A 72,089-nucleotide genomic window follows, 5' to 3' on the forward strand; every position below is an offset into this window, starting at 1 on the left:
TACTAAAAATGTCGCGTCGAAGTCGCCGATTCTCCTTTACGGAAGCAGACAGCTGAATACGAACATCCTTTAGTTCCTCGCCCAGCTGGGTATTGGCGTCTTGAAGTTTGTTCTTCTCTTGCCTCACCCTCGTCAGCATGCTCTCGCCAGCCTTTAGTTGGCGTAGGAGTTGTTGCTTGTCCGGATTTACTCCGGCCCCATCTGCACTATTATCGTCAGGGTTGCACACCTGCCGCACTTCACAACAGAATTATCTTTCGAAGCATATAATACCTGCGGGCGTCCCCTTCACATTTTCTGAAGTGGCCAGTGCGGCCTCGAGTTGGGCCTTGCACTATTCAAGCTCCTGGGATAGTTGCATATTCTTCTTTGTAAGACACTTCACAGCACATGATCCTTAAAACAGTTATCTTATCTATTTCAAGTCTCGGGGGCTACTGACATATATAATCTTCAATTCTACTCACCTGTATGTCTTTTACATACAACTCCGTGGCTCTGGCTAGACCATTTTGAGCAGCACGGAGATACGCATCTCCTATATTAAAGGCGTCCAACGCCTTTGGGGGAAAACATGCGTCACGAAGAATAGTCCGGTGACGCCTGTGGTTCAGGGCAGTCTCCACCTCTGAATTGGTGGCAGATAGCCCGTCGGCGTCCTCTGTCGGAGGAGCGCCTGAGGCGCGCTCCGTGTCCGTCTCCGCTTCCGGACCCGGCCTTGAACCTTGGCTGGCGAACATAGTCCGGCGAGCTCTCTTCTTTCTAAGAAAATCATGAGCGTTAGTAAAACTCAAGGGCATAAACCCTAGGCGTTAAATTCGCACGTCGTACCATTGCGCTTGAATCTTGATCTGGTCCGCACTTCTTTTTGTCCCACCTGGCTTCAGCGGCCCTTGTTGGCTGCCCACCGCGGGCTCGGCCTTCCGCCTCAAGGATTTACCCTGCAAAAACACTATTAGTTTACAGCATGCAAGATAAAGCGTGAGAATACTGGGATTTCGGTCTCGGTTACCTTTGAGGCTGGAAGTAGTCCGGGATAGTCGGCTGTGATGGCCACTAAGGAGTTGTCCTTGCTCAATTGATGAAACACTCCATCGATTAACTTCACACATAAGTCCGGGTCTTCTTGGGAGTCCGGATCGAGGGACCATTCTGGGTCCTCGGGTTGTGGAGGAGGGCTATTTATTTCCTTCACAGCCTGGCGCAGCTCCTGCGTTTAACATTGATAGACTAAGTACTTGACTATGGGAATTTTAAAAGCGGGTAGACAAGTGAAGGTGTTCGCTCACCCAACTAGGCGGATTGTACATGGAGAATCCACCCTCCGGGTTGACACGGAGGAATTCTTCCTCTTCTCCCTTGAACAAAGCGGATAAGATTCTCGTTAAAGTGGCGGCCGAATCTGGCCCCTTGCGACCGCACCGGGTGGCGTCATCGTCCCCGTTGAAATCCCACATGGGGTGGCCTCTGTATTGAAGCGGCTGCACCCCTCGCGTGATGCATATGGCCATGACCTTGATCATGGTCAGTCCGAAATGAGCCAACAACCTTATCTAGCCCATCAGGTACAGGACGTCCCTGTCAGCTTCCCTCTGAGGGTTCCGCGGGCGCCAGCTCAGGCACTTCTTCAACGGGGCATTATTGAACTCGGGGAGGCCGATCCGTATAGGGTCCAGCAGGGGGACGTCATCTATATAAAACCACTCGAGGGCCAGTCTTCGGACGCCCTCTTTGGGGTACCGGATAGATATCCGGTCCCGGCGATGCGCCATAGTTTGGCTCCGCCCACTTGATAAATAGACCCTCCTGAGAATGGGGCACAAGGCAAAACAACCTCTTGCACAGCGCGAAATGGGCCTCAACACCCAAGAATAGCTCGCAGAGAGCCACGAAGCCCGCAATGTGCAGAATGGAGGCGGGCGTGAGGTTGTGTAGCTGGAGGCCGTAGAACTCCAGCAACCCTCAGAGAAATGGATGAATTGGAAATCCTAGTCCTCTCATCAAATAAGGGACTAAGCATACCCTCTCTCCTTGAGAGGGATTGGGGACGCTCTCCGCCTGCTCTCCGCCGCTATAGGCAGCAATCCCGGCTCGAACTGGGACCATATATGCTGGGGGAGAAGCCCCTTGGACTGAAGCACTACTAACTCTCTATGTGGGACGGAACACCGCCCCCAATCTCCGGGCCGAGGGCTAGAGAGGCGAGAGGAGGAGCTGCACCGACCGACCATGGTGGAGTGGATCCCTGTCGGAAGCGTACTGATGAAGACTCGCGGAGGGAAGATGGTGCGAATTGGATCTAAATCCCCGTCTCTTTTATGGGCGGCTCATTAACGCAACCGGGGGGGATAAATGAAAAAATCCCCTGGCTTTTCGCATTCGTTTGACGCGTGGAAGATGGTCATTATGGGGCACAGAAGACGAAGAGGACAACACGCACTAGAAGCCAGACACTATTCGACGGGTGCAGGAAATTCGAAGGAGAACCCGCCTTGCAATGCCGAAGACAAATTGCACACCGGACTCGTCGTCATTGAAGCATGGTTCGGGGGCTACTGAGGGAGTCCTGGATTAGGGGGTGTCCGGATGGCCGGACTAAGACCTTTGGCCGGACTCCCGGACTATGAAGATACAAGATTGAAGACTCCGTCCCGTGTCCGGATGGGACTTTCCTTGGCGTGGAAGGCAAGCTTGGCGATACGATATGAAGATCTCCTCCCATTATAACCGACTCTGTGTAACCCTAGCCCTCTCCGGTGTCTATATAAACCGGAGAGTTTTAGTCCATAGGACGAACGACAATCATACCATAGGCTAGCTTCTAGGGTTTAGCCTCTCTGATCTCGTGGTAGATCTACTCTTGTACTACCCATATCATCAATATTAATCAAGCAGGAGTAGGGTTTTACCTCCATCAAGAGGGCCCAAACCTGGGTAAAAACATCGTGTCCCTTGTCTCCTGTTACCATCCGCCTTGACGCACAGTTCGGGACACCCTACCCGAGATCCGCCGGTTTTGACACCGACAACCGACATTACCCGCTCAATCCATATGTGCCAATCATGACTCTTGAGACCAAATATCTTCAATTTATCAAGACTTGCTCCCCTCTTTAGATTCGCTGCATACCCATCGGGGAACATCAACTGCATTTTCACCCACAAGATAATTTCCCTTGTAGCTGGCCTTCCAAGATTGAACCATGCCTTCGGCTTCGTCCAGTTCTGCTTTCCTTTTGGTTCTTTCATATTTTGTAACGGCCTATCACATAGCGCCTCCAGATCGACTCTAGCCTTAGTATTATACTTTGACTTCCCATCTATGTCGAACAATGTACCAAAAAGTGCCTCGGCGATATTCTTCTCAGTGTGCATCACGTCGATGTTGTGTGGGCAAAGGAGGTATTTGAAGTAAGTCAGATCCCATAAGCATGTCTTGTGAGTCCAGGCGTGCTCAGAATTATACCCCTTGAAGTACCCTAGACGCTCTGGATCTGGATCGAGAGCATTTAACTGATCCAGGGTCTGTTGGCCTATAAACGCAGGTGGTGCAGAGTTTTTGACAACTCTACCTCTGATGAAGTTCTTCTTGTCTTTCCTGAACTTATGGCAAGGATCCATGAACTGTCTATGCATGTCGAAGCAAGAAAACTTGCGACCGGCCTAAATCCAACGAAACTCAAGACTCTCTTTCATGTGGGACATGGGAACCTTCCATGCACACACCAGCCAACGAATAGCACATACACCGACAAGTCATGCGTCGAGTACATGTACCAGACACGCATTATGAAGTTCCGTTTGCTATAGGCGTCGTATGTCTTGAACCCATTATCCTAGGCTTCTTGCAATTCGTCCTTAAGCGGCTGCATGTACGCATTCATATTTTTTTTCCAGATAGTTGGGCCCTGGAATTATCAACGTCAGGAAAATGTTCTTTCTTTGCATAGTCTGTCCGGGGGGAGATTGAGTGGAAAGACAAATACGGGCCAACAACTATCTTGGGCTGCCGTCATACCAAACACACTCAACCCGTCCGTGCTGACGCCGACTCGAGGATGCCTCAGATCTGCCGCTTTGTCTGCATGTAATTCATCAAACTTTTTCCATGCAACACCATCCAATGTGTGAACCATCATCAGATTCCCATCAGCACCTAGTTCGGTTCTTTTGCCTGTTTTGTGCCATGTCATCTGTATGTTCGTCTCTTCGACCATGAAAAGACGTTGAAGTGTTGGTACGATTGGCATATACCGAAGAACACTAACAGGGATTTTGGTCTGTGTCTTCTCACCCATACCGTTGTCTACCACAACTTAACTGGAAGACTTGCAAATGGGACAATAGTTCAAGTCCGCATAGTCAAGCCTAAATAAGGCACATCCTTTCTCACAGGCATGTATCTTCTCATAGGGCATCTTCCGTGCACACAGGATTTTGTCCGACTGGTACAGGTTTGCAGGCATTACATGGCCTTTGGGTAGAAAGCGTCCAAATATTGTCATCATTGCGTCATAGCAATCTCTGCCCAAGTTGAACTGAGCCTTCAGAGCCATTACTTGTGAGATGGCATCCAACTGACAAAGCTCAGTGTGCTCGTGAAGCATATGTTTTGAAGACTCCAACATTTCATTGAAGGCCTTTGCAGATTCCTCCATCTCCTCGTCTGAATCCCGAGCATCATCATAGTCTTGCACCATGTTTTCCATCCCGGTACCATTCTTATCGGTGCAACGATGATCCACCTCAGCTCGGTCACATTGGGCAGACTCACCATGATATGTCCACACCGTATAATCGGGCGTAAAACCACTCTTCTGCAGGTGTTTGCCCATTTCAGTCTCTGTCCTCTTTTCCCAATTGCTGCACCGGAAATAGGTGCACCAGGTTTTCCTCTGGCCATTTGCAAATGCGTCTTGCACAAACCCCTTGGTTTTTGTGAACCATTCAGTGATCCATTTGTTCTGACCAGTGTGACCGGTATACATCCATGCACGATCACTCATCTTGACTTTCAGAGCTACTGGACACACAACAAATATATATATATATATATATATATATATATATATATAATTCACCATGTATATATTCATCAATTGATCTACTTTGTCAATTTTATTACGTCCATGCAACCTACACTCTAATAGGTAATGATAGGTCCTAATCCCACCCGAGTATGTGTAGATTGGGTTCATTTTCCCATGCTATGCTCCGGATCCAACGCAAAATTTCGGCAGCACCTCCCCGTTGTTCTCCTGATACACGTCTCTGCACAGAGAGGATGTGTACCCGGAGAACAACAGGGGAGGCACTGACAAAATTTATGCGTCGGATCCGGAGCAAAGCATATGGGAAAACGAAGCCAATCTACACATACTCGGGCTGTCCATGGATAGCGTTGGACAATTCGAAAGAATCAAGGTTATAAATATGCAAATGCATGCATATTTATAACTATAACGCTTTCGAACGGGAGACACATATTGGTTATGCATACTGATGATTCAAGACACATATATAGCTAGCTATCAAGTTTCATCGGCACGAACACCGGAACAGAGAAAATAATTAATGGGGGAGGAGGACATACATGTCATTTGTGCTCACCCACGAACGAAGGGGCAGAGCTCGTCAAACGCATGGCGAGGTCGTCGAACACCAAACCTCGCTGTGATGAAACAACTACACATTTAAATCAACCCAATCAACACAATTATATATGATGTTTTTCATAACAAAATCGAAAAATATATGACCTAACTCATAATTCACAAATATATGACCACGTCGGCCTCTGGAAGGCCAAAGAGCACCTTTTCGGGAGGTTTTGGTGGTCGGGGTGTCGTGTCAGTGTTGGGGTCGGGGTGTTGTTTCGGGGTCGGGGTGTCGTGTCGGGGTCGGCGTGTCGGGGTGTGGTGTCGTGGTGTCGGGGTCAGGGTGTCGGGGTGTGGTGTCGGGGTTGGGGTGCCGGGGTCAGGGGTCGGGGTGTTTCCTTCTATCCTTCTTCTTCTTTCCTTCTCTTCTTCTTCTTTTTTCTTCTTCTTTCCTTCCTTCTTCTTCTTCTATCCTTCTTCTTCTTTCCTTTCTTCTTCTTCTTCTTCTTTCCTTTCTTCTTCTTCTTCTTTTTTCATCTTTTCTCTACTTCTTTTACTTCTTTTCTTTTCTTCTTTTCTTATTCTTCTACTTCTTCTACTTCTTTTCTTCTTCTTCTTTTTCATCTTTTTTCTACTTCTTTTCTTTTCTTCTTTTCTTCTTCTTCTACTTCTACTTCTTTTCTTCTTCTTCTTCTTTTCTTCTACATATTCTTTTTTCTAACACTAACACTAAATCTTCTCTTTTATAACACTAAATCTAACACTAACACTAACACTAACAATTAAACAACAATTAAACAGCAAAAAAAGAAAAAACAGAAAAAAATACTCACCGGAGCCAGGGCGACGCTGGCGTCGGGGTGGTGGGCGGGTGGGGGCGGCGGGGATCCGGGGCAGTGGGACGGCCGGGCGGTGGGGGCGGGGGCGGTGGCGGGGCGGCGCCGGGCGGCGGGGGCGGTGGCGGGGGCGACGCCGGGCGGCGGGGGTGGGGGCGGCGCCGGGCGGCGGGATGGTGGGGCGTCGGTGTGTGAGGGAGGGGGCGGTGGCGGGGGCAGCGCCGCGCGGCGGGGACGGAGGCGGTGGCGGGGGTGGCGTCAGGCGGCGGTGGCGGGGGCGATGGCGGGGCCGGCACCGGGCGGGGCACCGGGGCGTCAGCGGGTGGGGTAGGGGGAGGGGGCGGGGGCGGTGCCAGGCGGTAGGGGCGGGTCCGGTGGCAGGGGCGGCGTAGGGCGGCGGGGGCGGGGGCGGCGCCGGGCGACGGGGACGGCGCGGTGGGTGGACGATGTGGGCGTCGGGGAGGAGGGAGGGAGGATAGACAAAGTAACGGGCGGGGGAGGTGGCTCGGCCGTTAGTTAGGTTAGTTAGGTTAGCATTTGCCGTCCGCCCCTCCTTTGTCATCTGCTTTTGTTCATCTTTGTCGTCTGCTGCGGACGGCAAAGAGGGGGGACGTTATGTTTTTTCGTTAGTGGGTGCCACCTCCCTCTTTGCCGTGAGCCAGCAGACGGCGAAGATTCTTTGCCGTCAGCCAGCGGACGGCAAAGAAATGGCCGATGGCAAAGACCTTCTTTGCCGTCTGCCATTTGTTTGCCATCTGCTTCTTGGTAGCTGATGGCAAAGACCTTCTTTGCCATCCGCTAGCTGACGGCAAAGAGATGGCAGACGGTAAATTCCCTAATTCCAGTAGTGTCATTGCTGCACAGAAGAATTATGTCCTGAAAGCACCGCTGGGTGCCAGGCCTGCTGCAGATGCAACTGCAGTCGTTGTGAACGTTTGGCAGAGCAAATCTAATGACTACTCAATAGTTCAGTGTGCCATGCTTTACGGCTTAGAACCGGGACTTCAACGATGTTTTGAACGTCATGGAGCATATGAGATGTTCCAGGAGTTAAAGTTAATATTTCAAGCAAATGCCCGGATTGAGAGATATGAAGTCTCCAATAAGTTCTACAGCTGCAAGATGGAGGAGAATAGTTCTGTCAGTGAGCATATACTCAGAATGTCTGGGTATAACAATCACTTGATTCAACTAGGAGTTAATCTTCCGAATGATTGCGTCATTGACAGACTTCTTCAATCACTACAACCAAGCTACAAGAGCTTTGTGATGAACTATAATATGCAAGGGATGAACAAGACTATTCCCGAGCTCTTAGCAATGCTAAAGGCTGTGGAGGTAGAAATCAAAAAGGAGCATCAAGTGTTGATGGTCAACAAGACCACTAGTTTCAAGAAAAAGGGTAAAGGGAAGAAGAAGGGGAACTTCAAGAAGAACAGCAAACAAGTTGCTGCTCAAGAGAAGAAACCCAAGTCTGGACCTAAGCCTGAGACTGAGTGCTTCTACTACAAACAGACTGGTCACTGGAAGCGGAACTGCCCCAAGTATTTGGTGGATAAGAAGGATGGCAAGGTGAACAAAGGTATATGTGATATACATGTTATTGATGTGTACCTTACCAGAGCTCACAGTAGCACCTGGATATTTGATACTGGTTCTGTTGCTAATATTTGCAACTCAAAACAAGGACTATGGATTAAGCGGACACTGGCCTAGGACTAGGTGACGATGCGCGTGGGAAATGGTTCCAACCGTCAGCACGCTACCTCTACATCTACCTTCGGGATTAGTTTTAGACCTAAATAATTGTTATTTGGTGCCAGCGTTGAGCATGAACATTATATCTGGATCTTGTTTGATGCGAGATGGTTATTCATTTAAATCTGAGAATAATGGTTGTTCTATTTATATGAGTAATATCTTTTATGGTCATGCACCCTCAAGAAGTGGTCTATTTTTGATGAATCTCGATAGTAGTGATACACATATTCATAATGTTGAAACCAAAAGATGCAAAGTTGATAATGATAGTGCAACTTATTTGTGGCACTGCCGTTTAGGTCATATTGGTGTAAAGCGCATGAAGAAACTCCATACTGATGGACTTTTGGAATCACTTGATTATGAATCACTTGGTACTTGCAAACCATGCCTCACGGGCAAGATGACTAAAACGCCGTTCTCCGAAACTATGGAGTGAGCAAATAATTTGTTGGAAATCATACATACTGATGTATGTGGGCCAATGAATATTGAAGCTCGCGGCGGGTATCGTTATTTTCTCACCTTCACAGATGATTTAAGCAGATATGGGTATATCTACTTAATGAAACATAAGTCTGAAACATTTGTAAAGTTCAAAGAATTTCAGAGTGAAGTTGAAAATCATCGTAGCAAGACAATAAAGTTTCTACGATCTGATCGTGGAGGAGAATATTTGAGTTACGAGTTTTGTTTACATTTGAAACAATGCGGAATAGTTTCGCAACTCGCGCCACCCGGAACACCACAACGTAATGGTGTGTCCAAACGTCATAACCGCACTTTACTAAATATGGTGTGATCTATGATGTCTCTTAATGATTTACCGCTATTGTTTTGGGGTTATGCTTTAGAGACGTCTGCATTCACGTTAAATAGGGCACCATCAAAATCCGTTGAGACAACGCCTTATGAACTATGGTTTGGCAAGAAACCAAAGTTTTAGTTTCTTAAAGTTTGGGGCTGCGATCTTATGTGAAAAAGCTTCAACCTGATAAGCTCGAACCCAAATTGTAGAAATGTGTCTTCATAGGATACCCAAAGGAGACTGTTGGGTACACCTTCCATCACAGATCCGAAGGCAAGACATTCGTTGCTAAGAATGGATCCTTTCTAGAGAAGGATTTTCTCTCGAAAGAAGTGAGTGGGAGGAAAGTAGAACTTGATGAGGTAACTGTACCTGCTCCCTTATTGGAAAATAGTTCATCACAGAAACCAGTTCATGTGATGACTACATCAACTAGTGAGGAAGCTAATGATGTTGATCATGAAACTTCAGATCAAGTTACTACCGAACCTCATAGGTCAACCAGAGTAAGATCCGCACCAGAGTGGTACGACAATCCTATTCTGGAGTCATGTTACTTGACCATGGCGAGCCTACGAACTATGAGGAAGCGATGATGAGCCCAGATTCCGCAAAATGGCTTGAGGCCATGAAATCTGAGATGGGATCCATGTATGAGAACAAAGTGTGGACTTTGGTTGACTTGCCCGATGATCGGTAGGCCATTGAGAATAAATGGATCTTCAAGAAGAAGACTGACGCTGATGGTAATGTTACTGTCTACAAAGCTCGACTTGTTGCGAAAGGTTTTCGACAAGTTCAAGGGGTTGACTACAATGAGACTTTCTCACCCATAGAGATGCTTAAGTCTGTCCGAATCAGGTTAGCAATTTCCGCTTTTTATGATTATGAAATTTGGCAAATGGATGTCAAAACTGCATTCCTGAATGGATTTCTGGAAGAAGAGTTGTATATGATGCAACCAGAAGGTTTTATCGATCCAAAGGATGCTAACAAAGTGTGCAAGCTCCAGCGATCCATTTATGGACTGGTGCAAGCCTCTCGGAGTTGGAATAAACGCTTTGATAGTGTAATCAAAGCATATGGTTTTATACAGACTTTTGGAGAAGCCTGTATTTACAAGAAAGTGAGTGGGAGCTCTGTAGCATTTCTAATATTATATGTGGACGGCATATTATTGATTGGAAATGATATATAATTTCTGGATAGCATAAAAGGGTATTTGAATAAAAGTTTTTCAATGAAAGACCTCGGTGAAGCTGCTTATATATTGGGCATCAAGATCTATAGAGATAGATCAAGATGCTTAATTGGACTTCCACAGAGTACATACCTTGATAAAGTTTTGAAAAAGTTCAAAATGCATCAAGCAAAGAAAGGGTTCTTGCCTATAATACAAGGTGTGAAATTAAGTCAGACTCAATGCCCAACCACTGCAGAAGATAGAGAGAAAATGAAAGAAGTTTCCTATGCTTCAGCCATAGGCTCTATCATGTATGCAATGCTGTGTACCAGACCTGATGTATGCTTAGCAATAAGTTTAGTAAGGAGGTACCAAAGTAATGCAGGAGTGGATCACTGGACATGAGTCAAGAATATCCTGAAATACCTAAAAAGGACTAAGGATATGTTTCTCGTTTATGGAGGTGACAAGGAGCTAGTCGTAAATGGTTACGTCGATGCAAGATTTGACACTGATCCGGACGATTCTAAATCGCAAACCGGATATGTGTTTATATTGAACGGTGGAGCTGTCAGTTGGTGCAGTTCTAAACAAAGCGTCGTGGCGGGATCTACATGTGAAGGGGAGTACATAGTTGCTTTTGAAGCAGCAAATGAAGGAGTCTGGATGAAGGAGTTCATATTCGATCTAGGTGTCGTACCTAGTGCATCGGGTCCAATGAAAATCTTCTGTGACAATACTGGTGCAATTGCCTTGGCAAAGTAATCCAGATATCACAAGAAGACCAAGCACATCAAGAGATGCTTCAATTCCATCTAGGACCAAGTCTAGGTGGGAGACATAGAGATTTGCAAGATACATACGGATCTGAATGTTGCAGACCCGTTGACTAAGCCTCTTCCATGAGCAAAACATGATCAACACCAAGGCTCCATGGGTGTTAGAATCATTACTGTGTAATCTAGATTATTGACTCTAGTGCAAGTGGGAGACTGAAGAAATATGCCCTAGAGGCAATAATAAAGTTATTATTTATTTCCTTATATCATGATAAATGTTTATTATTCATGCTAGAATTGTATTAACCGGAAACATGATACATGTTGAATACATAGACAAACTGAGTGTGCCTCTACTTGACTAGCTCGTTTATCAAAGATGGTTATGTTTCCTAGCCATGGACAAAAGAGTTGTCATTTGATTAACGGGATCACATCATTGAGAGAATGATGTGATTGACTTGACCCATTCTGTTAGCTTAGCACTTGATCGTTTAGTATGTTGCTACTGCTTTCTTCATGACTTATACATGTTCCTGTGACTATGAGATTATGCAACTCCCGTTTACCGTAGGAACACTTTGTGTGCTACCAAACGTCACAACGTAACTTGGTGATTATAAAGGTGCTCTACAGGTGTCTCTGAAGGTACTTGTTGGGTTGGCATATTTCGAGATTAGGATTTGTCACTCCGATTGTCGGAGAGGTATCTCTGGGCCCTCTCGGTACTGCACATCAGTATAAGCCTTGCAAGCAATGTGACTAATGAGTTAGTTACGAGATGATGCATTGCATAACGAGTAAAGAGACTTGCCGATAATGAGATTGAACTAGGTATTGAGATACCGACGATAAAGATCTTCGTAGAATATGTGGGAGCCAATATGAGCATCCGATGACAAAGGGAATAACGTATGTTGTTATGCGGTTTGACCGATAAAGTTCTTCGTAGAATATGTGGGAGCCAATATGAGCATCCAGGTTCCGCTATTGGTTATTGACCGGAAACGTGTTTCGGTCATGTCTACATTGTTCTCGAACCCGTCGGGTCCGCACGCTTAAAGTTAGATGACAGTTATATTATGAGTTTATATGTTTTGATGTACTGAAGGTAGTTCGGAGTCCCGGATGTGATCACGGACATAACGAGGAGTCTCGAAATGGTCAAGACATGAAGATTGGTATATTGGACGACTATATTCGGACACCGGAATAGTTTCGGGGGCTATCAGATATATACCGGAGTACCAGGGGGTTACGAGAACCCCCCAGGGGGTTAATGGGCCACTTGGGCCCAAAGTGGAGAAGAGGAGGGGTGGCCAGGGCAGGCCGCGCGCCCCTCTCCCTCTAGTCTGAATTGGACAAGGAGGGGGGCGGCGCCCCCCTTTCCTTCCTCCCCTCTCTCCCTTCCTTCTCCCTCTCCTACTTGGACAAGGAAAGGAGGGAGTCCTACTCCCGGTGGGAGTAGGACTCCCCTTGGCGCGCCCCCTCCTGGACGGCCACCCCCTCCCCCTTGCTCCTTTATATACGGGGGCAAGGGGGCACCTCTAGACACAACAATTGATCATTGATCTCTTAGCCGTGTGCGGTGCCCTCCTCCACTATAATCCACCTCGATAATATCATAGCAGTGCTTAGGCGAAGCCCTGCATCGGTAGAACATCATCATCGTCACCACGCTGACGTGCTGACGGAACTCTCCCTCGACACTCGGCTGGATCGGGGTTCGAGGGACGTTATCGAGCTGAACGTGTGCAAGAACTCGGAGGTGCCGTGCTTTCGGTGCTTGATCGGTCGGGACGTGAAGACGTACGACTACATCAACCGCGTTGTGCTAACGCTTCCGCTTTCGGTCTACGAGGGTACATGGACATACTCTCCCCTCTCGTTGCTATGCATCACCATGATCTTGCGTGTGCATAGGAATTTTTTTGAAATTACTACGTTCCCCAACAGTTCTGTCTACCATCTTCCGCACATTCTTTGAAGAATGAAAATAAGATATAAATGGAAATAAGCTGTCAACTATTTTGAAATAAACAATATAAATTACTTAATAACTATGTTTGAGAAACTCACATAGCGGTAGAATTGGAAGCGTATCAACAAGGACCCAAATGTCTATATTGTCTTGGGCGATGTCAGGATCACCAAGATCCATGGTGACAAGCATACCCTGATGAAAATCATACATCTTGCAAAGTGCTTTCCAATTTAGGCAACCAAAATGGGTTACGCTCTCAAAATTGTATAGATTTACATCAAAATCCATACCATGATGGGTCCTTAGGTGAATTTTCTTTGTTTCCATACTTTTATGATCTTCAAAATTCATCCTCTCCAAGACATAGCATCTTGCATGGCATGGGATAAGCTAGTTGAATTGTAAAAGACGAAAATTACACGTTGAAGTAGTAGAAGTCGTGCTTAATTATGAAAAAACACTTGTCGTCGTTGTGTACCGTTTCAACATCGAAGGTCTCCTGAAGCTTAATGCTGAAGCAACGACCTTCGTCCAAGTGAGGCCTGTCGCATAGACCTCGGTCGTCGTTGCACCATTCGCACTCCCCCGGGAGACTTTCGTCGTCCGGTGACGACGTTTCCTATGTTCATAATTCAAAGATTAAACTTGTACAATTAAATATATGTACTACAAAAACTAAATTAGATCTTTATTATTCATCATGGGTTGACTATCGGTCTGCCGAGTCTTTTCTTGAAAACTCTCAGCTCATGTGGTGGATACATTCGACCGTTGGTGATTATCGCTCCTCCTTTCGTCCCCAAGTGCATTACACCAAAATCTCTAGCACACGGAACGAAGGAGAAGCGACCCCCATGACAAAAGTCGGGATTTTTCGTCCTCTCATATATGGTGGAGACTCTCCCTCACTGATTCCTCTCTGACATTTGCGACTGTTGGTGATGGTCATTGCTCCTCCTTCCCCTAGTGCATAACAAAGGTCTAGCATAAGGAGAAGAAGGAGAAACGACGCCCACGACAATAGTCAGGATTCTTCGTCCTCTCTCATATATGGTGGATACACTCCCTCACTGATTTTTCGACCGTCGGTGATGGTCGTTATTCCTCCTTCCCCTAGTGCATAACAAAGGTCTAGCACAAGGGGAAGAAGAGGAAAACCGACCCCCACGACAATAGTCGGGATTCTTCTTCTCTCATATATGGTGCAGACTTTCTCCCTCACTCATTTGTTGACTGTCATGTATGGAGCCTCGATAGACTTAAAGTCAACCCGAAATGTCATTTAATTATCTTTCTAAAAAATCCAGGCCACTCGATATTTCCTACATATTCTAGCACAAGTCATGCCAAAATTCACGGAAAAATCCGGCATGACCTTTGCTAAAAAAGGACACATCGAGCGCCTGAAATTTGCCGGAACGAAAATTAATCAACACTCTGGCAAAACATAGGCTACTCGGAGGTGTTACCTGCAAACATGGCCGGCCCCTTGGGCAAACACATATCCTATTTGAGCAACACAAGATATACATGTTTATATCTACATCATATGAGCGTTCAAACTTGATGGTCATTGCATTTCAATGGTTGAAAATATGAACAAAAACATTTCAAAATATCTTATAGGACTCATATTGACACAGAGATTTGGCTGGTCTTACCTCAAGGTCAGAGGGGGTCGGTGATAGGGATGACGACGGGGATATTGAGGGGCTCCTTGATTTCTGCAAAAACAAATACCCTATAAGCTATCAACTTATCAAATGCATACGCCTTGCATAGTGCTCTCCAATTTGAGCATTCAAAATAGGAGTAATTATTCAATTTGAGCATTCAATAAGCAAAACCAAATCGTAAAATAAATTAGTATTCAAATTAGCATGCATTCAATAAGCAAAACTAAATCATCTCTTGTGTCTGTATATCGTCGAATATTATCACTAATACATCTCGAATAGTGTCATACATATAACATCACTAATACATCTAAAACCCAAGCAAACGACGGGTATCGGCACGGGCGATGGACACCCAAAGAGAAGAAACCATCACATGATCATAGCTCCAGTGAGATCCCTGAACAACCTGCCAGGTATTAGAGAACCTGCCCTCCAACAACCATGTAGCGACGGACGTGCTCGTCCACCTCGCTGACACGGTGACGTACCACCTCTGCGGGGTCCTCAAGCCTCCGCACCATCACTGGCCCACGTGACCGCCACCAAAGAAGGTTCGGGTCAACGACGGGCTGGCTCCTCACCAAGCTGCGCCCCCCGGAAGGTAGCACCTCCCAGTACCAGCCTGACGGAGCCCAGTCCCGGACATGGCCCCTCTGATCAAGCAGGCCTCCTCCGCCAAGTTAACAACGAGGATGCGGGATAGGCATCGTCGACACCGATGCGGGAATAATTGCTTTAACTAAAAAAATAACAACAAATGTGACATGTTCAAAATATGACATGTCCACTTCAAAACGAATCAACCTAGAATTCTGTTAAATACACCTAAAAATAAACTAGTTATATTAATTTTCTTACTAAAAATAAACTAGTTCTATTAATTCAACTAGTTCAACTAAGCACTTACTATAAATAAAAAACTAATTCTTACTAAAAAAATAAACTAGTTCAACTAGTTCTGTTAAGTTTCTTACTAATTCTATTATACACTTACTAAAAAACAGTAAAATAGTTACATTATACAAGAACAGTAAAAAATAGTCTAGGGTTTAGGAGAGAAGGAGGGAGGAGGGGGCGGCCAGAGGAGGAGGGTGGAGGGGGCGGACGACGGAGGAGGGAGGAGGGGGCGGCCAGAGGAGGAGGGCCGGGGGGGGCGACCGGTGGAGGAGGGAGGAGGGGGGACCGGAGAAGGAGGAAGAAGGGGGCGGCCAGAGGAGGAGGGAGGAGGGGAGGAGGAAGGAGGAGGGACTACCTCAGTGGAGGAGGAACGACGGCGGCGAGCGACGACGGTCATCGGGGAACGGCGATGGCGGCAGATGATGGGGGCGTGGGGGAGAGAGTGAGGGGGGTCGTCGGTCGCGCAGGGACGATAAGGTAGGGTTAGTAACAGTGCGTGTCGAAGAAAAGCGCTACTACTACGGAGCATAGCAGTTGCGTCGGAATACGCGGTGCTGCTAAGTGGGGCTAGCCATATGCGCCCAGTTCAAACTTAGCAGCAGGGTGTTTCGCTAAAACTTGTTGTTGCTAAAAGGATAGCAGTAGCGCGTCTTACTGACAGCGCTACTACTAAGTAGTAGCAGCGCTTCATTTTACCCAGCGCTACTGTTAAGATTCTGTGTATAAGGGTTTCCTTAGTACTGTGTTACTGTTTGAAGAAGAAAAAAGCCACAGCAAGAAGCATTCTTTGCCGAAAGGTCAAGGGCGCGCCTATGTCTCGCTTATAGCGAGACGTAGGTTGTGCTCGCGTTAGGCCCCACACTAAATGGGCTGAACCAACGCGAGAGGCCACATGCCGCTGACTCTTTTTCTTCGACTTCTTGGCATTTTCTGTTTAATCTTCTTTATTTATTATTGGTTTAAACTTTCAAATATTCTAAATAAATGTATTAAAAACCTTTACATAAAGCATTTTCAAAAAGTTAAATATGTACAGATAAAATATTTCTGATGTATACAGAAAATGTATTCTAAACATATACAATGTGTGTGAAATAGGTTGATCACATATTTAAAAATATATATTATTCAAACATTTGAAGAAAAGTATAAATGAAAAGTTTGAAAAATATTTATCAAGCATTTGAAAAATATAAGATGTGTGTAGAAAAAAAATGTTTGCCATGTATATGAAAAATATATACAGAAAACAAATGTGCATGAAAAACTGTAGATAAGTTGTTTAAAAAATGTTAAATGCGAATAGAGAAAATATTTCTCATGTATATGGAAAATATATATATATAATATACAATTTGTATGAAAAATGTTAATCACGTATTTAAAAAAATGTTAATCAAGAATCTAAAAAAATCTTAATCTAGAATTTTAAAAATGTTAAATCTGTATAGAAAAATATATTTGTTATTTATACAAAAAAATATATACAAAAAAATAACGTGTATGAAAAAATGTTGATCATGTTTATAAAAACGTTCCCGCAGTATAAAAAAACGTAAATTGTGTATGAGTTTTTTATTGCCTTTAGAATAATCTTGACCATATATGGAAAAATATTGACCATTTATTTAAACAATTATTAATCTTACATATTTAAAATGTGAAACATGTATGAAAAATATATAAGTATTAAATGTTCAATCTTATATTTTTATAAATCTTAAATATAAATTATTAAATAAATAAGTCACATAAATGTTCAATGTGTATGAAAAATATTACTCATAACATTATTTGTTTTCAAAAAAGGTTAAAAAATTCACTAATGTTAAATGTGTATATAAAGTATGTATCTAATGAATATGAAAATTACAGAATGTGTACTCAGAAAAGTTGTCATATGTTAAAAAAACCAATGAAAATTGAGGAAAGAAACAAAGGAAAACAAAGACACCTCACGCCCTCGCCAAGGCGGCCTCCTCTCTTCCTTCTGAGTGTCATGTGTGGCTAGCAACTTTGCTTGTTATAATTTCTATCCGTTTGAACATTATATTATCTAATATAAAGGATGGAGTTTCAAAAAAAAGCTAAAAGGAGGAGGAGTGACGCTGCAACATCACCATATGTCATGGCCCAACCTCAAGCTCCCCGGCAACGCGGAGAAATCACGGCCTGGTTTGCTAGCTGGCACCGAGAAGCCAAGCACCCTTAGCAGAGAAACTTTGGAAGGTTGCGCCGGTAAATGAAAGCACGTCGTAGAAAAGCCGAAGGCCGATGACTAAATGCAGTGTCACAATCCGAAGTGGGAGCGCACTGGGAGACTCTAAAGGGGGATTGGTCACTGGCCCTCGCAATTGCGATCGACGATGGTAGTGCAGTGGCTGTTACCACCGGAGTGGAGGGCAGTGGTTCAGGGGGCAATGAGCTCAGCTCAGCTAAAAAAATACTCCCTCTGTAAACAAATATAAGAGCGTTTAGATCACTAAAATAGTAATCTAAACATTCTTATATTAGTTTACGGAGGGAGTATAAGCTAGGGAGGTTGAACCTTCCTTTCTAAAGAGAAAAAACAGAGCTTACCATTTAACTAGCGTCACACAATGACTACCATACATTACAAAAACATTAGAGGGACGGATTTAAGATTTAGCACCATTATACGTACCAATAATATGGATTTATAATCCTTCACAAGTACAAATTTGAGTCCTCAGAATGTCATACGTACATAAGAAGTTCAGAACAATGTCCATAAATTTGGGTTACAAATGTGTAATAAGGTGCAGAAAGCACAAGAATTAGATATGCACAAGAATAATCTTACAAGTGCAGATTCTATTCGAGTATGCTTCCGGAATGCTTGGCATAGAATGTTCTTGAATGTTTATGAAATCAGGCTTTGGTCATCAGACATCAGGTTTCTTCTTCTTTGGCACATACTGTCGAGCCCATAGATGTTTTCCCCTGGTCATGAACTTGACTCTCCTGTTCCCATCAAGAACACGGAATAGTGTCATCTGCGAGTAAAATGTAACGTGTGCGTAAAGTGGTGGCCTACTTTCGATTGGCTCCTCTACACTTATTTCTTCAATATCTCCATAGTGCCTGTGACAAGGAAGAAATTAGTGAAATAAAGTTAGCAACGTCCTATATAGGCAAAATTAATGCGTTGAATTCAAACTACTGTAGATAAATTTTTCTCCTCAAATTCTTTTTGTTTTCTTTATTATAGCCTTTCCTGTCTTTTATGTCAATCATATAATATTATTATTTTAAAGGAGGATAACCCCCAGCCTCTGCATATATCAAATTGACCACGTTAACTAGTAGATTTTAGATTTTGCAACATCTATTGTCGCCTTCACAGATTGAGAGGTCCGGGTGTATGTCTTCACACCTCTCTGTGTATGTGGACTTCACGGCGGTTTTTATGGTGGCTATCAAAGAAGATAACAGAAACATATTTTCAAGCTTTGATGAGGTTACCGGTCTTGCTAGCAATGTGCACAAGATCTTAGTGCCTACTACCCTTGTTCGTGTATCGATCTCAATGGCATCCCTCTTGATTTTTTGGACATTTGCACTCAATTCCCACTGCCACACTTAGGTCTTCCTCTGTCAGTGCATCATTTGCAATATGTGTACAACATCATGTGAAAATGTATTAATTAATTTGCATGTCATGGCAGAGAGAAACGCATGGTTATCGGTCCTTAATTCACAAGCTACGTAGCACTTTACTCCTCTGGTTTTGCCTAAAGGAATCATGAAGACCGTAGTTAAGTTGAAGCAGGCAGTTTTGTGGGTCAAGTCTGACAAGGTGTCGAGAGGGAAATTCAAATCAAGTGGGAGCTCGTTGTCGGACGCCGTCTATGGGCGGGTTGGCATCGTTGATTGAACTAGAGAAATTCTGGAGAGCTTTTGCGACTATGTTGCTCATGGCTTTCATGGGAAGACCCGGATAGGGGGTAGGGTTGGGACACCCTTGCGACTCCATTGATACAGACCTCTTCTATGATGTTACCACAAGCACTATTGGACATGGTAAAACTGCAGCCTTTTGGCATGCAACTTGGCTTGGGAGCCGCAAACGGAAAGACCCTGCGCCATCCATTTACGAAATTTACATGTATAGGATAACCATGGAGATAGATTCTTTGGAGTATAATTGATGGAACAACAACACTAAGATTCAGCTGACTCCGATATTACACTGTTTATTACCAGCGATCAATAACCATACCACTCTCCATACACATAATGGTGAATTTACCTATGTAATAAAATCTGAAACGATAGGCATACCTCATAAAAAATTCATGTAGTTCATCTTTGGTCAGTGGGTAGCCATTAGAAAATGTCACGAACAAAGTTCTCTCATCAGGTGGAATTGGAATATCAGATAGTTGTTGCGTGATCTGCAGAGAAACATATTATTATTTTCTCTTCAAGCTAGGAACTGCACTAAGTATTTGGATGAAAGCTATCAAGTCTTTTTGGAAAATAATGAATAGACATGCACAAAATGACTAGTGGCGATGACTTTCTTACTGCATCATTATGGTTCTCTCTTAAGATCAACTTATCCAGCAATGCTGCCAAATGGGAGGTGGACTGATAGTCATGGCGGAGCATATGACTTGTTTGAGCATGGATGTTACTTGAACTTGAGCATTCTCCATGACGCAATTGACTTGTTTGAACATGGATATTTCTAGAACTTGTGCCTTCTCCATGATGCTTCGGATTGTTAGCATACAAAGCCTTGATCTTGGTAAGAAGGTGTTTCTGCATATAGATGATTTGGTGAATCAGAAGGAGGAGAAACTATTTCATAAACTATTAACAGATATTTCATTACTCTCACCGATCTATTAGGAATCTGTTCATGCGATGATTCTCCATAGACCTCTTGGTATAGATCTGTCATCTACATATATAGATGATAAAGCAAATCATAAAAGGGTAAAACCTTGTACTAGTAACAGATCTGATCTTGAATAACTATATATGAACACTAGTCTTACTGAGATATTAGGAATCTGTTCATGCGATGATTCTCCATAGGCCTCTTGGTATAGATCTGTCATCTTCATAGATAATAAAGCAAATCACAAAAGGGTAAAATCTTCTACTACTAACAGATCAGATCTTGGATAACTAAATATTAACCACAGTCTTACCGAGCTTGCAGCAGGAACCCGATCTGTCCTGGACTGTCCATAGGCTTCTTGGCGCAGGTATCTCATCTGATTACGGACAAATTTCATCTCTATCCTTTCTCGAAGATCTTCTAAGGCCTCATAACAGATAGTATTGAGGTAGAGAGAAATTCCTTCAATAGCTTGATTCTGAAAGTCACTTCTTGGTATAGATCTAGCCTCTGAACCATCAAACGCAAAATGGAGAACTTCCAGAAAACGTTTTGCGGAAGAAGCAATTGCGCGAAAATGATTGTCACCAAGAGAGTATATGTGCTCAAGGTAACCAACTTGGCCATTCCCTTGTTGGAGCCACAACCAAAAGGCAATTATCTCCATGGAAAGGGAAGACTCAACTTGAAGACCGAGGACCAAACGAAAGAACAACACTCGAAGTAGCATATAGTAAGAATTTGAAGCATTATTCAGTGGATCTGGTGCCATGGAAGGTGTGGAAGGCATGCAGGAGTGTATAGAAGAGTTGCTAGTTTTGAATCAACAAATACATACGAGGAAGAAGGTATGTGGGCTTGCTTATCGTTTAAGTAAATGCATATAAGGTTCAAGCGGATGTTAATTGAGATTTTAATGCCTCCCAAAGTATGAGTAGAAGATAGACAGAGGCGACAAAAAAAGCAAACTGTTGACAGTCTTACTCATTAATGGCAGTCCATTGTAGGCACACTTGCCAAATGCATTGCTGGTTTTTGTTTCTTTTGCATGCGTTACCTTTCTGGTAATCTCTACGAAATCACCAAGTTTATCACGAGACTTGTATAGAGAGTTATAAAAATTATATGAAAATATTCATTATATAATGCTGTTTAAAGCGTTCCTATGTACTCTGTGAAAAGACAGTTGGTACTCTGTAAAAATAGAGTTGGTACTCTCTATGTATAGGACTATATATATACTTATATATTTACAAAAAATTACAGTTGGTACTGAAAAGCTACGGGCTTTATGTTGGCAAATAATAAATGATCATTAGTTGCTATTTAGACTTGGTTGTTCCACCATTCCTTGTTTACAACCATCAATCCCATCTAATCGCCTAGATGTTTTGCACCATCTGCATGCGGAGATGGATAAGGCTCCTGGGAACACACTCCCTGATTAGCTGCACAATGGCACGGTGTGTATGTGGTTTAGCTGATGAAGAGTTGAGTGAGCTCATCTCCAGAAGTACCACTAGTGACCCACGGGAATGGCTAATGGGAGCTGAAGAGTTCATAAAGGTGCTCGTTATTTTATGGGCAATGTGGTTGGCTAGGCGTAAAGCAATCCTTGAATCATTTTTTCAGTGCCCCTGTATCAATTATGAGGTTTGCTTGTTGGAATAAGCCACGGCTTAATGCGGTCGGTCTTGTTGGGTGCGTCGGGTGCGTGTGGGACGTGTTGGACGCACTGGTGCGGTCGGACTCGTCGGACGCATCGGGTGCGAGCGGGATATGCGGGACGCAGCGGAAGCGTGGGGAGTGTGCGTGTGTGGCGTGCGTGTGTGTGTGGTGGTGCGTGAGTTTGGCTCGCGTCCGAGTCCATCACAGTAGTCCCAAGCTGTTAGCGCCGGGTCGTGGTGATCTGTTGTCAAGTGCCGCGTCATGCGTGTGAGTGCGTCGTGGGCATGCGGATCATGCCCGTGCATGCAGCGTGGCGGAAGCATGGGCGTCGCGTTTGCTGCCAAGGCTACAAAGCCGTCTGTGTAATCCTGTTTGTGAGTTGGTGGCTGAGTCCAAGGTTGTAGCTCGTGGTGGTTAGTCCAGTTATAAAGAAAAAATGGCGTTGTGAGCGCCGGGGCGTTCGTTGCCGGAAACTAGTGATTGTCTTCTCCTTCTTCTACCTCCGTTCAGCTGAGAGCTAGTCTAGGGCTGCACCAACATTGCTAATTAATAGTCTAGTATGTGGGCTCAAGTTTCTGCCAAAGAAGAATGTGAAGATAGGTAATTCTGAAACCACCTAGGTGGATCCCTACGGCTGGCATCTGGAAACTATATATGTTGATGGAGCAACGGTGAATTCATCAGACAGGAGATCATATCAGCTAGCGCAATTTGCATATGCATGGGAGCCTCGGCTGTTGACTGTCGTGATGACTATCATACACGCTACCGGAATTGGCCTGTTTGCAGTGCATGCTTGTTCCCCGAGTGTCTTTTCTCGGGCACTCGGCAAACGGACCCTTTGCTGAGTTCGTAGGGAAATACACACGGCAAAGCAATATCACTCGGTAAGCTCCGGGTTCACCTTGTGTTATACTTGGCAAACAAAAAGCCCATTGGAAACTATGTTGATGGAGCAATGGTGAATTCATCAGACGGCAAAGTCAAACCTTTCACGAGTGTTTTCTATAAAACAATTGGCTAAATAATTATTTTTATTTTAAATATTTTTGTTCAGTGAAATTTCTTTTATTTCTTTTCTTTTCTATATTTTCATTCTTTTATTTCTTTCCTTTTCTGTATTTGCATCCGTTTATTTATTTTCTTTTCTCTTCTTTTTCTTCCTTTATGTAACATGAAAAGGTAGGAAAAAATGTGTTAAAAATCTCATTTGTAGAAATGAGTCTATGTTTAAACCTTGTCCAAGAAAACAAGAGGAATTCCAAATATTAGGGTGCCAAGACTTCCTCGAACATGGATCAGAGCTTATTTTGGGCTTCTTTGTTCTTTGTTCTTTCTCTTTTATTTGTTTCTTCTTCTTTGTTCTTTCTCTTTTATTTTGGGCTTACTGTGCTACTCGCCCCAGCAATTGCTTTGTGATCGGTGTTCATTGCTTTGTAATACAAAGCGGGGAAACCCCTTTTTCGGTATCAAGGATCCACGACAACATGCATGAGAATTTTTTCATTACATTATGCTACTTATATTCAATAAATATTTTCTTAACTATACCCTAATCAAATACAATACATAATATGTATTTTAAGTATTAGTTCATATATTAATAGTCCAAATATTCATGTTTCATCCAACCAATTTTATTAAAATATATTGCAGCCAATTCCTGCAGCAACGTATGGGTATCATCTAGTTAATGCAAAGGAAAAACACACCGTCTCTTCTTCTCAAGTTGGATATAAAGAAAAAGGCTTTCGACTCTGTGCAATAAGAACATTTATTGGACCTTTTGCAAAAAAGAGGGTTCCCTTCGAGGTTCTGTGCGGCGGTTTTTGTGGTTGCTATTAAAGATGATATCAGTAACCTAACTGTTAGAATAAATTCGAGGCTACCGTCGATCGTCCGAGAACCAAGAAATCACGCGAGCACGACACTGAGATTTGTTAACGAGGTTCACCGATACGGCTACATCCCCGGGGCCTGACTACGGGCGCTCCTCCCCATGACACCGTCAGAATACCCACACCGGCCACCCGGGTGCCGGCACACGCCGCCGGCTCCCCCTTGCGCCTGTGCTATTATGTTGGCATAGGTTACATCGTGTGTCTACCCCCGCTATATAAGAGAGGCCTAGGATGCAAGTGTCCTACTAGGACACGACTCCACATCCTATGTAAACACGATACAACTACAAGTCCAACTGTAACCAACCTTGTACACTATATTCGACACAACTCTAACACTAACGAGTATTTTGCAAAGCGTTGGTGAGGTTACCGGTCTTGTTACCAATGTGGAAAGAAAAAAATCTTCGTGTCTTATTAATAACATCCCGGGAAGCCTATACAATACTAGAGGTGCCATCGTTCGGGGAATCCACTGTCCCCATTCTTGTTTGTCCTCAGTATTGAGCCGCTGCAGTAGATTTGGATTTGGCGGCCGCTAATAGTCATCTTCATAGATTGAGAGGTTGGGGTTGCATGTCTTCACACCTCTTTTGATGCAGACCGTGCGGCGGTTTTTGTGGTCGCTATTAAAGAAGATATCAGTAACCTAACGAGTATTTTGCAAAGCGTTGGTGAGGTTACCAGTCTTGTTACCAATGTGGAAAGAAAAAAAATCTTCGTGTCCCCTTATACATCGATCTCAATGACATTTTTCTTAACTTCCCGTTGTTCCCACTGAATTCCCACGGTGATACTTAGGTCTTCCAACACATTGCTTGTGAAGTGTGTACAAGATCACATGCAAGCTCATTAACTAGTATCGCATGGAGGGGAGAAACATGTTGATTAAATCGTTTCTTAATTCACAAGCCATTTACCTCCTTAACACCCCCCCCCCCCCCCCCCCCCCCCCCCCCGCCCAAAGGAATCATGAAGACTGTAGTTAAGTTGCAGAGTGATTTTTTATGGGTCGGGTCCGACAAGGAGTCGGGAGGAAAGTGTAAAATCAAGTGGGAGCTCGTTTGTCAGCCACCATCTATTGGTGGGTTGGCATCCTTGATCTAGAGAAATTCCAGAGAGTTGTGCTACTCTGTTGGCCATGGATTGCATGGAAAGACACAAATAGGAGGTAGGGTTTGACACGCTTGTGGTGCCACTGATATGGACCACTTCTGATGTGAACACAACCACTACTGGACATGGTAAAACTGCTACCTTTTGGCATGCACACCTTAGCCTGGGGGAACAAGCCAAAACACATTGCACAATCCACTTTCGCAATCTCCATGTGCAATAACCTAATTCTTGACAGATCTTTGAAGCGTGACCAATGGATCAAAATCATTAAGATAAATCTTAGTCACTATGTGCAGCACATCATTAATTATGTTTTGAGCTTTGGGTCAGTTTGCACGACACTCAAGCGGCGACAACCAGGATGAAATTGTTTGGAACCTTTCAGCAGAGTGCTAGACATCGTCAGCATATTCAGCTCGACTCGACTCCATAAACATTTAGTTACTGAAGCCATTTTTTTGGAACAATTGGTCGTCACCTAGCTACGGTTTTGCATGGATTATCTTGCAAGACTAGGAGTGGAGGGCTGATTGTTAGAATTAATGGGCTAGGCCCATAGCAATTTCTGAAATATCAAATAGTGCCCCATGTGTAAAATGGCAAGTGGTGGTGCTAAAGTTTACTCACACCCCGAAAGTTGAAGACGAGTTGGACCTCTTTATATGGTGGATTCTCTTCACCACTCTAAGGGGTGTGTTGAGAACAGAAAGGGAAGACCACACTCACGCGCTCGCTCGCCTCGCTGGGTCGGGCTGTGGCGTGGCATGGCGTGGCGAGGCAAGGTCTCCCGAACTGTTCGTCCTTGCGATCCTACACAGCGAGAGGACGAATTAGGTTTTTGGGAAGCGCTCTGCGCGACTGCTCAAATTCGTCATCACAGATCGTCTTCCGTCCAAGTCGGGCGGTGCTACTCATCGCCGTCAGCAGCAGATCGTCATGAACACCATTGCATCCACAATAGCTTGCTAGATTGTTGCATGCTAGTATCTGTTCTAGTCATGAATTATTTACTGGAATTAATCATGAACTTGCCTAATTTTCAATGATCCAAAAACCTAAGTGTAGGAAATTTCCTGAGTTAACTATGGCTGCATTCGCTGATGCAGTGAGGCCAGATAAGTTTACCGGTGTGCACTTTAAGAGGTGACAGGTGAAGACCACGCTCTAGCTTACAACTCTAAAAGTTTTCCACGTTAGTGTTGATGCTCCAGAGGGAATGACTGACAAAGATCAGAGAAAATTCCAGGAAGCCAATACTATGTTTGTGGGATGCATTCTGAGTGTTCTTGCTGACGTTTGTGTGATGTGTACATGCACATAGATGACGGAAAGACTCTGTGAGATGCACTGAATGCAAAATTCGGTGCAACAGATGCAGGCAGTGAACTATACATCATGGAGAGTTTTCATGACTACAAGATGGTGAATAACCGTTCTGTGGTTGAACAAGCTCATGAGATACAGTGCATTGTGAAGAAACTTGAACTCCTTAAGTGTGTTTTACCCGACAAATTCGTGGCTGGGTGCATGATTGCAAAGTTGCCTCCTTTATGGAGGAATTTCGCCACAACTATGAAACATAAGAGATAGGAGACATCAGTTGAAAATCTGATTGCATCTCTTGATGTTGAAGAAAAAGCCACTACTGAGAAAGGAGGTGAGGGCAGCCTACCGCCAATGTGGTGTAGAGGTACCCATAGAACAAGAACAAAGGGAAGAACAAACCTGTTTTCAATAAGCCTACCAAGACTACTACCTTCAAAAAGAAGAAGTTCAACAAGGCTGAGCTAGAGTGCTATGCCTGTGGGAAGCTCGGACACTTTTCCAAGGAATGCCCTGAACGTGCAGACCGCAGAGGGAAAACGAGCTCCAAGACTGTCAACATGGTGACCGCTAGCAATACCGATGGGTATTGTAATTTACCTATTGTGCTTTCAGTATTTCAATCATCTTTGTGGTGGATTGATTCGGGTGCTAGCGTTCATGTGTGTGCTGACGTCTCCCTGTTTACTTCTTATCAGGTCGCAAGGGATTCTTCCGTCCCAATGGGGAATGGGTCACATGCTTCTGTTCGTGGCATTGGCACGGTGGATCTGGAAGTTTACTCCGGGAAAGATCATGCAACTAAGGAACGTGCATCATGTCCCTACTATGAACAAGAATCTAGTTAGCGGCTCCCTTCTATGTCGAGATGGGTTTAAGGTAGTTTTAGAGTCGAATAAAGTAATCGTGTCAAGATTTGGACAATTTATAGGCAAAGGCTATGAGTGCGGAGGCTTGTTCTGCTTTTCCCTTTCAGATTTTTGCAACAAGCCAGTAAACCAAATTTGTGCTAGTGTTAATGATGATGCAAGTATTTGGCACTCTCGTTTATGTCATATTAATTTTGGTTTAATGTCTCGGCTATCCAGTATGAGTTTTATTCCGAATTTCACCGTTGCCAAAGGTTGTAACTGTCATAGTTGTGTGCAATCGAAGCAACCTCGAAAGCCTCATAAGACTGCTGAGGAGAGAAACTTGGCACCTCTAGAACTCATACATTCTGATCTTTGTGAGGTGAATGGTGTGTTGAAAAAAGGTGGAAAGACATATTTCATGACTTTGATTGATGATGAGATTAGATTTTGCTATGTTTATTTGTTGCAAACTAAAGATGAAGCATTAGACTACTTTAAAATCTATGAAGCTGAAGTTGAAAATCAACTAGATAGAAAGATTAAGTGTCTTAGGTCAGATCATGGTGGAGAGTATTTTTCCAAAGTATTTGATGAATTTTGTGAGGAACATGGTATTATTCATGAGAGGACGCCTCCATATTCACCCCAATCAAATGGAGTTGCCGAGAGGAAAAACCGCATGTTGACTGACTTGGTGAATGCCATGTTAGACACTGCTAGTTTATATAAGGCATTGTGGCGGGAGGCTCTATTGATTTCATGTCATGTCCTGAACAGAGTTCCTAACAATAATAAGGAGAAAACCCCTTATGAGGGGTGGCTTGGGAGAAAACCATCATTTTCTTATTGGCGCACTTGAGGATGTTTGGCAAAGGTCAATATTCCTATTCCTAAGAAACGCAAACTTCGACCAAAGAAAGTGGATTGTGTCTTTCTAGGGTATGCTCAATGGAGCATTGCTTATAGATTTTTAGTGGTAAAATCTGAAGTACCTGATATGCATGTTTATACTATAATGGAATCTTGTGATGCAACATTTTTTGAGAACATATTTCCTATGAAAGATATGCATAGCATTGCTAGATTTTTTTCTAAGATAATCCCTGAATCTAGTACAACTGATGAATATTTCCAACAATCACATGAGGAAATCCTTGAGAAGGATAACAATGAAATTCCTATAAGGAACAAGAGACAAAGGATTGCGAAATCCTTTGATGATGATTTCATTGTATACCTTGTGGATGACACACCCAAGTCTATTGTAGAGGCATATGCATCTCAGGATGTAGCTGATTGAAAAGAAGTTGTTCATAATGAGATGGACTCAATTCTTTCTAATGGAACTTGGGAACTAACTGAGATAGACCACATGGTTGTAAACTTGTGGGTTGTAAGTGGGTGTTCAAAAAGAAGCTAAAGCCTGATGGTACTATCAATAAGTACAACGCGCGGCTAGTGGCCAAGGGATACACTCAGAAAGAAGGCGAAGATTATTTTGACACCTATTCACTCGTTGCTAGAATGACCACCATTCGAGTGTTACTTTCATTGGCTGCCTCTTATGGTCTTATCATTCATCAAATGGATGTAAAGGCAGCTTTCCTCAATGGAAAGTTGGAAGAGGAAATCTATATGGATCAGCCTGACGGGTTTGTGGTAAAGGGTGAAGAGAGAAAGGTGTGCATTGTTAAAATCTTTGTATGGCCTGAAATAGGCACCTAAGCAATGGCATGAGAAGTTTGAAAGAACTCTGAATTATGCAGGATTTGTCATTAACGAGGCTGATAGGTGTGTTTACTATCGCCATGGTGGGGGCAATAGTGTCATATTATGTTTGTATGTGGATGACATACTGATCTTTGGTACAAACATTAATGCGATCAATGAGGTCATGTCTTTTTCTATCAAAAAGTTTTGACATCAAAGATCTGGGAGAAGCCGATGTAATTCTAAACATCAAACTTATTAAGGATGAGAGTGGGATTACTCTAAATCAATCTCACTATGTTGAGAAGGTCTTGAGACGGTTCTGCTTTATGGATAGCAAGCCTTCTCTAACACCTTATGATCCCAGTGTGACACTAAGTAAGAACAAGAAAGAAACGAGAGATCAATTAAGATACTCTCAAATTGTTGGTTCACTCATGTACTTAGCTAGCGCTACAAGGCCATATATCTCTTTTGTTGTGAGCAAACTGAGTAGGTTCATGTCCAACCCAGGTGATGATCATTAGCATGCACTAGAAAGGGTCTTGGCTATTTGAGAGGTACTATGAGTTATCGAATTACTTATTCAGGACATCTTGCTGTGCTAGAAGGATATAGTGATTTAAACTGGATCTTCGATGTTGATGTACTCTATGCAACAAGTGGGTATGTATTTACTCATGGAGGTGGCGCAGTGTCATGGACGTCTTGCAAGCAAACCATATTGACAAGGTCAATATGGAAGCAGAACTAACAGCTTTAGACATAGCTACTATTGAGGTAGAATGGCTGCATGAGCTCTTGATGGACTTGCCTGTGGTTGAAAAACCTGTACCGGGTATTCTTATGAATTGTGACAACCAAATGGTTATCGCTAAAGTGAACAATTCTAAATATAATGTGAAATCATCAAGACACCTGAAGAGACATTTGAAGTCTGTCAGGAAGTTAAGAAACTCTGGAGTAATAACTGTTACATATATTCAAATTGAAAAAAAACTGGCAGATCCATTTACAAAGGGCTATCATGAAATGTGATAGATATTGCGTCAAGGAAGATGGGTATGAGAACCATAGATGTTACACCATAGTAGTAACCCAACCTTTGTGATCAGAGATCCCGTGAATTAGGATATGTGAAGAACAAGCTATTGGTTAATTGAGGAGAGTAATAACTAATGACCGTCTTTAAGTGAAGATGCAAAACTCTCAGATCTATAAGGCAGGTTGGCAACATGCCTTAATGTGGTTCTATTGGCTATGATTAGCAAAGATGTTGTCCTACAGAGCAGTCTTGAAAGAAAACACCTATATGAGTTCCGACTGTAAATGTCGCAGTCTATGGGATTTGGATGATCTCTAGCAAGCCCATGAAGAGACCAGGGAGTATGATGTATAAGCTCCAAACCGCGGGATAGACTACTGGCAGTCAGGTACTGGTTAAGACTTTGAGTGAAACCTGTTTACACAAAACTAGCAATTCAAGGCATAGTCCATTGTCAAGTTGTGAATGGATGTAGCTTAAAGTTCTAGACAGAAGGTCAACTTAACAGTCTCTGCTGAAACACTGGTAGATTAAACAAGTGGTGAGAGAAGGCAAATCTCTAAATGAGTATTTATGATCTGGTGGGGAATTGTTAGAATTAATGGGCTAGGCGCATAGCAATTTCTAAAATCTCAAATAGTGGTCCGTGTTTAAAATGGCAAGTGGTGGTACTAAAGTTTAGTCCCATCCCGGAAGTTGAAGAAGAGTTGGACCTCTTTATATAGTGGGTTCTCTCCACCACTCTAAGTGGTGTGTTGAGAAGAGAAAGGGAAGACCACACGCGCTCGCTTGCTCACTTGGCCTGATCCTTTTGCCGATGTCTTGACTGACAAGTTAATGATTTCTTGTCCGGTAAGTATACGAATTAGAAACTAGTCGGTTTGGAATTGTGATCGCGATACAATACCACCTCTGGTCCTAATATATATACAGTTACAGACTGCCGCCAAAGACACACCGAAAACACCTAGGGTTTTGCCTCATCTCGCAACTTGCGTTGCCGTCGTAGTCTACTCCATCCCAAACGCCCGGCGTGCATTGGCACGTGAGAGAGCGGGTCTCCGGAACTGTTCGTCCTTGCGATCCTGCACCGGGAGAGGAGGAATTAGGTTTTTGGGAAGCGCTCTTCATGATTGCTCAAATTCGTCATCATGGTTCGTCTTCCATTCAAGTCGGGCGATGCTACTCATCGTCGTCTTCATTGCCGTCAGCAGCAGATCGTCGCCAAGTCATCAACACCGTTGCATCCACAATAGCTAACAAACAGTACGTCCAACATTATCTGTACATGTCTGTCTCAACAACTGTTGTTTCGTGTGCGCTGCTGCTCTGCATGTTTTGTTGTTCTTCTGGTTTGCTAGATTGTTGCATGCTAGTATCTGTTCTAGTCATGAATTATTTACTGGAATTAATAATGAACTTGCCTATTTTTCCAACACTGATAATGTACAACGTAGAGGATGACTAGAAGGGAGCCGAAGCCCGCGAAACATTTGTTATACAAGTGTAGGTTCACGAGGCGTATTTGGAATGAGATTAAAGTGTGGTTTGGGCCTATTGATGTTAACACCGACGATTGGGGCTACTTAAACACAGTCAAAAATTGTAGTACTCTACGATCACCATCAACAAGAAAATAGTGAGGGGTCACTTCCCTCCTTATTCTTACTTCATGGGAAATTTGGAATGAGCTGAATGCGAGGATTTTTAGGAATCTTTCAGCCATGCATAGTATCATCGTGTGCAAGGTAAACACGGGGGACGTGCTTTGGGAGGTGGCGACTGCAGAAGATTTGAGATCGATTATTTTTTTTTTGCGGGTAAAATCTTTGCATTACTCAAATCTCAATGTCCATACAATCAGCCTCGGCTAGCTGTAAAGAAACTAATGGGCCTGACCCAACCCAGGTCATTGTTCTGCCCTCTTGTCTAGCAAACTTTGCTAAGCTATCGCTAACCTTATTTTGCGTACGATTTATATGAGTAATACAAGAATCACGAAGAGACATCAGGTGTCTAATTTCTTTAACTAAAGAAGAGTAGATCGATCTATCAATATCCATCGCTTGAATCAGCTTGACTGCAATAATGGAGTCCATCTCAATAATGATCGGCAAGTCGCTTCTCTGAATTGCAAAAGACAGGCCTTCCATGCAAGCACACAACTCAGCTTCAAGAATTTCTCGGCATGAAAAAAGCTCCCTGCAAGCTGAGTAGATGACATTACCTTTGTCATCTCGCAGCACCATCCCCGCACCAGCCGTACCATTTACTGCAAAGGACCCATCAGTATTCAGTTTCACCCAACCCGCCATAGGGGGACACCATTTGACAGGAGTGCTCTCAACTATTCGAACATGTGGATTTTTAAGTGGCCTGTCGTATGTAACTAAGGACTTCCCTTTGCTCGGATCAGAAGATAGATCAATTTTAAGACCAACCAAGGAATCAAGGTAACTCACCAAATACCTCCTGGACGCTTCCATTGGGGGCGCAGGTTTATGGTGTAACACTTCATTACGGATGTGCCAAATCCTCCACAAAGTCAAAAGAAGCATGCACCTCTCGATTTCTGGCAATGGGTCAAGGACATGAAGCAGCCATTCCTTACCTGTATTTCTAATAGCAGCCAAGTCAGGTAAGGACCAAACCTCCGACATTGTTGACCATAATTCTCTAGCAAAAGTGCAGCGACAGAGGGGATGGAAGTTATCTTCCGGCTCAACAGCACAAATTGGACAAAGGTCATTAACCTCCAGACTCCTACTATGCTTCTTCTGCCATGTCGGCAAAGCATTAGTAGCGACTTTCCAAGCAAAGTTTCGAACTGTAGGAGGAACATCGCAAGACCAAATAAGGTTCCAACAAGAACGGCGACCATCCGGACTGGAACTAGATCCCGCTGCATTCATTCTGTGAGCTTCATCGAAGGCAAATTGATATGCACTCTTCACAGTAAAAATACCATATTTGCCTGGACCCCAAGCAAGTGTATCATCTTCCAACCGGGGCGAAGCTCGAATTTTAATAATTTCCAACACATCAGGCGGCAAAAAATACTCCTGTAGCAATCCTATATTCCAAGAACCATTAGCATTCAACAATTCAGACACAAAACGTATACGGCATCTGCCCTGAAGCGTGATAGGTTTGAATGAGAAAGGACGGGGTATCCAATTATCACGCCAGACTCGGATGCTCCTGCCATTCCCAACTCTCCAAACCAAACCTTTTTTCAAAAGCTCCAGCCCATAAGAAATAGCCTGCCAAGATGATGAGGCATTCCCAGAAAAAACAGTGTCCTCTAGTTTCCCTTCTGGATAGTACCTGGCCTTCAGAACTTGTGCACATAAGCTCTCTGGTCTAGTAATTAAACGCCAAGCCTGACGAGCTAATAACGCTTGATTAAACAGACGAAAATCCCGGAATCCAGCACCGCCTTTATTCTTTGGCTGTAACAAATCATCCCAAGCACGCCAATGAACCTTCCGTTTACCATTTGAGGAACCCCAATAGAAGCCCCTCACCATCCTAGTGAGCTCATCACATACAGAAAAGGGTAGTTTAAACACGCCCATAATGTAAGTGGGTAATGCTTGCGCTACAGATTTGATGAGTGTCTCTCGACCAGGCTGAGCGAGGAACCCGTCTCCCCACTGAATAAGACGTTTTGTGAGGCTCATTTGCAAATTTTGGAAACGTCCTTTAGACATACGGCCATCAGGAGTTGGAAGACCCAAATACTTTTCTTCAAAAATAGAACTAGAGACATTGAGAACCTCTCCAACTTCCTCTTGAACAGGAGCAGGACAAGAACTTCCAAAGAGAATGGAGCATTTATTAAAGTTCAGACTCTGTCCTGTAGCATTACTATACAAATCCAGAGCATGCTTAACCTTTTCAGCTTGAACACGTGATGCTTCAAAAAATAACATAGTATCATCTGCAAACAAAAGGTGTGAAATACCCGGAGCTCTTCTACATATTTTGATAGGAGTAATATCACCGGCAGCCACATTTTGTTTAAGAATAGCAGAAAGACCATCCGCCACCAAGAGGAACAAAAAGGGAGAAAGAGGGTCCCCTTGCCGAAGACCACGCGATGGTGCAAATGAATCCAAGAGGGTTCCATTTAATTTAACGGAATACCTCACCGATGTGACACAAGACATAATCCAGTCCACCCACCGACGAGAGAAACCCAGCTTTTGCATCACCTGCTTCAAGAACACCCAATCAACCCTGTCATATGCTTTGGACAAATCAAGCTTATACGCACAAAAACTCCTTGTTGGCTCCTTTTCCTGTTTAATATGATGGATGCATTCAAAGGCCACAAGAGCATTGTCTGTGATCATCCTCCCAGGAATAAATGCACTCTGCTCTAGAGAAATAATGTCATCCAATAGTGGCCTCAAACGATTAACAAGGCATTTGGAAATAACCTTGTAAATGACATTGCATAGACTAATGGGCCTGTAATCAGTCAGACTAGTAGGATTAGAATTTTTAGGAATCAGAACAATGGAAGTAGAATTTACCCCGTCTGGCATAATTCCAGTCCTGAAAAATTCCTTGACAGAACAAATCACGCTGTCCTTTAGAGTGCCCCAGTTCCGCTGAAAAAATCTAGCCGGAAAACCATCCGGACCTGGAGCCTTCAAAGGACCAATCTGAAATAATGCATCTGCAATTTCCTTGTCGCTGAAGGCTGCACACAGCCTCTCATTATCCTCCTCAGACACCCTAGCTTCCAAAAGATCGAGGACGGGGGTAGCATCAAGTGACGGGTCTGCCGAAAAAATTCCTTGGAAATACTCATTTGCCATGGTAGCCATCTCACCGAAATCGGAATGGACAATACCGATGCTGTCGGTCAGTGCACGGATTTTATTCTTTCGAGCTCTCCAAACAGCCTTACTCTGGAAATATTTCGTATTCCTATCACCCTCTTTCAACCATGTTATTCTTGATCTTTGCATCCACATCATTTCCTCCTGATATAATAGTTCATTCATTTTGTCAGTAATTGTACGTATGTCCTGTCTATCCGCATTCATATTCATAAGTTCCTCTAGCTGCGACCGGGATTTAGCTAACTCTCTGGAAACATTGCCAAATTTTTTATTACTCCATGCTCCCAGAGTAGCCATTGTCTTGGTCAAGGCCGATTGAAGTTGCTCTAAACTAGCAACCGACCCCACAGAAGCCCATGCTTGTTTTATCACATCCGGCAAAGCACCATCTCTTTCCCAAAAAACTTCATAACGACGTGTTTTTGGACCCACATGAGCAGTTTCAGGCTCCCCCTTCACCACTAAAGCAACATGATCAGAACATGGCGAAGCAACATGATGTACAGAATATAAAGGAAAAAGATTCCTCCAAGAATTAGTAGCTGTAGCTCTATCCAAACGTACTCTCACATTACTCGCAGCTGCACGCCTGTTATCGTATGTGAAGGGCAATCCACTGAATCCCAAGTCAACTAGCTCACAGATTTCCAAAGTATCACGAAAGGCTACCATTTGTGCTTCTGGTCTAGGCGTTGCTGAAAGATGTTCAAAGTCCCAAAGCGCCTTGTTAAAGTCGCCCACCACAAGCCATGGAAGTTCACTGACATTCTTTAAATTTTGTAGCTTTTCCCACATCAAATGTCGGTTCTCCACCCGCGGCTCACCATAGACCAGGGTAATCCTCCACTGCTGCGCATCATTAGTTACTCGCACCAAGGCGTCTATATATCTATCCTCCTTATCGATAATCTCCACAATGCATGATTCATGCCAGAAAAATGCAAGACCTCCACTCATACCACTGCTATCAACACCTTCAAAACCCTTCAGACCAAGCCGACCGCGAACTCTTCTCATCTTTGAAGCTTTTTGCCTTGTTTCACAGAGAAAGACAAACATGGGGGAATGCGACTTTGCAATAGTCGCTAACTCACGAACTGTCCGGGGATTCCCCCCACCCCGGCAGTTCCAACTAATCAGATTCATTTGTCCTGGCGGCGTTCCTCGAAGGAACCCGCCGATGTTGACGAATTGTTTGAAGCGTTTCCAGACTGGGCTGTTTTAGGCCGCTTCAGGTCCTGTTTATCCAAAGAACTAGGAGGGACAGCAGCACCCGTAGTTGGTAACATGACCTGCTTCCCTGGAGTCACCATCCCTGGTGGATGATCCACACCAGATCTCTTCCTGTTCAAGTCTGTGTCCACATCAGATGCATCGCTGCTTTTGCTCTTATCTTCAATCTCCATGGCGCTAAAATCATCTTGTGTTTCTGAAGCCATAGCTGTACGCCTATCACCATCACCCCGTGATCCACCACGATTACCAGCTCCACCCCCCCATGAAGCACGCAGCTCCTTAAAAATCAAAGCAGACTCCGGATGAACACCATCACCATGTTCGGTGTGTAAGTGACCTATCATGCCGCAAAAGGCACACCAATCAGGCAAACGTTCGTATTTAATCTTGAATATCTGGCGCTTCTTCTCCTTGACAATAGACACATGATTTTTCAATTTCTTCGTCACATCCAAGATGACCCTCACACGGTAGTAATTGCCTGAAAAATCTCTACCTTGGTTATCCATGGAGTAGAACTCTCCTACTTTACCCGCAAGGGGTTTCACCAGCGGCTCAAACCCATCAGGTAAGTCATGAATTTGGACCCAAATTTTGAAGCTATGCAGATCGATCGATGATGGTTTTGAGAAACCATCGTAAGGAGCCATGAGCACTGGATTGCCCCGGAAAGACCAAGGACCTCCTTCCATGACCTTAACCCAATCCCCAAGACAAGAGAACTGCATAGTATACATGTTATCGCCAAGGGATCTGAACTTGACATCCTGCGCAAGGTCCCAGGCGTTTCGCATATTCTTGTAGAACCAAAAATCCCCGTATTCTTTCATGGTATGAACACGGCCAATCGCCAGCCAACGGACAGTCGCCGCCGCCGCCGGGCACTCATCTTCGAAGACCACATCATCCAAGTCTGTGTCCTCAATCCCTAGTTGTTGCATCAGATGTTCCAGATCGGCATCGTCATCTCCCGACGCAGAAACCTTGGTCGCCATCGAACCCTAGAAGAGAACTCTCGAGGACCAAGCAAAATTGTTCGCCTTCCCAACAAAGCGCTCCTACCAAGGTCTGGGGACGCAACTAGCGCAGCTCAAGACAGCCCGAACGGACTCAGAGAAGGGAACGGACAGTAACACAGGAACTCAACTCCAGGTCGCCTCGGAGAGAGGAGAAAACCCTAGCGAGAGGGGTGTGCCATGCTTTGGCTAACTTCTAAATATTGTACAACCCTTCTTAGTTAATGAAATGAGGCAATCGAGTAACACTACTAGAATCTGATTTTGTCCCGAGTTAGTACTTCGTTGAGTTCATTCCATCGGGAACTCGGCAAACTTCTGTTTGCCGAGTTTGATCCAAAATTCCTGGCAGTGATAAGCAACTCGGCAGAGCTCTGGCTTTTCTTGGTTCCAACGAAGAACTACTCAACGAACTTAATAAACTCGGTAGAATCTCAAGTTCGCCGAATTCCTAATAGAAAGAACACGGTAAAGTATGACAGGCAGACCATGCTATGTAGCAGGCGACGAATCGTCATGACGGCCTTTGTTTGTCGAGTTTCGGCCAATGAAAACTTGGCAAACATGTTCCTTTTTATTTTTTATAATTAAGGAATCCAGGGGTCCCATCTTTGCTGAGTTCCCGACAGAATAAACTCGGCGAAGATTTGACCCCATGATTTCTTTTTCCAGAGATGGTAAAAGGTTATGTTTAGTCCCACCTCGACGCGCGAGCGCTGGCCGGCTTAAATAGCCACGTTGGTGGATAGTGGTAAGCATCTCTCTTGTTGCATTAGGTCCATCAATTCTTGCTGTGTGAACGAGACAACTTGACGCTAAATTTTATTTCATCAATTGATGATTGTTCATCAAGTGTCAAATTCGTCTTGTTCATATACGTTGATAGCCCTACTACAATGAAAGAGATTTTCAATTCATAAATTGTTATTTTTTCTGTTTTTCTTCAATTTTCTCATTGTTTTTTTCTTTTTCTAAAAATGTCTTCAATGTAAAAGATGATCTTGTTTTTGTCTATGTTTGCCGAGCATCGGCTGAGAGAGACTCAACACATGCATAATGGTTTAATCCCACCTCAACCGCGTGAGGAGCAACGCCACCTGCTTAAATATGTTAGTGTATCCAAGCATATCTCTCTGTATTTGCTAGCATATGATTTATAATCATCTTCTGCCTTGCCCTCCAAACTATGTACTCTATATAAACCGTCCAAGAGCCTCAATACAACATCCGTCAATCAAATCCACCAATCCTCTCTCTCTATTACTTCTACATGGTATTAGCCTAACCCCGATCCAAACCCGACCAGCCACAACCCACATGCGGCCTCTAGGTACACCCATCCATGATGCAACTAGTGAAGCAGCCAGAACACGATCAACATGGGCCTCATGCCAGCACGGGAGTACGCGCGACAATGGCGTTTAGTTGGTGCTGGACAAAGACGAAGAGATGGAATGGCGGCGTGGCTCGAGTGAGTGAGCGGCAATGGAGCGAGGAAGAAGAGCGGCGGCGGCGGCCTAAGGAGGCGGCGGCAGCTAGGTTAGGAGCGAGGCGGCGGTGATCGAAATAGGAGAGGAAGAACCTGACTTTCGCGATGCATTGACCGTTCGACTGTGGGGGAATGTTTGTCGGCTTACCTTTAGATTCTTCTCCAGTCTTACCATCTACCACTATGACTGCGTGGGGAGGGGGGGTTATAATATCTAGTCATATCTCTGTATTTGGTAGCATATGATTTGTAATCATCTCCTGCCTTATCTCTAAGAGATCCTTCTTACCCTCCAAATCATGTACTCTATATAAACCACAAGATCGATTCCATCAATTTCCTACTGTTATATTTGTGTCGAATATATTATGTACGCAAGGGGTTACGTGGACTTGGAGTTGTAATTGGTGTGGTTAGGTACGAGTTGTGTAGGAGTCGGACACTTGTATCCTAGTCCTCTTATATATGGAGGCGCACCACATGTTGTAACCCAATGACGACTTGATAACAACAGGTACGCGGGGGAGCCAACGGCTTGTGCCGGCGCCCGGGCGGCCGGTGTTGCGATATCTTGGGGAGGAGCGCCCATAGTCATGCCCCGGGGATGTAGCCTCATCAGTGAACCTCATTAACAAATATCGTGCCTCGGTGTGTCGTCTATGATCTTGCATTAGCGTTTTATTCTAACAAGTGGTATCATGAGCAAGGTTGCGAGAAGGCTATGCGGAAGATCATCCGGAGGTACAAGGACCATGCTCGACGGGTACCATGGAACGTCCGATTGATGCAAGGTGGAGCAAGGCGGCGATCGCGGATGCGGTCGGTGGTGTCGGACACTTCGGGCAGGAGGCCTGGACCGTTCGATGGGCTGTGGTCGGTAAGGATCGGCTAGACGTGGCGATCGGACCAGCGTAGTGGTTGTTGAAGATGTTACGGAGGCGACGGTTTCGGCTCGCGATCAGACCGGTGACTAGACGTGGGAGGCGGCCGGATAGATCGGAGTGTGAGAGCATCGTGATGATGCGCTCGGTGTTGTACAAGGGCGGCGGCGTGGCACTGCGAACAGATTGTGTCGGCGACGCGGGTGGCCAGGGTACGACACGGCTCGTGCACGGACGATGCGCGAGGTGGCAACTGTTGCGGCAGGGTTGGCGTTGGTGAGTACGTGCGACAGGGCTGGAACAAATTGCTGGCGAAAACCAAGAAACAGAGACCAGGAGGGCAAGCTTCTCGTTGGAATTTTCAGCGAGTTCTTTTCGAGTCACATGGATCGAGAAAAGGAAAGTATGGCTAGCAAGGGAGGCAGAAATCACATATTTGACCTAAAGGAAAAATCAAATCACAAACTGACCTGGTCATGAAATTTTTTCACAATGAAACCCTTTCGTGTGGCGCCCGACAGCGAGGCGCCGCACCCTACAGTGCAGCGCCTCGACCTTAGGTGTCGCACCTCCTGCCAGCGTGGCAGCCCTGGTCCAGTTGCGTCCCCACAGACAGCAGTGCAGCGCCTAAGGCCTAGGCGCCAGACTTGTAATGTGCAGCGCCCGTCCCTTAGGCGCTGCACTGTCTGTGTGCCACTTAGGCTAGCCCTACCCTCCCTCCCCTCCCACCCCCACCCCACACACCCCACCCCACTCAAACCCTTAGCCTTGCGCTCCTCCTCTCTTCCCCTTTCCCTCCTCTCAAATCCTTCTCAAATCTTGCAAATCCGGAGCATTTGACCGTGGATTTCGAAGCCAGCCCCTCCCTTAAGGTAATCTCCTCCGATCCCCATGTTTTCATCCATAGGAATTGTCACATTTGCTCAAATCTTGCTAGTTTGGGGAAACCCTAGTTTTTGCTTGGATTTGGAAATTTGAGTTGAATCATGTTATGTTTCTTTGCGAATTTGGTATGGTTAGTATTTCATAGTATGCTAGAGTTAGGGTTATGTGTGTTTGATGTTGGTGTTAGGGTTATGCTATGGTTAGGGTTGTGGTTATTGTTAAGTGGGGGTTAGGGTTATTAATTCATATATATGTTAGGGCATATGTAACTTGTGCAAATATTTTTGTTAAGTACTTACTTGATATATGTGTGTTTTTGATTATTGTAGGGATGGGGAGAACATGTGTTTATGTTCATCATGTGGATAAAGAGGCCTTTTTGAAAGGCAATGTTGAGCCGGACCCGGATGAACTATCATCTTCTAGGGCAAGCTGCCATTTGTCATTTGTAATGAATGTGTCGTGAACCATGTCGTAGTAATGTTTGAATTGTCTTAAGTTATGAACTCGTCGACATAAAATTTGTGTTTGTTGAAATTGTTGTGATGCTGCAGTCATTGTAAGCCATGGTCAATGCTGCAAACCTTCTGTGGCTCTCTGGATAAGCCATGGCCAGTTGAGCAGCGCCTATGGCCAGGGCGCTGTGCAGCGCCTATGAGTTGGGCGCTGCACAGTACAGTGCAGCGCCTACTGTCGTGATTCTAAGTCTGACAGTAGAATGGGGGGTAAGTATGGAAAGGCAAGGTCCTAGCTATGGAGTAGTTGTACACACGGGTGTTTAGCGAGTTCAGGCCCTTCTCGGAGGAAGTAACAGCCCTACGTCTCGGAGCCCAGAGGCGGTCGACTGATCTCTGTGTATATGAGTTACAGGGGTGCGAACCCTTCTACCAGTGGAGGGGGGTGGCTTATATAGAGGACGCCAGGACCCCAGCCAGCCCACGTAGAGGAGGGTTAAAGTACATTAAGGTCGGGCGTTACTGGTAACGCCCTACATAAAGTGTCATCATGACCATTAAGACTACTTAATTACAGACCGTTTGGATACAGCATAGATCTTGAACTTCTGATGGTCGAGTGTGTCTTCATGGTCGAGTGTCTTCTAGCCGGTCAAGTGGAGTCTCCCTTGGTCGAGTGGAGCTTCTCTTGGTCGACTGGAAGGTAGCTTCGTATGATGATGTCCTTGGGTATGGTATCCTAGATAGGTCCATGACCCTACCCTAGGTACATAACCTCATCATTAGCCCCCGAATGGATCGAGGTTCGAGTGAGGAAGGAGTTTACGATTTTCTCTGACTTATTTACTGTACTTTGATTATGTCGTATCTTGGATCGGCGATTCTTCTTTCGGTGTTGGCGTCGACTTTTACTTCAGTCGCCTTGATCCATTCTTATCTTTTGTCGAGTGAACTTTTGAACTCTGGTGAACTTCCGAGCGACGGATCGCGGGAAGGATATCGTCTGACAGATTGATCTGCCATTAGCGGATTTTGCGGGATCTAAATTTGGGAAGCGCGCGAAGCGGGGCAATCCGCGGCAATCGGGCGGGATAGGGCATGGATGCCTCAATTTCCGCGCCGCCTTTTTCGCCACGTATCATACGTGTGCGACTGTTTCGGGATGTGACAGATCTGCTCAGACCCACTCGTCAGCCACTTGGAAGTGCCCTTATATAAAGCGTCGGGGAAGAGTTTTTGAACAGTGCCTCCCCATTCTCCTCTCTTCCCTCTCTGCCTCCGCCCACGGCGCCTGCTCCTACCTCTGCCTTATCCACCTCTCGAGCGCTTCGCCGGCGATAATGGTGAAGGAGAAGACGGTGGCTCTAGAGCGCGCGAAGAAGGCGACGGCGACGGGGAAAGCGAAGGGGAGACCGTCCAGTCGGGGCGGATCTTCGTCGAGGTCCCGCCAGCCGAAGGGTTGGGTCCAAGGGGATTGGATCCGCTCGACCATCACTGAGAAGGACCTCGACAACCTGGCCAATGAGGGACTGATCCCCCATGGGTCAGCGAGGCTCCCGGGGTCCGAGTGTCAACCGCAGCCGCAGGAGGGTGAGTGCGTTCTCTTAGCCACTCACGTAGATCGTGGTTTTTCTCTGCCGCCGAGTGTGTTCTTCCGTGGGTTTCTGAATTTCTTTGGGGCGCAACTCCACCATTTCAATCCCAATTCCATCACCTATCTTGCTGCCTTTGTGTCCATGTGTGAGAACTTCCTGGGTTGTCGACCGCACTGGGGTCTCTTCAAGCACATATTCACCTGTCGGTCGCAGACAGTAAAAAAGGCGAGTCCGGGTGATGAGAGGACCAAGGTTATTCATATGTGCGGGGGTCTTGGGATTCAGTTGAGGAATAAGAGCACTTTGCCGGCCATGACCCTTCCTGAGTCGGTCAGAGGGTGGCAGTCGACTTGGTTCTACTGCCAAGACGAGTCGACGCCGGGGCAGTCGACTGGTCTCCCTCCGTTCTCCATGGACCGAGTGGACAAACCGTCTTCTCTGAAGGTGCTTCCTGAGGAGAAAGCCGAGGTAAAAATGTTGGTGGAGCGCATGGTCCAACTCGTTCGGGATGGAGTGACGGGCATGGATCTTCTAGAAGTCTTCCTTAGGCGGCACATCCAACCGCTCCAGTACCGAGGCCACCCGATGTGGCTGTACTGCGGTACCGAAGACACCACTCGGGTCCATCTAGAGGCAGTCGACGACGCCACGCTGGAGAGGTGGGTGACCGCCATCACAGGGAACAAGGACAACCCTCGAGGAGCGAGGAGGATCCCGCCACTCGACTGTACCTATACGCCGGACAAGGTATGGCCGCTTATCTCCGAGTGTAATTTGTTTTATCCATTCTGCTTTGCCCTGAATTGGTAGATTGATCTTTGTTTTATTTTGTTGTCTGACAGGCCACCACTGAATTGTACTCGATGCCCAATGGGGCGCAGACGCCAACTGAGGAGGAGGAAGGAAGCGGGGGCGAAAGCCCGGAGGAGTGGGATTCGGATGCTGACGACGACGACGAGGGTGATGACTCTGGTGAGGAGGAAGAAGAGGAGGAGGAGGAGGAAGTTGCACCTCCCCGCTCGGAAAGACGCTCAAAGCTTGCCCATGATCCAGTGACTGAGCGGGGTAAGGGGGTCGCAACCGCTTCCCAGTCGACCAAGCGCCCTCGGACCACTTCTCCGGCGCCGACTGAGAAGGCTTCGAAGCAATCTCGAGTGACACCGTCAAAGCCTGCAAAGGTCTTGCCGAAGATGAAGATGGTGATCCCCACTATCTCAGGGTAATGGTAGTTTTGAGCTTTCCCTGTTTCATGAACTTGTTCTTGGTCGACTCATGGGCCAATCGACTGACTTTTGGAACTGCAACGCTGCTACTTCCGACACTTCGGCGAGAGCCGAAGACCACGAGATGGAGGATGCTGCAACCTCGAACCCTGGTATGACTCCTGCGTTGCCGTTTTCAGTCGACTGACTCATTGTCTCTAATTTTGATTCTTTCTGCAGTTTCATCTAACATTGTTATTGACCTTCCTGGCGACGACAACGAAGAACCACCACGGCCGAGGAAAAGCAAGAAAACGTCTGCTGGCAAGGCGACTCAGGATGTGCCGGCACCCGAGACGTTGGTCGTGGAGGGAGACAATGTCACTCGACCCACCGTAACCTTCGCGGTGCCGTTGACGAGTGCTCGCCCTTCGTCGTCGAGTGCTGCTCAACCCTCGCTTTTCTCCACCTACCCCGTTCCAGAAGACCAAGCCAGTGCTGCTAAAGAAGCGATACGCCAGGCGGGGGTCATGATGGAGCAAGTGAAGGCAATTCGAGAAGCCAACCAGGCAGCCTATGACGCCAGTTCGGCACTCCAGAGTAATGTTCAGGTAAGTCGATCACTGCATGTTCATCTTTCTGAAATTCCTAGAGTCTGTCCTACACCCAGTGGGTGTGTGTCGATTGAAATTCCGGGTTAGTGGGGGCACGCTGAGTGCATCCACTGGGTGTAGTCCCCAAGGCTATGGTGGACTGCTGGCAGTCGACCGTAGTCTTTATGCTTTGAGTTTTTCTTTACCCGACAAGGTCGAATAGATTCATAGACCGGTGGGGGCACGCTGAGTGCACCCACTGGGTGTAGTCCCCGAGACTGTGGTCGACTGCTGGCAGTCGACTATAGTCTAAAGAACATTGCCTCTTTTTTTTTGTTGGTCCACTGGTCGACTCTTGATGAAACTAGTGGGGGCACACTGAGTGCACCCACTGGGTGTAGTCCCCGAGACTATGGTCGAATGTTTGCATTCGGCCGTAGTCTTAGAAACGCTATGATTTTTCCTTACTCACTCGGAAGTGAATTGTCTTTGACGTCTGTCGATTGATTCTTCGTAGAAATCCTGTGACCTTGCGGCTCGTTATACTGAGTTGGAGAACAAACACATTCAGCTCGAGCTCGATCTGAAACTGGCCCAAGAGAACTTGACGAAGGCGAAGGAGGAAGCTAAAGGTATGCTTGGTGAGGCCTTTGACGACTGCCTTTGCCTCTCACTTGTTTCCGAATCTAATCTCACTGTAACTTTGTAGGCAAAGTGAGGGACGCCCTGAAGAAACAAGAGCTCGACTTGGCTGAGATGCAAAAAACTGCTTTAGAGAAGACCAGGCTAGCGGATGAGAAGTTGGCTTCAGTGACTAAGCTTGAAGAAGAAAACACCAATCTGAAAGCTGCTCTTGATGCTGCCAACCAGGAGGTCACTCGACTGAAAAGCGACAAGACCACCCTGAATGACAAGGCTAGTGAGTTGAAGAGAAAGAAGAATGATCAGGAGGCTTATTTGGGTGGACTCGCCAAGAAGTTGTTCCTCATACTTGAGGGTAATCCTTTGTATCAAACAAATATTTTACTTGTGACCTCCAACTGTTTGTCTTGACTCGGTGGTTGTGCTTGCAGAATTTTGTCAGAACTTTGAAGAGGAGACTGGTCGGCTGGAAGTAAACCTGGACCCCATCAACTCTCCTGTGAAAGATGAAGTCGCCATGAAGGTGCTCCGACTTGAATCTCATGTTGCTGCCGTCATCGATTATCTCGCAAGGCTGAAGGTCGCAACTTCCCGCATCGACACAACACTCTAGCCAAGAGAGACACTCCAGAACGACCTCGAGTCTCTGATGACTCAACTGAACGAGGTCCCAAGTCGAGTGCAGGAGTGGAAGAAGTCTTCAGCCAGGTGCGGCGCGGATGTGGCTCTGTCTCTAGTCCGCGTTCATTGCAAGGATGCACGAGAGGACAAGCTGGTGGCTCTTAGGGTGGCCAACACCAAGAAGCACGATTTCAGATCTTTCATGGAGACTTTCATTGCCGATGCCACTCGGATTGCAGATGGAATTGATCTGGACGAGTTTGTGCCACCTTCCAGCCCTCCACAGGAGGGGTAAAATGTTGGGGAACGTTGCAGAAAATTAGAAAATTTCCTACGGTTTCACCAAGATCCATCTATGAGTTCATCTAAGCAAGGAGTCAAGGGGAAGAGTTTGCATCTACATACCACTTGTAGATCGAGTGCGGAAGCGTTCAAGGGGATGGTGATGATGGAGTCGTACTCGTCGTGATTCGGATCACCGATGACCAAGTGCTGAACGGACAGCACCTCCACGTTCAACACACGTACGGGACGGACGACGTCTCCTCCGTCTTGATCCAGCAAGGAGGAAGGAGAGGTTGAGGAAGGCAGCTCCAACGGCAGCACGACGGTGTGGTGTAGTTGGTGCAGAAGTACTCCGATAGGGCTTCGCCAAGCACGTACGGAGGAGGAGAGGTGTTGGGGAGGGGAGAGGCTGCGCCTTGAGTTGTGTCTTGTGTAGCAGCCCTCCCCTCACCCCTCTATATATAGCAGGAGAGGGGCAAGGGGGCCGGCCCTCTAGGGGAAACCCTAGAGGGGGGCGGCGGCCAAAGGGTGGGAGGCTTGCCCCCCAAGCAAGGGGGGTGCGCCCCCTTTAGGGTTTCCCCCCAACCCTAGGCGCATGGGCCCAAGAGGGGGGCGCCAAGCCCACTAGGGGCTGGCTGATATCCCTACGCAGCCTAAGTGTCCCCCCGGGATGGGTGGTCCCTCCCGGTGGACCCCCGGAACCTCTCCGGTGGTCCCGGTACAATACCGGTATGACCCCGAAACTTTCCGGTGCCCGTTTAACAACTTCCCATATATAAAATTTTACCTCCGGACCATTCCGGGACTCCTCGTGATGTCCGGGATCTCATCCGGGACTCCGAACAACATTCGGTAATCACATACTTGTCTTCCTGATAACCCTAGCGTCACCGAACCTTAAGTGTGTAGACCCTACGGGTTCGGGAGACATGCAGACATGACCGAGACTCTCCGGTCAATAACCAACAGCGGGATCTAGATACCCATGTTGGCTCCCACATGCTCCTCGATGATGTCATCGGATGAACCACGATGTTGAGGATTCGATCAAACCCCGTATACAATTCCCTTTGTCAATCGGTACGTTACTTGCCCGAGACCCGATCGTCGGTATCCCAATACCTTGTTCAGTCTCGTTACCGGCAAGTCACTTTACTCGTACCGTAATGCATGATCCCGTGATCAACCACTTGGTCACTTTGAGCTCATTATGATGATGCATTACCGAGTGGGCCCAGAGATACCTCTCCGTCATACGGAGTGACAAATCCTAGTCTCGATCTGTGTCAACCCAACAGACACTTTCGGAGATACCTGTAATGCACCTTTATAGTCACCCAGTTACGTTGTGACGTTTGGTACACCCAAAGCACTCTTACGGTATCCGGGAGTTACACGATCTCATGGTCTAAGGAAGAGATACTTGACATTGGAAAAGCTCTAGCAAACGAACTAACCGACCTTTGTGCTATGCTTAGGATTGGGTCTTGTCCATCACATCATTCTCCTAATGATGTGATCCCGTTATCAATGACATCCAATGTCCATAGCCAGGAAACCATGACTATCTGTTGATCACAACGAGCTAGTCAACTAGAGGCTCACTAGGGACATATTGAGGTCTATGTATTCACACGTGTATTAAGATTTCCGTATAATACAATTATAGCATGAATAAAAAGACTATTATCATGAACAAAGAAATATAATAATAACACTTTTATTATTGCCTCTAGGGCATATTTCCAACAGTCTCCCACTTGCACTAGAGTCAATAATCTAGTTACATTGTGATGAATCGAACACCCATAGAGTTCTGGTGTTGATCATGTTTTGCTCGCGAGAGAGGTTTAGTCAACGGATCTGCGACATTCAGATCCGTATGTACTTTGCAAATTTCTATGTCTCCATCTTGAACATTTTCACGGATGGAGTTGAAACGACGCTTGATGTGCCTGGTCTTCTTGTGAAATCTGGGCTCCTTCGCAGGGGCAATAGCTCCAGTATTGTCACAGAAGAGTTTGATTGGCCCCGACGCATTGGGTATGACTCCTAGGTCGGTGATGAACTCCTTCACCCAAATCGCTGCATGCGCTGCCTCCGAGGCTGCCATGTACTCCGCTTCACACGTAGATCCCGCCACAATGCTCTGCTTGCAGCTGCACCAGCTTACTGCTCCACCATTCAAGATATACACGTATCCGGTTTGTGACTTAGAGTCATCCGGATCTGAGTCGAAGCTAGCATCGACGTAACCCTTTACGACGAGCTCTTCGTCTCCTCCATAAACGAGAAACATGTCCTTTGTCCTTTTCAGGTACTTCAGGATATTCTTGACCGCTGTCCAGTGTTCCTTGCCGGGATTACTTTGGTATCTTCCTACCAAACTTACGGCAAGGTTTACATCAGGTCTGGTACACAGCATGGCATACATAATAGATCCTATGGCTGAAGCATAGGGGATGACGCTCATCTCTTCTTTATCCTTTGCCGTGGTCGGGCATTGAGCCAAGCTCAATCTCACACCTTGCAATACAGGCAAGAACCCCTTCTTAGACTGATCCATTTTGAACTTCTTCAAAATCTTATCAAGGTATGTGCTTTGTGAAAGATCTATGAGGCGTCTCGATCTATTTCTATAGATCTTGATGCCTAATATATAAGCAGCTTCTCCAAGGTCCTTCATTGAAAAACACTTATTCAAGTAGGCCTTAATGCTGTCCAGAAATTCTATATTATTTCCCATCAAGAGTATGTCATCTACATATAATATGAGAAATGCTACAGAGCTCCCACTCACTTTCTTGTAAACGCAGGCTTCTCCATAAGTCTGTATAAACCCAAACGCTTTGATCATCTCATCAAAGCGAATATTCCAACTCCGAGATGCTTGCACCAGCCCATAAATGGATCGCTGGAGCTTGCATACTTTGTTAGCATTCTTAGGATCGACAAAACCCTCCGGCTGCATCATATACAGTTCTTCCTTAAGATGCCCGTTAAGGAATGCCGTTTTGAACTTGCCGATATCTCATAATCATAGTATGCGGCAATTGCTAACATGATTCGGACGGACTTAAGCTTCGCTATGGGAGAGAAAGTCTCATCGTAGTCAATCCCTTGAACTTGCCGATAACCCTTAGCGACAAGTCGAGCTTTATAGATGGTGACATTACCATCCGCGTCCGTCTTCTTAAAGATCCATTTGTTTTCTATCGCTCGTCGATCATCGGGCAAGTCAGTCAAAGTCCATACTTTGTTTTCATACATGGATTCTATCTCGGATTTCATGGCTTCTAGCCATTTGTTGGAATCTGGGCCCGCCATCGCTTCTTCATAGTTCGAAGGTTCACCGTTGTCTAACAACATGATTTCTAGGACAGGGTTGCCGTACCACTCTGGTGCGGAACGTGTCCTTGTGGACCTACGAAGTTTAGTAGCAACTTGATCCGAAGTACCTTGATCATCATCATTATTTTCCTCTTTAGTTGGTGTAGGCATCACAGGAACATCTTCCTGAGCTGCACTACTATCCCGCTCAAGAGGTAGTACTTCATCGAGTTCTACTTTCCTCCCACTTACTTCTTTCGAGAGAAAGTCTTTTTCCAGAAAGGATCCGTTCCTAGCGACAAAGATCTTGCCCTCGGATCTTAAGTAGAAGGTATACCCAATGGTTTCCTTAGGGTATCCTATGAAGACGCATTTTTCCGACTTGGGTTCGAGCTTCTCAGGTTGAAGTTTCTTGACATAAGCATCGCATCCCCAAACTTTCAGAAACAACAGCTTAGGTTTCTTCCCAAACCATAATTCATACGGTGTCGTCTCAACGGATTTAGACGGTGCCCTATTTAAAGTGAATGTAGCTGTCTCTAGAGCGTATCCCCAAAATGATAGTGGTAAATCGGTAAGAGACATCATAGACCGCACCATATCCAATAGAGTGCGATTACGACGTTCGGACACACCGTTACGCTGAGGTGTTCCAGGCGGCGTGAGTTGTGAAACGATTCCACATTTCCTTAAGTGTGTACCAAATTCGTGACTTAAGTATTCTCCTCCACGATCTGATCGTAGGAATTTTATCTTTCGGTCACGTTGATTCTCTACTTCATTCTGAAATTCCTTGAACTTTTCAAAGGTCTCAGACTTGTGTTTCATCAAGTAGACATACCCATATCTACTCAAGTCATCAGTGAGAGTGAGAACATAACGATATCCTCCACGAGCCTCAACACTCATTGGACCGCACACATCGGTATGTATGATTTCCAACAAGTTGGTTGCTCACTCCATTGTTCCGGAGAACGGAGTCTTGGTCATCTTGCCCATGAGGCATGGTTCGCATGTGTCAAATGATTCATAATCAAGAGACTCTAAAAGTCCATCGGCATGGAGCTTCTTCATGTGCTTGACACCAATGTGACCAAGGCGGCAGTGCCACAAGTATGTGGGACTATCGTTATCAACTTTACATCTTTTGGCATCCATACTATGAACATGTGTAATATTACGCTCGAGATTCATTAAGAATAAACCATTGACCATCGGAGCATGACCATAAAACATATCTCTCATATAAATCGAACAACCATTATTCTCAGACTTAAATGAGTAGCCATCTCGTATTAAATGAGATCCAGATACAATGTTCATGCTCAAACTTGGCACTAAATAACAATTATTAAGGTTCAAAACTAATCCCGTAGGTAAATGTAGAGGTAGCGTGCCGACGGCGATCACATCGACTCTGGAACCATTCCCGACGCGCATCGTCACCTCGTCCTTCGCCAGTCTCCGCTTATTCCGCAGCTCCTGCTGTGAGTTACAAATATGAGCAACGGCACCGGTATCAAATACCCAGGAGTTACTACGAGTACTGGTAAGGTACACATCAATTACATGTATATCAAATATACCTTTAGTGTTGTCGGCCTTCTTATCCGCTAAGTATTTGGGGCAGTTCCGCTTCCAGTGACCCTTCCCCTTGCAATAAAAGCACTCAGTCTCAGGCTTGGGTCCATTCTTTGACTTCTTCCCGGCAACTGGCTTACCAGGCGCGGCAACCTCTTTGCCGTCCTTCTTGAAGTTCTTCTTACCCTTTCCTTTCTTGAACTTAGTGGTCTTATTGACCATCAACACTTGATGTTCTTTCTTGATTTCAACCTCTGCTGACTTCAGCATAGAAAATACTTTAGGAATGGTCTTTACCATCCCCTGCATATTGTAGTTCATCACAAAGCTCTTGTAGCTTGGTGGGAGCGACTGAAGGATTCTGTCAATGACTGCCTCATCAGGGAGGTTAATATTCAGCTGGGTCATACGGTTGTGCAACCCAGACATCTTGAGTATGTGCTCACTGACAGAACTATTTTCCTCCATCTTACAACTATAGAACTTGTCGGAGATGTCATATCTCTCGACCCGGGCGTGAGCTTGGAAAACTAGTTTTAGCTCCTCGAACATCTCATATGCTCCGTGATGCTCAAAACGCTTTTGGAGCCCCGGTTCTAAGCTGTAAAGCATGCCGCACTGAACGAGGGAGTAATCATCAGCACGAGACTGCCAAGCATTCATAATGTCTTGGTTCTCTGGGATGGGAGCGTCACCTAGCGGTCCTTCTAGGACATATTGTTTCCTGGCAGCTATGAGGATGATCCTCAGGTTCCGGACCCAGTCCGTATAGTTGCTGCCATCATCTTTCAGCTTGGTTTTCTCTAGGAACGCGTTGAAGTTCATGTTGACATGAGCGTTGGCCATTTGATCTACAAGACATATTTGCAAAGGTTTTAGACTAAGTTCATGATAATTAAGTTCTAATCAAATTATGAACTCCCACTCAGATTAGACATCCCTCTAGTCATCTAAGTGTTACACGATCCGAGTCGACTAGCCCGTGTCCGATCATCACGTGAGACGGACTAGTCATCATCGGTGAACATTCTCATGTTGATCGTATCTTCCATACGACTCGTGTTTGACCTTTCGGTCTCCGTGTTCCGAGGCCATGTCTGTACATGCTAGGCTCGTCAAGTTAACCTTAAGTATTTTGCTGTGTAAAACTGTCTTACACCCGTTGTATGTGAACGTAAGAATCCATCACACCCGATCATCACGTGGTGCTTAGAAGCGACGAACTTTAGCAACGGTGCACAGTTAGGGGAGAACACTTCTTGAAATTGTTGTAAGGGATCATCTTATTTACTACCGTCGTCCTAAGTAAACAAGATGCATAAAACATAATAAACATCACATGCAATTATATAAAGTAGTGACATGATATGGCCAATATCATATAGCTCCTTTGATCTTCATCTTCGGGGCTCCATGATCATCTTGTCACCGGCATGACACCATGATTTCCATCATCATTATCTCCATCATCGTGTCTTCATGAAGTTGTCACGCCAACGACTACTTCTACTTCTATGACTAACGCGTTTAGCAATAAAGTAAAGTAAGTTACATGGCGTTCTTCAATGACACGCAGGTCATACAAAAAATAAAGACAAATCCTATGGCTCTTGCCGGTTGTCATACTCATTGACATGCAAGTCGTGAATCCTATTACAAAGAACATGATCTCATACATCACAATTCATCATTCATCACAACTTCTGGCCATATCACATCACATGATCAATCGCTGCAAAAACAAGTTAGACGTCCTCTAATTGTTGTTGCATCTTTTACGTGGCTGCAATTGGGTTCTAGCAAGAACGTTTTCTTACCTACGAATAACCGCAACGTGATTTTGTCAACTTCTATTTACCCTTCATAAGGACCCTTTTCATCGAATCCGCTCCAACTAAAGTGGGAGAGACAGTCACCCGCCAGCCACCTTATGCAACTAGTGCATGTCAATCGGTGGAACCGGTCTCACATAAGCGTACGTGTAAGGTTGGCCCGGGCCGCTTCATCCGACAATGTCGTTGAAGCAAGAAAAGACTAGTAGCGGCAAGCAAGTTGACAAGATCTACGCCCACAACAAAATTGTGTTCTACTCGTGCAAAGAGAACTACGCATAGACCTAGCTCATGATGCCACTGTTGGGGAACGTTGTAGAAAATTAAAAATTTTCCTACGGTTTCACCAAGATCCATCTATGAGTACATCTAAGCAACGAGTCAAGGGGAAGAGTTTGCATCTACATACCACATGTAGATCGAGTGCGGAAGCGTTCAAGGGGATGGTGAGGATGGAGTCGTACTCGTCGTGATTCGGATCACCGATGACCAAGTGCTGAACGGACAGCACCTCCGCGTTCAACACACGTACGGGACGGACGACGTCTCCTCTGTCTTGATCCAACAAGGAGGAAGGAGAGGTTGAGGAAGGCAGCTCCAACGGCAGCACGACGGCATGGTGTAGTTGGTGCAGAAGTACTCCGACAGGGCTTCGCCAAGCACGTACGGAGGAGGAGAGGTGTTGGGGAGGGGAGGGGCTGCGCCTTGAGTTGTGTCTTGTGTAGCAGCCCTCCCCTGACCCCTCTATATATAGGAGGAGAGGGGCAAGGGGGCCGGCCCTCTAGGGGAAACCCTAGAGGGGGGCGGCGGCCAAAGGGTGGGGGGCTTGCCCCCCAAGCAAGGGGGGTGCGCCCCCTTTAGGGTTTCCCCCCCAACCCTAGGCGCATGGGCCCAAGGGGGGGGCGCCAAGCCCACTAGGGGCTGGCTGCTATCCCTACGCAGCCTAAGTGGCCCCCCGGGATGGGTGGTCCCTCCCGGTGGACCCCCGGAACCTCTCCAATGGTCCCGGTACAATACCGGTATGACCCCGAAACTTTCCGGTGCCCTTTAACAACTTCCCATATATAAAACTTTACCTCCGGACCATTCCGGGACTCCTCGTGACGTCCGGGATCTCATCCGGGACTCCGAACAACATTCGGTAATCACATACTTGTCTTCCTGATAACCCTAGCGTCACCGAACCTTAAGTGTGTAGACCCTACGGGTTCGGGAGACATGCAGACATGACCGAGACTCTCCGGTCAATAACCAACAGCGGGATCTAGATACCCATGTTGGCTCCCACATGCTCCTCGATGATGTCATCGGATGAACCACGATGTCGAGGATTCGATCAAACCCCGTATACAATTCCCTTTGTCAATCGGTACGTTACTTGCCCGAGACCCGATCGTCGGTATCCCAATACCTTGTTCAGTCTCGTTACCGGCAAGTCACTTTACTCGTACCGTAATGTATGATCCCGTGATCAACCACTTGGTCACTTTGAGCTCATTATGATGATGCATTACCGAGTGGGCCCAGAGATACCTCTCCGTCATACGGAGTGACAAATCCCAGTCTCGATCCGTGTCAACCCAACAAACACTTTCGGAGATACCTGTAATGCACCTTTATAGTCACCCAGTTACGTTGTGACGTTTGGTACACCCAAAGCACTCTTACGGTATCCGGGAGTTACACGATCTCATGGTCTAAGGAAGAGATACTTGACATTGGAAAAGCTCTAGCAAACGAACTAACCGACCTTTGTGCTATGCTTAGGATTGGGTCTTGTCCATCACATCATTCTCCTAATGATGTGATCCCGTTATCAACGACATCCAATGTCCATAGCCAGGAAACCATGACTATCTGTTGATCACAACGAGCTAGTCAACTAGAGGCTCACTAGGGACATATTGAGGTCTATGTATTCACACGTGTATTAAGATTTCCGTATAATACAATTATAGCATGAATAAAAAGACTATTATCATGAACAAAGAAATATAATAATAACACTTTTATTATTGCCTCTAGGGCATATTTCCAACATAAAATACTTCAGAGCTTGATACTTTAAATTTGCCTCGGTATGCCGAGTGAGTTTTTGTAAACGACAAACCTTAACAGGCCTAGCGCCTGAGCACTTTCGGTTCCGTTAGGTGTTATCCGAACTTGGGTTCGTCGCTGAATTATGCTTGCATTTGGTTTGAGGCGTCCTTTGCAGGTTGAAGCAAAGTGCTTATTGCCATCGGCTTGCATCCTAATTCACTTAGGCGAGTACTGGGCTGCAGCTAAGTCCCCGAGTGAGAGGTTTGCCCTCCACTCGGTAGGATTTTAGAAACTTAGGCAAGCACTGGGCTGCAGCTAAGCCCCCAAGTGGGAGGTTCGCTCTCCACTCGGTAGGATTTTCAGAAACTTAGGCGAGCACTAGGCTGCAGCTAAGCCCCCGAGTGGGAGGTTCGCTCTCCACTCGATAGGATTTTATTCAACTTAGGCGAGTACTTGGACTGCAGCTAAGCCCCCGAGTGGAAGGCTGGCTTACCACTCGGTAGGATTTTGTTTATCTTAGGCGAAACGGATTTCGCAGCTAAGCCTTCGTGTGGGAGACTGGCTCACCACTCAGTTAGGATTTTTCTTTACAGACTTAGGCGAATCGGATTCGCAGCTAAGCCACCCACTAGGGGATTGTTTTATATGGACAAAAGTAATAACAATCACTTGGAAAACTATAAAGCTCTTGTCTTTGATAAATAAACTACGGGAGTACTTTTATTACAACTCATCCGAGTGAATACTTAAGTGTAAAAGGGGCGGAGAAGCTCCGCGTTCCAAGCTCGGGGCTCGTCGATCTGATGCTCGACATTGTAAAGACGGTATGCTCCATTCTGGAGAACCTTGGTGACGATGAAGGGACCTTCCCAAGAAGGAGCAAGCTTGTGTGGTTTCTGCTCGTCCAGTCGTAGAACTAAATCTCCTTCCTGGAAGGCTCGACTCTTCACGTTTTTGGCATGGAAGCGATGCAAGTCTTGTCGATAAATGGTCGATCTGATCAGAGCCATCTCTCTTTCTTCCTCTAAAAGGTCGACTGCGTCCTGCCGCGCTTGTTCTTCTTCAGCTTCGGTGTAGAGCTCGACTCGGGGAGCGTTGTGGAGAAGATCACTCGGCAAGACTGCTTCAGCTCCGTAGACCAAGAAGAATGGAGTTCTTCCAGTCGACCGGTTGGGTGTGGTCCTTAACCCCCAAAGCACCGAGGGAAGTTCGTCAACCCATGCACCCGCCGCATGCTTGAGATCACGCATCAAACGGGGCTTCAACCCTTTGAGAATCAAACCGTTGGCTCGTTCTGCCTGTCCATTCGACTGTGGATGGGCGACTGAAGCATAGTCGACTCGTGTGCCTTGAGACTATGGTCGAATGTTTGCATTCGGTCGTAGTCTTAGAAACACTATGATTTTTCCTTACTCACTCGGAAGTGAATTGTCTTTGACGTCTGTCGATTGATTCTTCGTAGAAATCATGTGACCTTGCGGCTCGTTATACTGAGTTGGAGAACAAACACATTCAGCTCGAGCTCGATCTGAAACTGGCCCAAGAGAACTTGACGAAGGCGAAGGAGGAAGCTAAAGGTATGCTTGGTGAGGCCTTTGACGACTGCCTTTGCCTCTCACTTGTTTCCGAATCTAATCTCACTGTAACTTTGTAGGCAAAGTGAGGGACGCCCTGAAGAAACAAGAGCTTGACTTGGCTGAGATGCAAAAAACTGCTTTAGAGAAGACCAGGCTAGCGGATGAGAAGCTGGCTTCAGTGACTAAGCTTGAAGAAGAAAACACCAATCTGAAAGCTGTTCTTGATGCTGCCAACCAGGAGGTCACTCGACTGAAAAGTGACAAGACCACCCTGAATGACAAGGCCAGTGAGTTGAAGAGAAAGAAGACTAATCTAGAGCCTTATCTGGGTGGACTCGCCAAGAAGTTGTTCCTCATGCTTGAGGGTAATCCTTTGTATCAAACAAATATTTTACTTGTGACCTCCGACTGTTTGTCTTGACTTGGTGGTTGCGCTTGCAGAATTTTGTCAGAACTTTGAAGAGGAGACTGGTCAGCTGGAAGTAAACCTGGACCCCATCAACTCTCCTGTGGAAGATGAAGTCGCCATGAACATTCTCCGACTTGAATCTCGTGTTGCTGCCGTCATCGATTATCTCGCATGGCTGAAGGTCGCAACTTCCCGCATCGACACAACACTCTGGCCAAGAGAGACACTCCAGAACGACCTCGAGTCTCTGATGACTCGACTGAACGAGGTCCCAAGTCGAGTGCAGGAGTGGAAGAAGTCTTCAGCCAGGTGCGGCGCGGATGTGGCTCTGTCTCTGGTCCGCGTTCATTGCAAGGATGCACGAGAGGACAAGATGGTGGCTCTTAGGGCGTCCAACACCAAGAAGCACGATTTCAGATCTTTCATGGAGACTTTCATTGCCGCTGCCACTCGGATTGCCGATGGAATTGATCTGGACGAGTTTGTGGCACCTTCCAGCCCTCCACAGGAGGGGTAAAATACTTCAGAGCTTGATACTTTAAATTTGCCTCGGTATGCCGAGTGAGTTTTTGTAACCGACAAACCCTAACAGGCCTAGCGCCTGAGCACTTTCGGTTCCGTTAGGTGTTATCCGAACTTGGGTTCGTTGCTGAATTATGCTTGCATTTGGTTTGAGGCGTCCTTTGCAGGTTGAAGCAAAGCGCTTATTGCCATCGGCTTGCATCCTAATTCACTTAGCGAGTACTGGGCTGCAGCTAAGTCCCCGAGTGAGAGGTTTGCCCTCCACTCGGTAGGATTTTAGAAACTTAGGCGAGCACTGGGCTGCAGCTAAGCTCCCGAGTGGGAGGTTCGCTCTCCACTCGGTAGGATTTTCAGAAACTTAGGCGAGCACTGGTCTGCAGCTAAGCCCCCGAGTGGGAGGTTCGCTCTCCACTCGGTAGGATTTTATTCAACTTAGGCGAGTACTTGGACTGCAGCTAAGCCTTCGAGTGGGAGGTTTGCTCTCCACTCGGTAGGATTTTCAGAAACTTAGGCGAGCACTGGCTGCAGCTAAGCCACCGAGTGGGAGGTTCGCTCTCCACTCGGTAGGATTTTATTCAACGTAGGCGAGTACTTGGACTGCAGCTAAGCCTCCGAGTGGAGGTTTGCTCTCCACTCGGTAGGATTATCAAAAACTTAGGCGAGCACTGGCTGCAGCTAAGCCCCGAGTGGGAGGTCGCTCTCCACTCGGTAGGATTTCAGAACTTAGGCGAGCACTGGGCTGCAGCTAAGCCCCGAGTGGGAGGTCTGCTCTCCACTCGGTAGGATTTCAGAACTTAGGCGAGCACTGGGCTGCAGCTAAGCCCCGAGTGGGAGGTTGCTCTCCACTCGGTAGGATTTCAGAACTTAGGCGAGCACTGGGCTGCAGCTAAGCCCCGAGTGGGAGGTCTGCTCTCCACTCGGTAGGATTTCAGAACTTAGGCGAGCACTGGGCTGCAGCTAAGCCCCGAGTGGGAGGTCGCTCTCCACTCGGTAGGATTTTAAACTTAGGCGAGCACTGGCTGCAGCTAAGCCCGAGTGGGAGGTTGCTCTCCACTCGGTAGGATTTTCAGAACTTAGGCGAGTACTTGGACTGCAGCTAAGCCCCGAGGGAGGTGCTCTCCACTCGGTAGGATTTTTTACTTAGGCGAGTACTTGGACTGCAGCTAAGCCCCCGAGTGGGTCCCGGAGGTTTAATCGCATCTCCAGCTCCCGGGGTTACGGAATTTTCAGAAACTTAGGCGAGCACTGGGGCTGCAGCTAAGCCCCCGAGTGGGAGGTTCGGCTCTCCACTCGATAGGATTTTATTCAACTTAGGGCGAGTACTTGGACTGCAGCTAAGCCCCCGAGTGGAAGGCTGGCTTACCACTCGGTAGGATTTTGTTTATCTTAGGCGAAACGGATTTCGCAGCTAAGCCTTCGTGTGGGAGACTGGCTCACCACTCGGTTAGGATTTTTTTTACAGACTTAGGCGAATCGGATTCGCAGCTAAGCCACCCACTGGGGGATTGTTTTATATGGACAAAAGTAATAACAATCACTTGGAAAACTATAAAGCTCTTGTCTTTGATAATAAACTACAGGAGTACTTTTATTACAACTCATCGAGTGAATACTTAAGTGTAAAAGGGGCGGAGAAGCTCCGCGTTCCAAGCTCGGGGCTCGTCGATCTGATGCTCGGCATTGTAAAGACGGTATGCTCCATTCTGGAGAACCTTGGTGACGATGAAGGGACCTTCCCAAGAAGGAGCAAGCTTGTGTGGTTTCTGCTGGTCCACTCGTAGAACTAAATCTCCTTCCTGGAAGGCTCGACTCTTCACGTTTTTGGCATGGAAGCGATGCAAGTCTTGTCGATAAATGGTCGATCTGATCAGAGCCATCTCTCTTTCTTCCTCTAAAAGGTCGACTGCGTCCTGCCGCGCTTGTTCTTCTTCAGCTTCGGTGTAGAGCTCGACTCGGGGAGCGTTGTGGAGAAGATCACTCGGCAAGACTGCTTCAGCTCCGTAGACCAAGAAGAATGGAGTTCTTCCAGTCGACCGGTTGGGTGTGGTCCTTAACCCCCAAAGCACCGAGGGAAGTTCGTCAACCCATGCACCCGCCGCATGCTTGAGATCACGCATCAAACGGGGCTTCAACCCTTTGAGAATCAAACCGTTGGCTCGTTCTGCCTGTCCATTCGACTGTGGATGGGTGACTGAAGCATAGTCGACTCGTGTGCCTTGAGATGTGCAGAAAGCTCTGAATTCTTCAGAATCGAAGTTTGAGCCGTTATCTGTGATGATGCTGTGCGGGACTCCATATCTGAATATCAGTTCTCGGATGAAGCTGACAGCGGTGCCAGCATCGAGGTTCTTGATGGGTTTGGCCTCAATCCACTTGGTAAACTTGTCGACTGCTACCAGTACATGTGTGAAACTGCTCCTTCCTGTTCTAAACGGCCCAACCATATCCAAACCCCATACAGCAAAGGGCCAGACAAGTGGTATGGTCTTTAAGGCTGAGGCGGGCTTGTGTGACATATTGGAGTAAAATTGACATCCCTCACACTTGTTGACTATCTCCTTCGCCATTTCATTCGCTCTGGGCCAATAAAAACCAGCTCGGTATGCTTTGGCCACGATGGTCCGAGAAGACGCATGATGGCCACAGGTCCCCGAGTGGATGTCGTTGAGAATCATTTGACCTTCCTCCGGTGTTATACATTTCTGGCTGACTCCAGTCACACTTTCTCTGTATAACTGACCTCTCATGACGGTGAAGGCTTTGGACCGGCGGACGATCTCTCGAGCTTCTTCTTCATTCTCGGGGAGTTCCTTCCTCAAAATATAGGCGATATAGGGCACTTTCCAATCGGGAGTGATGACCAAAACTTCCATGATTAAGTCGACCACCGCTGGGACCTCGACTTCAGTCGGATCTGTGGCGCTTTTAGGCTGCGGGGCTTCTTCAGTGAAAGGATCCTCTTGAACCGACGGTGTGTAGACATGTTCCAAAAACACGCCACTCGGAATGGCTTCCCTCTTGGAACCTATCTTCGCCAAGTCATCGGCTGCTTGATTTTTCAGTCGGGGAACGTGATGGAGTTCTAACCCTTCGAATTTCTTTTCAAGCTTCCTCACTGCATTGCAGTATCCAGTCATGGCTGGGCTTCTAACGTCCCACTCCTTCATCACCTGATTGACCACCAAATCTGAGTCGCTGTAAACCATAAGGCGACGGACGCCGAGTGAAATGGCCATGCGCAACCCATACAACAGTGCTTCATATTCTGCTTCATTGTTGGAGGAATCAAAGTGGATCTGGAGCACATATCTGAGCTTATCTCCTCGGGGAGAAACCAAAACTACCCTAGCACCAGAACCATTTAACATCTTAGAGCCATCAAAGAACATGGTCCAATGCTCCGAGTGAACTTGAGTCGGCTGCTGCTGTTCAATCCACTCGGCAAGGAAATCTGCTATAGCCTGGGACTTAATGGCTTTCGTTGCCTCGAATTTGATATCAAGGGGAAGGAGTTCAATCGCCCATTTAGCCACTCGACCAGTTGCATCTCTATTGTGCAGAATCTCTAACAATGGTGCGTCGCTGACGACTGTAATGTCATGATCAGAGAAATAATGGGCAACCTTCTTCATGGTCATGTAGATCCCATATACGAGCTTCTGATAATGAGGATATCTTTGCTTCGATGGGGTCAAAACTTCAGAGAGATAATACATTGGGCGCTGAACTTTGAAGGTTTTCCCTTCTTCTTCCCGCTCGACCGTAAGTACTGTACTGACGACTTGTCCTGTGGCTGCAATATAAAGCAACAGAGGCTCTTTGCTGATTGGAGCAGCAAGCACCGGCTGGGTGGAGAGCAGAGTTTTTAACTCGGCAAACGCTGCATCAGCTTCTGGAGTCCACTCGAACTTGTCTGCCTTCTTCATCAGTCGGTAAAGGGGCAACGCCTTTCCACCAAGGCGAGAGATGAATCGACTTAACGCGGCCAAGCATCCAGTAAGCTTCTGGACATCGTGCACACGCACAGGGCGTTTCATTCGGAGTATGGTGCCAACCTTTTCTGGGTTAGCATCGATTCCTCGTTCGGAAACAAGAAAACCGAGTAACTTCCCGCAAGGTACTCTGAATGTGCACTTTGAAGGATTGAGCTTGATATCATACCTCCTGAGATTGGCAAATGTTTCAGCTAAGTCAGTCAGCAGGTCGGAACCCTTTCGCGACTTGACCACGATATCATCCATGTATGCTTCCACATTCCGACTGATTTGAGTGAGCAAACACTTTTGAATCATTCTCATGAACGTGGCTCCGGCATTCTTGAGGCCGAATGGCATGGTGCTATAGCAGAAGCACCCGAATGGTGTGATGAAAGCTGTTTTGATTTCGTCGGGCCCATACAGACGGATCTGATGATACCCGGAATAAGCGTCTAGAAAAGACAATCTCTCGCACCCTGCGGTCGAGTCGACAATTTGGTCGATGCGAGGGAGAGGAAAATGATCTTTCAGGTAGGCCCGATTGATATGTTTGAAATCAATGCACATACGAAGGGAATTGTCCTTTTTGGGAACCATAACGACATTGGCGAGCCACTCGGAGTGGTATATCTCTCGGATGAACTCTGCTGCAAGGAGTCGAGCCACCTCTTCGCCAATGGCCTTTTTCTTCTGAACGGTGGACCGTCGAAGATGTTCTTTAACAGGTTTTGCCTTTGAATCGACTCTAAGGCGATGCTCAGCCAGTTCCCTGGGAACACCTGGCATGTCAGCTGGCTTCCTTGCGAAGATGTCCCAGTTCTCACGGAGGAACTGGATGAGCGCTTCTTCCTATTTAGAGTCGAGTGTAGTGGAAATATGGGTCGGAGCTGCATTGGGGTCAGTCGGGTGGATGTGAACTGGCTTCGTCTCACCGGACGACTGAAATGTTGACTCTGTGGCGGGCTTCTTGGCCCGCAGTAAATCACTCGGATCTGCGTTCTTCTTGTATCCCTCTAGCTCTATCACTGTTATCTGGTCATCCGCAATCTTTGAGCCTTTCTGGAAACACTCTTCTGCTTTCTTCTGGTTACCAGTGATGGTGATCACGCCTTTGGGGCCAGGCATCTTTAACTTGAGGTACACGTAACATGGTCGAGCCATGAAGCGGGCGTAGGCTGGTCTTCCCAAGATAGCGTGGTAGGCGCTTTGGAAATCCACGATTTCAAATGTCAGCTTCTCTTTGCGGAAATGCTTCGAGTCGCCGAACACCACATCCAGAGCTATTTGGCCGAGTGACTCAGCCTTCTTTCCTGGGATGACTCCGTGAAAACTCATGTTGCTGGAACTGAGCCTGGACATCGGAATGCCCATTCCCTTGAGCGTCTCTGCATACAGTATGTTCAACCCGCTGCCGCCATCCATCAATACCTTCGTCAGTCGAGTGCCTTCGACGACCGGGTCGACCACCAGTGCTTGCCTCCCAGGGGTGGCAATATGAGTAGGATGGTCTGACTGGTCGAAAGTAATGGGAGTTTGCGACCATCTCAGATAGTTTGGTGTCGCCGGGGCGACCATATTGACTTCACGGTTGATCACTTTCAGTCGACTTTTGCTCTCTAGATCAGCAAAAATCATCAGAGTGGAGTTGACATGAGGGTACTCTCCATCACTGTCCTGCTTGTCCTCAGCCTTGTCCGACTCCTTTTCTTTGTCCTTCGGCTGTTTCCCTTGGAACTGCTGGATTAAGAGCCGGCACTAGCGAGTGGTATGCTTTGGGTAGATGAAGTTACCCTCTTCATCTTTCTTCGTGTGGATATGACACGGCAGGTCCATCACATCATTACCTTCCTTATCTTTTACCTTCTTGGGGTTCCAAGATCCTTTGGGCTTCCCTTTAAATTTGCCCTGAGTCACGGCTAGAGCCTCTCCAGGAGCTGCTGGCTCGGCCTTCCGCTTTTGCTTCCGACTGGAGTTTCCTTTATCCGACTGACTCGGCTTGTACTTGCCGCTCCGGAGTCGGTCCTCTTCTTCGCCGTTGGCGTACTTGGTGGCTATTTCCATCATCCGAATCAGGGTCATGTCTCCAGTTCGACCAAACTTCAGGCTCAACTCTCTATTCATGACGCCATCTTTGAAGGCGCAAACCGCTTGATGGTCCGACACATTCTCTACAGTGTGATGCAAAGTGATCCACCTCTGGATGTAATCCCTCAGTGTTTCACTCGACTTTTGTACACAAACTTGTAGCTCAGTCAATCCAGCAGGTCGCTTGCAAGTTCCCTCAAACGTCATGATGAACACTCGAGAAAGATCTTCCCAGGTGTAAATGCTGCTGGGAGCCAACTGATTCAACCATGCCCTGGCTGAACCCTCTAGCATAAGTGGCAAATGTTTCATGGCCACCTCATCATTACCGCCACCAATCTGAACAGCCACTCGGTAGTCTTCGAGCCAAGTTTCAGGCTTAGACTCTCTGGTGAACTTACTCACCCCAGTCGCCAACCTGAAGTTGGGGGGTATCACTGCGGCTCTGATCGCTCTGCTAAAACATTCTGGACCTGAAACATGGACTCGGCTGCTTGTGGGCACATCTCTGTCATGACCACCTCTATGAGCTCTGTTTCGGTCAACCAAACCTTGCACGATGATGGATCTCGCGTCAAAGCCTGGCTCTCTAGGGTCGACTAGAGCTCTCCGCCCAACACTAAGCTGGCGTCTGTCATCTTGCTGCCGATGGGCGTTAGACCCACTTCTCGGAGGAGGAGTGGGCCTTCGACGCCTGTCATCACGATCAAATCGGTCATCATAGTGGTCCCGCCGGCCTTCACGTCCCATGCACCTCGGAGGCGACCTTGGACTGTGAGCCGACTGAATAGTATTTGCAGCGACTGATCGACTGTGAATCCTGTTACGTGATTGTGACACAGCTGAATTCTGATCTCCTGCTGCCCGGAGCAAATCTCTGATCTGCATCAAGCCTCTTCCAGCCTCTGAATGAGAGGGCTGAATTGACTCCGCTATGCGGGCTGCAGCTGCCAAATTCTGAATTGGGGTTCGATATACCTGAGTTGGTTGCGGAAAGAGCTGACGTCGATTGGAGTTAGTCGCTCGTTGACGTGCACGCTCGTCGAGTGCTCGCTGAAGGTTCTCCAGTCGAGTGTGTTCGGCCAGGTTGGCTAAACGCGCCTCTTCCAGGGTGCGAGCCTCAGGTGTTTCTCCTGCTATGGGAGTATGCAGGGCATCCATGTTCCGGCGTCGGAGTTCTTCTCTCTGCTGGGAAGTGAGCGGCTCGGGTTGGTACTCTTCATGGGCTTGAGCGGGGTCGTCCTCGTCGTCCATCCCATCGCCGTGGGGGAAACCGGGAGGACTACGGGGCCCGTTGACCATCAGGACCTCCGCCGCTGGGTCACTGCTATCGCACTCGGATGCAGTCCCTACGGAGCCAGTCGACAGGTCGAACAGGCCATAGAGAGATTCGTCGGGCTCAATCGCCGTGACTTGGGTGGTGGCCGATTGGCGAGCCACTGCGTGCCTCACCCATCGCTGGAGCCTCGACCGACCAGAGCGCTTGCGCTGGTGGGAGACAGGGAGGGAGGACGGCGCAGGAGTCAACCGGTATGGAGTCGACGGCTGCCGCAGCAAGACGTCGCGGACACACGCCCGAAAGTGCGTCGTCCCGCGGACGGGGAGCGCGTCGATGTCGAGTGGTGCCTCCTGGAGCCAAGCGGAGTCGTCGGCGATGAAAGTGAGCGCACCGAGACGGATCTCGTGGCCCTCGACTAGTGCTCCGCTGGAAACCATGATGAAGGCGATCGGACAAATTGCAACTTCTCCAAAAAAAGTCTCTAAGACACCGGCCCCACGGTGGGCGCCAACTGTCGTGGTTCTAAGTCTGACAGTAGAATGGGGGGTAAGTATGGAAAGGCAAGGTCCTAGCTATGGAGTAGTTGTACACACGGGTGTTTAGTGAGTTCAGGCCCTTCTCGGAGGAAGTAACAGCCCTACGTCTCGGCGCCCAGAGGCGGTCGACTGATCTCTGTGTATATGAGTTACAGGGGTGTGAACCCTTCTACCAGTGGAGGGGGGTGGCTTATATAGAGGACGCCAGGACCCCAGCCAGCCCACGTAGAGGAGGGTTAAAGTACATTAAGGCCGGGTATTACTGGTAACGCCCTACATAAAGTGTCATCATGACCATTAAGACTTCTTAATTACAGACCGTTTGGATACAGCATAGATCTTGAACTTCTGATGGTCGAGTGTGTCTTCATGGTCGAGTGTCTTCTAGCCGGTCGAGTGGAGCTTCTCTTGGTCGACTGGAAGGTAGCTTCGTATGATGATGTCCTTGGGTATGGTATCCTAGATAGGTCCATGACCCTACCCTAGGTACATAACCTCATCACCTACCTGTTGGACGCTGCAGTGCAGCTAAACTGCAGAAACAGATGCCATTTTGGCCTCATGCAGCACTCAAATAACTTGAACATCACTAAAAGTACTATAAACTGCACATACTAAACAAAGAGAACTAATAACTTGAACATCACATCATTTAACACAATTCAACATTACTTCCAGTTTGGAAACACAAATACCACACTAGTAAGAGTTCACCAACATATAACATAACCTCACAAGTTCATCAACCTAATGAAATGGCTACAAGAGAGCACTTCCATAGTAACATGAACAAGCACTAATGCCTTCCGCGCGTGTTCCTGGTGCCACGCCTGCAGGCCATATTTTTCTTCCTGGGGGGGCGAGCCTCCTCTTCCTGCACTTCCTCCTCCGCTTCCGCCTCCGCCTCCGCCTCATCATCCAAGCTATCCATCCACGAGGTCCCTACGACCACCTTTTGGTTGCCTCTGTTGTCATAGTCGTTGGGCGTGTACTGGCGTCTGGGCTGCCTAGGCTTGAACACATATGCGATCCGAGCTTGAGCGTCCGCCAAAGTCATGTCATCATCAAGTTCATGGCCCTATCATACAATCAAACAATATGGTGAATGCCGGTGTCGTAATCAAGTGAGAATCACATCTAAAGCATTAGTCATACCTCTTGGGAGACCGCACCCTCATCATCCAGATAAGCATATGAGGAACTCACATCGTCTGCAACCGTCTGATGGTGATATGAGGGGTCTGATGGTGTACCAGACCTAGAGGCAGATGGTTCATCATATTCAGGATCGCGGCAACCGAGAAGATTCGATAACTGCCTTAACTTCTTGGCCTGACGCTGTAACATGAACACGTGTATAAGATATCAAACTCCGCAACATAGACTGGCTCTCATAGTGAATGCGATATGTACCTTGAGGAATGCTCGTGGTGAACCATCATCATTGTCGTTTTCAACCGGTGTCTTCTCCAGAATAGACTGGCTCTCATCAGCTGCTTTCTTGATCTCGGTGCGCTGCGGATGAGAAAGAATGAATACGTTATCCATTCAAACATGTGTAATACGGTCAACGAGAAAGTGAAAAAGGGAACACTTTACCACATAGTTAATCACCGGAACAGCAGGGACTATATGCCCTTCCCTGACATCTTTGTTGTACTTTCCCTTTGCTAGATCGTCATGTACATCTTCATACCAAGGATTAAACCTGACGCTCTTCGGGCGTCCAACAGGCAGACGCTCCCAGCTCCATACAGAAAGTAGAAGCAGATTACTGTTGGGGAATGTAGTAATTTCAAAAAAAAATCCTACGCACACGCAAGATCATGGTGATGCATAGCAACGAGAGGGGAGAGTAATGTCCACGTACCCTCGTAGACCGTAAGCGGAAGCATTATGACAACGCGGTTGATGTAGTCGTACGTCTTCACTATCTGACTGATTCAAGTACCGAACGTACGGCACCTCCGAGTTCAGCACACGTTCAGCTCGATGACGATCCCCGGACTCTGATCCAGCAAAGTGTCGGGGATAAGTTCCGTCAGCACGACGGTGTGGTGACGATGATTATGTTCTACCGGCGCAGGGCTTCACCTAAGCTCCGCGATGATATGACCGAGGTGGAATATGGTGGAGGGGGGCACCGCACACGGCTAAGGAACGATCACGTAGATCAACTTGTGTGTTCTAGGGTACCCCCCTGCCCCCGTATATAAAGGAGAGAGGGGGGGGTGCGGCCGGCCCCCTAGGGGTGCGCCTGGAGGAGTCCTACTCCCATCGGGAGTAGGACTCCCCCCTCTTGCCTTGGTGGAGAAGGAAAGGGGGGAGGGGAAAGAGGAAAGGGGGCGCCCCCCCCCCTTCCTTGTCCTATTCGGACTAGGGGGGAGGGGGCGTGCGGCCTGCCCTGGCCGGCCCTCCTCTTCTCCCTCATGGCCCACTAAGGCCCATTAACCCCCGGGAGGGTTCCGGTAACCCCCCGGTGTTCCGGTAAAATCCCGATTTCACCCGGAACCATTCCGATATCCAAATATAGGCTTCCAATATATCAATCTTTATGTCTCGACCATTTCGAGACTCCTCGTCATGACCGTGATCACATCCGGGAATCTGAACAACCTTCGGTACATCAAAACTTATAAACTCATAATAAAACTGTCATCGTAATGTTAAGTGTGCGGACCCTACGGGTTCGAGAACTATGTAGACATGACCTAGAACTATTCTCGGTCAATAACCAATAGCGGAACCTGGATGCTCGTATTGGCTCCTACATATTCTGCGAAGATCTTTATCGGTCAAACCGCATAACAACATACGTTGTTCCCTTTGTCATCGGTATGTTACTTGCCCGAGATTCGATCGTCGGTATCTAATACCTAGTTCAATCTCGTTACCGGCAAGTCTCTTTACTCGTTACGTAATGCATCATTCTGTAACTAACTCATTAGCTACATTGCTTGCAAGGCTTATAGTGATGTGCATTACCGAGAGGGCCCAGAGATACCTCTCCGACAATCGGAGTGACAAAACCTAATCTCGAAATACGCCAACCCAACATGTACCTTTGGAGACACCTGTAGTACTCCTTTATAATCACCCAGTTACGTTGTGACGTTTGGTAGCACCCAAAGTGTTCCTCCGGTAAACGGGAGTTGCATAATCTCATAGTTACAGGAACATGTATAAGTCATGAAGAAAGCAATAGCAACATACTAAACGATCAAGTGCTAAGCTAACGGAATGGGTCAAGTCAATCACATCATTCTTCTAATGATGTGATCCCGTTAATCAAATTACAACTCATGTCTATGGTTAGGAAACTTAACCATCTTTGATTAATGAGCTAGTCAAGTAGAGGCATACTAGTGACGTTATGTTTGTCTATGTATTCACACATGTATTATGTTTCCGGTTAATACAATTCTAGCATGAATAATAAACATTTATCATGATATGAGGAAATAAATAATAACTTTATTATTGCCTCTAGGGCATATTTCCTTCAGTCTCCCACTTGCACTAGAGTCAATAATCTAGTTCACATCATCATGTGATTCAACACCAATATTCACATCTGTATGTGATTAATACCCATAGTTCACATCGTCATGTGATCAACACCCAAAGGGTTTACTAGAGTCAATAATCTAGTTCACACACCTAAAGAGTACTAAGGTATGATCATGTTTTGCTTGTGAGAGAAGTTTAGTCAATGGGTCTGTCACATTCAGAGTCGTATGTATTTTGCAAATATTCTATGTCTACAATGCTCTGCACGGAGCTACTCTAGATAATTGCTCCCACTTTCAATATGTATCCAGATTGTGACTTAGAGTCATCTGGATCAGTGTAAAAGCTTGCATCGATGTAACTCTTTATGATGAACTCTTTTATCACCTCCATAATCAAGAAACATCTCCTTAGTCCTCACTAAGGATATTCTTGACTGCTGTCCAGTGATCTACTATTAGATCAAAATTGTATTCCTTTGCTAAACACAGAGCAAGGTATACAATACGTCTAGTTCACAGCATAGCATACTTTATAGAACCTATGACTGAGGCATAGGGAATGACTTTTCATTCTCTTTCTATTTTCTGCCATAGTCGGGTTTTGAGTCTTACTCAACTTCACACCTTGCAACACAGGCAAGAACTCTTTCTTTGACTGTTCCATTTTGAACTACTTCAAAAAATTATCAAGGTATGTACTTATTGAAAAACCTATCAAGCATATTGATCTATCTATATAGATCTTGATGCTCAATGTGTAAGCAGCTTCACCGAGGTCTTTCTTTGAAAAACTTCTTTCAAACACTCCTTTATGCTTTCCAGAAAATTCTACATCATTTCCAATTAATAATGTGTCATTCACATATACTTATCAGAAATGCTGTAGTGCTCCCACTCACTTTCTTGTAAATACAGGTCTTTCCAAAAGTCCGTATAAAACCATATGCTTTGATCAACTCATCAAAGCGTATATTCCAACTCCGAGATGCTTGCACCAGTCCATTTGATGGATTGCTGGAGCTTGCACACTTTGTTAGCATCTTTAGGATTGACAAAAACTTTCTGGTTGCATCATATACAACTCTTCTTTAATAAATCCATTAAGGAATGCAGTTTTGACATTCATTTGCCAGATTTCATAAAATGTGGCAATTGCTAACATGATTCAGATAGACTTAAGCTTCGATATGAGTGAGAAAATCTCATCGTATTCAACACCTTGAACTTGTTGAAAACCTTTCACAACAAGTCGAGCTTAGTAGATAGTAACACTACTATCAGTGTCGTCTTCCTCCTGAAGATCCATTTATTTAACATGGCTTGCTGATCATCGAGCAAGTCAATCAAAGTCCATACTTTGTTCTCATACATGGATCATATCTCAGATTTTATGGCCTCAAGCCATTTCGTGGAATCTGGGCTCATCATCGCTTCCTCATAGTTCGTAGGTTCATCATGGTCTAGTAACATGACTTCCAAAACATGATTACCGTACCACTCTGGTGCGGATCCTACTCTGGAAGACCTACGAGGTTTGGTAGCAACTTGATCTGAAGTTTCATGATCATCATCATTAACTTCCTCACTAATTGGTGTAGGAATCACTGGAACTGATTTCTGTGATGAACTACTTTCCAATAAGGGAGAAGGTACAATTACCTCATCAAGTTCTACTTTCCTCCCACTCACTTTTTTTGAGAGAAACTTCTTCTCTAGAAAGGATCCATCTTAGCAACGAATAACTTGCCTTCAGATCTGTGATAGAAGGTGTACCCAATAGTTACCTTTGGGTATTCTATGAAGACGCACTTCTCCAATTTGAGTTTGAGCTTATCAGGTTGAAAACCTTTTTCATATAAGCATCGCAACTCCAACCTTTAAGAAACGACAGCTTAGGTTTACTGCTAAACCATAATTCATATGGTGTCGTCTCAACGGATTTAGATGTTGCCCTATTAAACGTGAATGCAGCTGTCTCTAATGCATAACCCCAAAACGATAGTGGTAAACCGATAAGAGACATCATAGATCGCACCATATCTAGTAAAGTACGATTACGATGTTCGGACACACCATTACATTGTGGTGTTCCAGATGGCGTGAGTTGCGAAACTATTTCACATTGTTTCAAATGAAGACCAAACTCATAACTCAAATATTCGTCTCCACGATCAGATCGTAGAAACTTTATTTTTCTTGTTACGATGATTTTTCCACTTCACTCTGAAATTCTTTGAACTTTTGAACTATTTCAGACTTATGTTTCATCAAGTAGATATACCCATATCTGCTCAAATCATCTGTGAAGGTTAGAAAATAACGATACTTGCCACGAGCCTTAACACTCACCGGATTGCATACATCGGTATGTATTCCAATAAGTCAGTAGCTCGTTCCTTTGTTCCGGAGAACAGAGTTTTAGTCATCTTGCCCAAAAGGCACGGTTCGCAAGCATCAAACGATTCATAACCAAGTGATTCCGAAAATCCATCTTTATGGAGTTTCTTCATGCGCTTTACACTGATATGACCCAAACGGCAGTGCCACAAATAAGTTGCACTATCATTATTAACTTTGCATCTTTTGGCATCAATATTATGAATATGTGTATCACTACGATCGAGATCCAACAAACTATTTTCATTGGGTGTATGACCATCGATGGTTTTATTCATGTAAACAGAACAACAATTATTCTTTGACTTTAAATGAATAACCGTATCGCAATAAACATGATCAAATCATATTCATGTTCAATGAAAATGCCAAATAACATTTATTTAGGTTTAACACTAATCCCGAAAGTATAGGGAGTGTGCGATGATGATCATATCAATCTTGGAACCACTTCCAACACACATCGTCACTTCACCCTCAACTAGTTTCTGTTTATTCTGTAACTCCTGTTTCGAGTTACTAATCTTAGCAACCGAACAAGTATCAAATACTCAGGGGTTACTATAAACACTAGTAAGGTACACATCAATAACCTGTATATCAAATATACCCTTGTTCAGTTTTCCATCCTTCTTATCCACCAAATATTCAGGGTATTTCCATTTCCAGTGACCATTTCCTTTGCAGTGTAAGCACTCAGTTTCAGGCTTTGGTTCAGCTTTGGGCTTCTTCATGGGAGTGACAACTTGCTTGTCATTCTAGTTGAAGTTCCCTTTCTTTCCCTTTGCCCTTTACTTGAAACTAGTGATCTTGTCAACCATCAACACTTGATGCTCTTTCTTGATTTCTACCTTCGTCGATTTCAACATCACGAAGAGCTCGGGAATTGTTTTCGTCATCCCTTGCATACTATAGTTCATCACAAAGTTCTACTAACTTGGTGATGGTGACTAGAGAACTCTGTCAATCACTATCTTATCTGGAAGATTAACTCCCACTTGATTCAAGTGATTGTAGTACCCAGACAATCTGAGCACATGCTCACTAGTTGAGCGATTCTCCTCCATCTTTTAGCCACAGAACTTGTTGGAGACTTCATATCTCTCAACTCGGGTATTTGCTTGAAATATTAACTTCAACTCCTGGAACATCTCATATGGTCCATGACGTTCAAAACATCTTTGAAGTCCCGATTCTAAGCCGTTAAGCATGGTGCACTAAACTATCAAGTAGTCATCA

At 46.0% G+C, this 72,089-nt stretch overlaps 1 protein-coding gene across 1 annotated transcript; it reads right to left on the reverse strand.

Moving 5' to 3' along the window:
• Positions 1-18,162: 18,162 nt before the first annotated feature.
• Positions 18,163-21,265, reverse strand: LOC123077299 (uncharacterized). The gene is made up of 6 exons (XM_044499552.1): positions 20,708-21,265; positions 20,552-20,614; positions 20,392-20,454; positions 20,076-20,312; positions 19,830-19,942; positions 18,163-18,629 (listed from the first exon to the last, which is right to left on the reverse strand). Exons 1-6 carry the CDS (start codon positions 21,185-21,187, stop codon positions 18,431-18,433), a joined length of 1,155 nt encoding a protein of 384 aa, XP_044355487.1. The 5' UTR covers positions 21,188-21,265; the 3' UTR covers positions 18,163-18,430.
• Positions 21,266-72,089: the final 50,824 nt, after the last annotated feature.

Source organism: Triticum aestivum, chromosome 1B (assembly GCF_018294505.1).
Source record: "Triticum aestivum cultivar Chinese Spring chromosome 1B, IWGSC CS RefSeq v2.1, whole genome shotgun sequence".
Lineage (NCBI taxonomy): Eukaryota > Viridiplantae > Streptophyta > Magnoliopsida > Poales > Poaceae > Triticum > Triticum aestivum.

What these genes read in the sequence shown, in the direction of transcription:
- LOC123077299 (XM_044499552.1), bottom strand. Translation starts at nt 21,187, where the DNA reads ATGCCTTCCACACCTTCCATGGCACCAGATCCACTGAATAATGCTTCA. An exon ending in AACAGATTCCTAATATCTCA is followed by an intron (nt 20,455 to 20,551) that starts GTAAGACTAGTG and finishes CTATATATGTAG; the next exon opens with ATGACAGATCTATACCAAGA. An exon ending in AACAGATTCCTAATAGATCG is followed by an intron (nt 20,313 to 20,391) that starts GTGAGAGTAATG and finishes ATCTATATGCAG; the next exon opens with AAACACCTTCTTACCAAGAT.